General features: G+C 38.5%; 1 long non-coding RNA gene across 1 annotated transcript; it reads left to right on the forward strand.

The window, feature by feature from the left end:
- The first annotated feature begins 10,867 nt into the window (after positions 1 to 10,867).
- On the forward strand, positions 10,868 to 38,654 carry LOC112627968. Its single transcript, XR_003120253.1, has 2 exons — positions 10,868 to 11,030; positions 38,348 to 38,654. It is a non-coding gene; the product is annotated as an uncharacterized LOC112627968 (long non-coding RNA).
- The last annotated feature ends 33,435 nt before the right edge of the window (positions 38,655 to 72,089 follow it).

Below are 72,089 nucleotides of genomic sequence, written 5' to 3' on the forward strand. Positions count from 1 at the left end.
CCACACTATGCATTAGAATCTCAAAAGGTGAATAAAAAAGAGATACAATCCTCAAATACCTCAGTCCAGCAAAGAAAAGAGACCGAAAAACAGATGTAATTCAATATATTTAACTTAGTCTACATAGTTCAATAGAATCATCTTACATGTCTGCAGCTGGGTTAAGGATTTACTTGTGTTTTTCATGAACTGTCAAGAGGATCCATTTTTATCCTGAGCTCCAAGATGGAAGCAAGTCTGTGTACTGAACAACACTTATAATGATCCACCTGTAGGCACTGAGAATACTGTTTGCGGCATTTCAAATCTTCTTATTCTCCATACTTCCCCAAATCAGTTAATCTTCAAACCATAAATCTACGAGTCACCCTCGATACCTGCATCATTTCCTATATCTCATTCATTATTGAGTCTTAGTGACTTTACCTCCAAAATGCATCTCAACTCCATCTGCCTCCAGCCATTTCTGTCATCACCAAGGTACCAGAAACCATCCTTATGTATTGCCTAGACCACTGAAATTGCTTCCAAATTGGTCTTTGCACTGCCACATACATTGTACTTCAAAAACCATTCTCAGTTCATCAACCAAAGCAATCTTTTTTATGCTGTAAATATAAATATATATAATAAATATAAATAGCATTCTGCTATTTAAAACTCCCAGTGTTTCCTATATCTTTCAGAAACTAAAAAATCCATAACATGGCCTAAAAACACTGAGGGATCTTGCCTCACCCTGCCCATGGAACATGAAACACACAACTACTCCCTTACTCACCATGCTCCGACCTGCTTTCCCTCCTTGAGAGCAGCAAACCAGTCCACATTTCCGAGGCTTTACACAGGTAGTTCTGCCCATTCTTCATCCAGTTAATTTCCACTTATCCTTCAGAGCTCAAGAAGGTCTCTTTTTCTTCATACTACAGAGCACTGTATATAATCAGATATTTGTTTCTGTGGATATTTATTTAATGCCTCTCTCCACCAATATACCATAAGCTCCACAAGGGAAAAGCCTGTATCTTTTTTCTTCACAACCATATAACCAGGAATTAATGCAGTGCCTGATATAGAGTAGGTGTGTAATAAATGTTTGTGAATGAATTAATGAATGAACGGAAAAGAAAAGCATGAAGGAAGGACAAAATGAGAATTACATTGGCCGTCGCATTAGGGATAGGTATCACATAGTTGTTCCAGAATCACTTTCAGTTCTCTTTGGGTTCTTCTCACTGTCCCTTTGTTTTAAATCAGCTTTATTTAGATATAATTTACATACTGTAAAATTCACCAATTTAAAGTATGTAATTCAACAGCCTTTTGTGTATTCACAGAGCTGTGCAACCATCGCCACAATTTTAGAACATTTTCATCACTCTAGAAAGAAATCCCATACCCCATAGCAGTCACTCCCAAATTCTCTCTATAGATTTGCCTATTCTGGATATTTTACAAAAATGGAATCATACAGTATGTGGTCACATGTGACTGCCTTCTTTCACTTAGTACCATGTTTTCAAGGTTCATTCATTCTGAAGCGTGCATCAGCATGTCATTTCTCTTTGCTGCCAAATATTAATAATATTCCATTATATGGATATACTACCTGTATTTATCTGTTCATAAATTGACGGAAATTTGAGTTGTTTCACTTTTCAGCTATAATCAATAAAGCTGCTATAAAATTTGCATGTAACATTTTGTACAGACACAAATTTTCATTTCTCTTAAGTACAAACCTAGGAGTGAAATTGCTGGGTCACATAGTAACTCTATGTTTAGCCTTTTGAGGACTTGCCAGACTGTTTCCAAAGTGACTGTTCCATATGACAATCCTACTAGCGCTTTACAAAGGCTCCAATTTCTCTGTATCCTCACCAATATTTGTTATTTTCTTTTTTGTTCTAACCCTCCTAGTGAGTGTGAATAATATCTCATTGTGGTCTTCACTTGCATTTCGCTGATGCTAGTGATGCTAAGCATCTTTTCATGTGCTTATTGACCATTTGTACGTCTTCCTTTGCTTGTGAAAGCCCCCCAACCATGGTGAATGGACCATATTAAAGTATACCCACAGTGCTCATGGAAGATAATGTATATGTAACCATATAAGAGTTGCATTGCTATTGGCTAACTGACAAAATGTTATATATTTTGCAAACGTTAAATCAAACATATTAATTTCAATTTTGTGATTTTTTTCTTATTTTGAAATCAGCAGGATACCTTTTCAGGTATCCAACATATCAAACCTATGGTACAAACGGTCATTTCTAGTCAGTGATAGACCCGGTTGTTGATATTTTACGTAAGATAATAATAGACGAAAAGTAGTATTCTTGAAAAAGTTTCTCAGAGCTTAGAGGAAGACTAATGAAGGCCAAACCAGAACTATTGGCTTGGTCTTCCTCTTTATGGTTTATTCCCGTTTAGGAAGAATAGACTAAAAATTATTATCAGAACTCACTATATATTCATTCCAATGTGTTGAATATCTTTATGTATTATAACTTTCATTAAGTTTTCATTTTAGAATATTAATTCATTTATTTTCAAAATATAATGTGTCTTCCTGATAATCCCTACTTAAAAAGCCCTTTCTGAAAACTTAGGATTTACTCTGCGTCTATGTGCTGTGTTACACATCTGATAGTCATTATCTCATTGAATGTCACAGATGCCTGTACTTGATGCATAGTAATTCTAACTAGCCAAAAGGCTGTTTTTCAGTGTTAAGAAAGGCAAATAAATAATCAAATAAATCAATTAAGATCTACTTCAGGGACCAGGCATGGTGGCACATGCCTGTAATTCAAGTGCTTGGGAGGCCAAAGCAGGCAGATAGATTGAGGCCAGAAGTTTTAGAACAGCCTGGGCAACATAGCAAGACACCTTCCAACCCCCACCTCCCCTCTCTACGGAAAAAATATATATATATAAATTAGCCAGGCATGGTGGCACACACCTGTAGTCCTAGCTACTTGGGTGGCTGAGGTGAAAGGATCTCTTGAGTTCAGGAGTTCAAGGCTGCAGTGAGCTATGAACACACCAACCCACTCCACCTAGGCAGTGGTGCAATCATAGAAACAGAGGAAGATCCTATCTCTAAAAAAAAGAAAGACTTACTTCAGAAGTTTTGACTCATTCAAACTTATCTGTTAGGGTGCCTAACATGTGAGAGATAGCTAGACAGACAGACATAGATATGGGAGCATTAATTATGCCCAGAAGGTCAGGAAATCCTTTTTTCTACGATGAAGTCCCCTAAGCCTAGGAGATTGAATTTCCGGGTATGTATGCTATTCCCCCAGTTCAGGAAAGATGTTGAGTACCAGGAAGATTGACAAAGTATCTCGTCAGTTAATTACAGGTAAAAGCAATCTGAGTCACAGGTGTTCATGATTTAATCAATCACAAGGATTTGATGAATCCACAGGTTTCTCAAAAAAGATAAGTGGCCCCAGCAAATGAATTCTGATGCAGAGCACTAGTGCCCTAGGCCACCCAGCTCTGATATCCCAGGGTGGAGTGGACAAACCAACCATAAAACATCTTTATTCTCACATCAGCTTTAGCATTTTGCAGTAATTTCTTCAAATCAGTAACAAACTCCAATACTATCCCATGGAAATCTATGAATAACTATGTCCAGCAGGTGCTTTTCCAAATTGTGTTTGTTTTCTCCAGTGGTAGTATGATATAAAGGATCTAAAGAGCTCCAAATTGTTTTGAGTGCTGACTCTTCCATACATCCCTGTGGGAACACAGGCAAATCATTTAATCTCTCTGAAGCCCATTTGATAATATATTTCTCAAAGATTTCTTATGAAGATCAAAAGAACTAACAGATATAAAAATAAAACGTTTTACATACAGCAAAACAACCACAAAGCCACTGGCAGTGGTAGACTAAGACAAAGTATTCCTCCAGGAAATCTTTTTCATATTCCTTCTCAAAACAAAATACTAACGTTGGCTTAGAGATTTAAAATTATTCTATCAGAAACCTTCATTTGGCCCTCAGGTCATCATTCTGATCTTGAGAGTACTGCAAGACTCAAGGAAGCCAACTGTCCTCCCAACTCCCTTGTGAACTCATTCTTGGTGTGTCTCTGGCTTCCACACACTGTGGGCACAGGGAGTAGCACTCAAGTAATATCTGGTGGTTGGTCTGATCTGTAGATGGAGTTCGTTCTTTTAACTTAGCTGCTGTTAAGTGTTGCAGACACCTTGTAGGATCACAGCCAGCTGGCCACACTTGAGGGACAGAGGAATAGGTGGCTGGGTATTGAAATTCTATTCTAAATTTTATGCTAGTTGGAATAAAATAAAATTATACTGCTTTAAAAAGAGACTGACTCATCAATACAGCCAACCATGCTTGTTGAGATACTCAGAAGCACCAAGCCTGTCGTCATTAAAAGGGCTTATGGCAATTTAGACTGACTAATTTTATTTCCACTTTGATTTAGTGATGGCCTTGCAAACACAGCCTAAGTCACTTTAATTAGAAATGGTTGTTTGTATTGATATCACTTTGTGCCATTTATGAGACTTCTACCAAAAGAAAGGGTCCATGTTCACTTCAAATCTCCCTACTGGAGCTTATGCTTCTGAGGGTAAAGGGCAAAAAAGAATCTCTGATTCTCCTCTTCATTCATTAATTTGCCAATCAACTACCGTGTGCCAAGAACTGTGCTGGGCAAAGGTTCTGAAGAGAAATAAAAAGCAATGTCTGCATGCCAGAAATCTCACTGTCTAGAAAAGATCAAACTCAAAAGCAATTACAATCCATGTAACAAAATAAGGGCTAATATAAAACTACATGTCATAGGATTACTAAGGAAGTAACTAACTCTACATGGGAGATAGGATGACACTTCACAGTTGATAGGACATAAAGCACGTCTTGAAGAAAGAGACGGAAGTTTCTAGATAGAAAAAGCAAAGAGGGCACATAGGAGCCCACCATGTTCCGGAAGTAGCAAGTCATTTAGTGGCATGAAACTAGCTAAGGATGTCAGGGCCAACAGTCCAACAGTGAGATCCAGAATTTTTGATTTTATCTGGCTGGCAGTGGGGAGAATTTGATAGTTTTTAAACAAGGGAGTGTTAGATTAGATTTGAAATTGTATGATAGCTCTGGTAGTAGTTAAGACAATAGACAGGAGAAGGAAGATATTAAGTAGCAAAGTCACTTAAGAGATGAGAATGAACTATTCATTGGATATATGCTTATATGGCACGCACTGTAGTAGGCCCTTTTGCACTATCTCAATACTCTCACAGTATTACAAGACAGAGAAGAATAAAATGTCTCTCCAAATCATTTGTGATCAATTCTTAGCTTTTCTTTGGATCCCCCTACAAAAAGCACAGGAAGTAGCACTCTGTAAATATTTTTTGGTTTGACCTGATTTGCAAGTATTAGTCTATTTCTTCTTCTTTTTCAAGACAAAGTCTCATTCTGTCACTCAGGCTGGAGTGCAGTGGCATGATCTCAACTCACTGCAACCTCTGCCTCCCGGGTTCAAGCAATTCTCCTGCCTCAGCTTCCTGAGTAGCTGGGACTACAGGCGCATGCCACCACACCCAGCTAATTTTTGTATTTTTAGTATAGACAGGGTTTCTCCATGTTGGCCAAGATGGTCTCGAACTCCTGACCTCAGGTAATTTGCCTGCCTCCCAAAGTGCTGGGATTACAAGTGTGAGCCACTCGGCTGGGCCATATGAGTCTATTTCTTTAACTAGCTGTTGTCTGAGTGTTTTAACTGCCTTTTAGGATCCGTGACATTCTTAATATTTACTCAACTTCTGCATCTAATTTGTCAGCAATATTTTCAAATTTTTTCTCTCAAAATCATCCCTGTACTACTGTAATTACTCTCATTTAATCCATAATTGCCATTTGCCTAGACTATTGCAATCCCATGATGGATCAGGAAAAAAAAAAACAAATTTTGCAGACAGTTTACTTTGACCCTGCTATATTACCAGTGTGGTATTGGTCAAGTCATTAAAACTCTTGGACTTCAGGATACACCCATACAAAATGAACTTACTTTGCTGATATCTCTTGAAGCTTGTGACAGTGGCTATACGACACTGTTTTGATGAAGGAGACAAGAACTGACATCTCTAAGGGGGTGGGGGAGAGCAAGGGATGGCTTTCTGGGGAGCTTTTTAAATCCTGATGATGCTGTTCTTTCTCTCTTCTTTCCTTAAATGTGAGTATATTGAGTGGCACATAAGTAGCTATTTTTACACTATAAGAAAAGGCCAAGAAAATTGCAAAGAGGATATCTCTAACATGGTTGATTTGCTCAAACCAACTCCAGTGACAAGCTCTCTAGATTTATTCTTACATGGGAAAAATGACCTCCTCTGTTTAAGGCAATGTTATTACAGTTTTCTTAAGGTTTTCTGTTACTTGCAGCAAAAATGCTTGCTCATGGCAAGGTCATTATTGACCTCCTCATTGTTCAATCCAATGGCCAATTCTTAATATTCACCTTAATTGGCCCCACAGCATCATGTAGCATAAACACTTCCTCTTCTTTGAAATACTCTCTTCACTTAGCTTCCAGGAAAAGACACTCCTGGTTTACCACCAAATCACTGGCTGCTCATTTTTGGTCTCCTTTACTAGTTCCTTTTCAACTCCTTGACCTCTTAGTGCTAAAATGCCCCAGGGCTTCAATTCTCTATCTAGATTCACTCCCTTGGTAACAACCTCCAATTTATATCTCCAGTGAATTCCCAGACTTTTACCTCCGATAGTCCACCTAAGATCTCTACTCAGATGGCTAATCATTCAAATGCAACATAGCCAAAAATGAATTCTGAGCCTCCCCTGACCTACAAAACCTAGGCTACTTGAAGCCTTTCCAAACTCAATTGAAGCCATTTTATCCTCTGGTTGCTCAGGCCAAAAACTTTGAATTTATCCTTTATTCTTAACTTTCTCTCATATCCCACACCTAATCTGTCAGCAAATTCTATTGGCTCTATCTTCAAGACAGTTTCAGAATGAGGTGACTTCTCACCACCTCCCTTCTACTTCTGTGGTGTGAGCCACTGCGATCTCTTGCTTGGATGCAGTCACCTCCTAACTGGGTTTGCTGCTTCCACCACTGACCACCTAAGGTTAGCTCTGAGGACAGAAACCAGAATGATACCTTTAAAGTCTACAGTCAAGTGACTCCTCACTGAAAACCTCCTAGTGGCTCCTCGTCTCATTCAGTGTTGAGGGAAGGAATGAAAAATTATGTTTCTCAGTTCTGTGCTATTTAAATCATAAGCTTTTACATTCTGCGGGTTGCTTCTCTTTTTTCTCAGCTTTTTATTTTGAAAAATGTTACACCTACAGAAAAGTGCCAAAAATATAATGAACATCCACATTTCTTTAATCTAGATTCACCCATTCTTAACATTTTGCCACATTTCCTTTATCTTTCTCAATATATATCTGTGTGTATATATATACACACATATATATGCATATACATTTTCTGCTGATCCATTTGAAAGTTGCAGACATCATGCTTCATCCAAAAATATTTCAGCATCTATATTCTATAAATAAGACATTCTCCCACATAACTAGAATACAACGATTACACTTGAGACTTTTTATATAAACACAATATGATTATTTAATATGCAATCCATATAAATTTCTTCAATTGTACAAATCAACCCAGGATTCAATTAAGCATCACACACTACATTTAATGTTTCTTTACTTGCCTTTATTATAAATCCTTCCTTTTTTTTAGTTTTATGACATTGGTTTTTTTTTTAAGAAGACAAGTTGGTTGTTTTGTAGAATGTCCCTAAATTTCTATTTGCTTGTTTCCGCATGCTTAGATTTTTGGCAAGAGTACTAACTAGGTGAAGTTTAGTTGCTCCCCTTTAAATGACATGTTTTTAAGTCAATAAAATAAAACAAGCAATACCACAATCCTATCTCCTCCATCTTAGAGACCCATCCTAGCATTTCATCATAGTCATTCAGTAAAATATTCTTCCTTTAGGGACGGCTTTGAGCATGTGGTAGATCTTGATGAACTCTCCCTAGTTCACTGGAGCTCCAGAAAAATAACTAGAAATGTTATTAGAGATAAAAATGCCTAAGTTGATAGATTTTTCTATTTTGAGACCAAAAAGACATAGCATTTTACAGTGAATACCAGGTCACTGAGCTCCTCTGTCTACTGTCTAAATTCTTTTGGTTTTTAATTGGAAAAATTAACACATACACATAAGAAAACAAATAAAACAATCCAATGCATGCAATAAAATTAAATCTTCATCTTAATTCATATCCTCCCAATTCCATAACCCGGAGAACCAATGTTAGCGGTTTCTTGTGTATCTGTTAAAATACTCTGTTTACAAGCATATTATACACATCTCTCCATCTTGCTTGTTAATGGTACAGATCTTTCTATGTTAGCACAAATATATTTACATCTTTCTCATTAGCTAATATCCCATAGACTCAAACATATTCAAATCAACCATATTGATTCAAATTATGAATCAACCATAATTTACTTAAATGATCTCCAGTTGATAGACATATTTTGCTATTGCTTTTAGAAACAAAGCTGGAGAAACATCTTTGAATATCACTTATTTAAACACTTCTCTTAGAATAAATTTCTAGGTGTGGAATTACTAGGTTAAAAGATGTGTGTACATTTTCAGTTTTGTTAGATGGCATCCAATTGCCCTGTAAAATCATTATACCCATTTTTCTCACATTCATAATATTTGACATTGGCAGTTTCTGCACCTTCACCCTGGATATTGTCAAATATCTAAATGTTGGTAACCTGGTAAGCATCTCCTTGCTTGGATTTGCATGTTTTTAGCTGTCAGTGATCTGAATATTTTTTATATTTGTATAATCCATTTATATTTATTTCTCTGTGACCTATTTCTATTCTTTTGCCTGTGTTTCTACAGTTATTATTTTTCCCACATTAATAATCATCTAGGGCTCCTTCAGTTTGAAATGACTATTATGGAAAATAACATCTTTTCTTTCTCAAAGAAATATATGAATCATTTGAGAATTCAGCTGTTCCTCATGGACTTTATAAAGCCTAGTTTTTTTTTTAAAAGGTCACATATTCTGTTTTTACCACTGTAAGAAAGACTACAAAAGATATCTCATATTTTTACAGTTATGGGATTACTGTGTCAAATTTGATATGCCTGACCAGAGTGTGACAAAGCGTTCAGCTTACACCAAGTAAATATTTAATATTAAAGTAGATTCCCTAGAATTTTTATTACCTCTTTATTTCCCTATTCTCTAGCACTTTGGGAAGAAAAAATATCCTGTTTCTTCAAGTCTCTTGTAATTGCTTTCCTTTTTATTTTATCATTCTGTCATTAATTTTTGACCATCAAAGACTTCTTAGCTTATGATAGATACTCTATAAATATTTGGGGGTTATTGGACTAAGGTATGGATGATACTAAGCCTCCTTCAGAATGCTTTTTCATTCATATGTCTGCTACTCTTGATTAGAACTTACAAGAACATCAAGTATGCACCCCCATTTCCTAATGATAAAATCATAGGCTTGCTGCCACTTCGCTCACATTGTGTACCATGCGGATGCTTCAGTAGCAGCTTCTATGTTTTGAAAGTGCTGCCTCCAAAATTCAGGTGTTACCCAATATGATAGTATTAGGAGGTGGGACCTTTAAGAAGTAATTAGGTCACGAGGGCTCCTCTTCTAATGAGTGAGATTTAGACCCTTACAAAAGAGGCTTCACACAGAGTTCAGATCATTTGCCCTTCTGACTTTCACCCTGTGAGGATACAACAAGAAGACCATCATCAGATGTTAGCTCCTTGATCTTGGACTTCCAAAACCCGTCTAGAATAGTTTAAAAAAAAAAAAAAAAGTTATTTCTTTCTTAACTACCCAGTCTCAAGTATTATGTCATAGCAGCACAAATTGACTATGACAGAATCGTGACATTTTGTTGTACTTATGCACTTAGTTTACATGATATTTACAAATCCATCTATCCTTCTACACCAAAGCTCCCTGAAAACTAGGCTTCGTCTAATTCATATCCATACTGAGGGCCCAGTACAGACTGTGGCACATGGTAATGCTTCAGTAAATATGTTGAATGAACAAAGAAATGAATAAAGTTGTATGAGCTGTTCACTTATTATCAATTAACACAAAACCTGAGGCAACCCTTCCCTGCTTACGCCTCATTTTAGGAGCATTTCCCCGAATAGACACTTTCTCCCAGAAGCAGGAAGAAAATCAGGTCGTTCTGAAATAATCAGGAAAAGCTTTTGGAGACTTAACCATTGTCAGATCTCCCTCAGTGATTATTATAAACTAAATTACAGAAAATCCAGGCTGAAATATTTTATAAAGCAATTTAAAATATTTAATCGGATGCTGAATGCTTCTCAGAGGAAAACTGCTCTCTTTTTGCTGGTTGGATAATGTCCTCTTTTTCTTCAGCCCAAAAGAGGTAAATGATTATATGAAATATAAATACAGAAATGCATAACTAAAAGTTAAAGCTGTTAGTAACTTGGAACCCTCAGAAGCCAGGCTACCTTGAATATATCTATGCTAGGATTACTATCTCCTCCCATCATAAGATAGTGATAATTTTGCAGTATTAGGATAGGGAAACCTTTAGCCAGAAAGGCAACAATGTGTGACCTAGCATTGGGAGAGAAGCCTCCCAGGACCACAGGAACAGCCTTCATTCCCAGCTTGAATTGTTTCTTAATGGAATTCTACAAGGCAAAAAAATATTTTTGCTGAATTCCAAACTGAAGCTTGTGACAACACAATGATTAGACTGACAGGTTAGCTTGAGATCCTAGGAGAAAAATAATTGACTAGGGGCTAAGAGACTTGAGGGGAACTAGGCCCACTTCTGAGGCTGCATGACTGAGAAGTAGATCATAGAATCATGGTAGTTTAAAGCTGGAGAGAAATATATCAAAAATAAGGAACCTGGACCAGGTAAGAAAACTAAATCCCAGAGATTTAGGTTTTCCTGTGTGGAACTGTGAATGAGAGCTGAGGAAACAAAGAGAGTGAGTATTGAATCCTCTTTCCAAAGTTTGGTGGTGAAAGGAAAGAAGGCAACAGGAACTTCTTAAATGCTTTATGACTGGGCAAGGATTGGTGTTATACGGGTCTCACGAACAGAGAAACCATGAATGATTGGAGATTATTATGAGAGTCAGTCAGGATACTAATGAAAGAGTGATGATTTAAGTTGCAGAAAATCAACTAATACGAATAGCAAGAAAAATATCATTTGCGTTGCATACTCTTTTGATATACAAATTCACTCAGCCTATATATTTTGAGACCTAAGATATTTCACTCCTATCGAATCTATAGAAGACAGAAAAATAGGCTCCCAAAGGTATTTACATCTCAATTCCCAAATCCTATGAGTATATTACCTCACATGGCAAAAGGGACTTTGACGATGTGGTTAAATGAAGGACGTTGAGATATTATCCACGTGTGCCCGATGTAATCTCAAAAATCCTTATAGGAGGGAGGCAAGCAGGTCTGAGAGAGAAGGAGATACGATGATAGAAGCAGAGATCAGACCCAGGCAAAGAAGGGGTCAACAAGCCAAAGAATACAGGCCACCTATAGAACCTAGAAAAGGGAAAGAAATTGATTCTCCCCTAGAGCCCCTAAAAGAAACACAGCCCTGCTGACACCTTGATTTCAGAACTTCTGACCTCCAGAACCGTAAGATAAATCTATGTTGTTCAAAGCCACTAAATTTGTGGTGGTTTGTTACAGCAGCAATAGGAAACTAATACAGAATTTAAATGAATTATGAAGAGAAAATTAATTTGCACATTTAGTAGAGTTCAGCTCTGGACCAATGGGAATATGAGCAGTCTTCATAAAGAGTTGTGCTCTGGCCACCACTATTTCCAAATTATGGTCTTTCATAACTTTATGGCATGTGCTCATTCTGTTTCCTCTACCTGTTATTTCCTTTTGTTCTTTTTCCACCTGTCATATTCCCACTCATCTTTCAAAGCAGCTCAAATAAAACCATCTTGTCTAGGATGATCTCTCGTATGCCTCCAGGAAAACTTAAGTTTTCCTTTTTTGTTTCCATTGAACTTTGTTTATACCAGTGCTACACCATTTACTATAGTCTGACATCATTAACCTTTTGCCTCCCTAACTCATCCCTGCCCTTGCCTGAATCTTCACAGGAGTAAATGTTAATCCAATCCCCAATTGGTAGACTACTGAGCAGTTCGTTGACAAAATCTTTTCACCTTGTTTCTTTTTTTAATTGTGGTCAAATATATGTAACACAAAATGTACCATTTAATCATTTTTAAACGTGCAGTTTAATAATATTAAGTATGTTGACATTGTTGTGCAACCAATCTCCACAACTCTATTTATCTTTAAGACTGAAACTCTACATCCATTAAAGAGCCATTCTTCACTTTTCCCTCCTCCCAACCTCTGGCAGCTCCCATTCTACTTTCTCTCCCTATAAATTTGACTACTCAAGACATCTCATATAAGTAGAATTATATAGTATTTGTCTTTCTGTGATATTTCGCTTTATATCGTCAAGGTTCAGCCATATTGTACCGGGTCTCAGAATTTTTTTTCTTTGTAAGGTTGAATAATATTCTATTGCATGTATATACCATATTTTGTATATCTGTTCATCCATCAACAGTCATTTGGGTTGCTTCTACTTTTTAATTTTTATGAATGCTGCTGCTATGAATGTGGGTGTATAAATATCTCTGAGTTCCTGTTTTCAATTCTTTTGGGTATATTCCCTGAAGTGGAATTGCTGGATAGTATAATAATTCTATTTTAAGTTTTTGAGGACCCCCCCATACTCTTTTTTTATGGTGACTGCACTATTTTATATGCCCAATAACAGTAGACAAGTATTCCAGTTTCTCCACATCTTTTCCAACACTTCTTATTTTCTGTTTGTTTTGTTGGTTTGGTTTTTCGTCGTCGTCGTCGTCATCGTAGTAGTAGCAGCAGCTGCTATCCTACAAGGTATGAAAAGATACCTCGTTTTGGTTTCGATTTAGATTTTCCCTAGTGATTAGGGCATTTTTATGTACTTGTTGACCATTTGTGTATCATCTTTGGAGAAATATCTATTCAAGACCTTTGCCCATTTTTTAATTCGGTTGTTTGGTTTTTATTGTTGTTGAGTTGTAGTTCTTTATATATTTTGGATATTAACCCTTCATTAGATATGTGATTTGCAAATATTTTCTCTCATTTCATAGGGTGGTTTTTACTGTATTGATTGTGTCCTTTGATACACACAAGTTTTTTATTTTAATGTAGTCCAATGTATATGGTTTTGGTGTCATATTCAAGATGTCATTACCAAATCTAGCGTCATTAAACTTCTCCCCTATAATTTCTTGTAAGAGTTTTATAGTTTTAACTCTTATGTTTAAGTCTTCAATCCATTTTGAGTTCATTTTTGTATATGATATAAGGTAAGGATCCAACTTCATTCTTTTGCCTGTGGATGTGCACTTTTCCCAAAATCATTTATTGAACTTAAATGGATTTTTTTTACCTACGTAACCAAATGCCATTAAAATATAAAAAGCACCCTTAATATGCATTAAAATTCATAACCACTAAGAAATTGTAACAATCCAGCTGTAAAACAAATGAGTTCCTTCTGAAGAGAAAAGGCTGTGGCCAGCCCGGGAGGCAAAAGTACTAAGCAGGATATGAAAACATAAAACAAAAGGACAGTCATTAAACAAAGGCAGTTTGAAAAGCCTTGTCAGGGCACAGTAGTCTCTCAAGATTGTATATTTCATTTCTATACATTAAAGATACTATATATTTAATCCAAAAGGAGTGACTCCACCAGTCAAATACAGACAAGAAAACATACATCTTGATGTCTAATTACCTTTCAGGACCCCAGTGATTGTGGAACTCACTTAAACATTTCAGATTAATGTTGTGATAAAATGGTTTTACTTATAATACTTACTGCCTCATTTCCGTTCAATCATTACAATCTGTTGATTAAAAAGGAGATCTACTAACAACTTTTTAAAAAACTACCATCAACTTTTATTCTAAGATTGCTTTAGGTTTAAGTAGGATCCATTCTGCTTTTAGTCTCATTTGTTTTCACAATGTCAACTGCACCTGTACTACAACTTATGTCTCTAACAGGAAAAGTTAAATCATGTTTATAATAATATTTAATAAAATTGAACATCAATATCTAAAGATTTTTAAAGGTTTATTTTTAATTTTTACAGTAAAACTTCTGCTCAAAAGATTAAACTTCAATTCTTTTTTTTTTTTTTAATGGAGTCTCGCTCTGTCCCTTGTCCCCCAGGCTGGAGTGCAGTGGCACAACTCGGCTCACTGCAACTTCTGCCTCCCAGGTTCAAATGATTCTCCTGCCTCAGCCTCCTGAGTAGCTGGGATTACAGGCACATACCACCACGCCCAGCTAATTTTTTTTGTATTTTTTTTTAGTAAAGATGGGGTTTCACCATGTTGGCCAGGCTGGTCTTGAACTCCTGACCTTGTGATACGCCCACCTCGGCTTCCCAAAGTGCTGGGATTACAGGCATGAGCCACTGTGCCCAGCCTAAACTTCAATTCTCTAAGCATTATATCTGAAAAATGCTAAATAAAGGAGGTTTACAACAGGATGCAAACAGATATCATGGCTCAGGATACAAGTGAACAGAAACCTGTGAATCTGCTTAGCAGATTTGCAAGTTATTAGCTCATAAAACATGCTACATTTCTTAAATTAAAATGAATACACTCTGCAACCACAATGAGGTTTTGGTCCCTTTCTTTAAGTTCTTCTCACATAAATAGATGACCAGTAGCACAGACAAATGTCAATCAAATAAGAAGAGCTTAAGTGTAGAAAATACATGATCAACCCAGTTTCCTGCTTCCTGCACCACAGGGCATAGCTTTATGCCATCTGGTGATTATTAGGGGAGAAAGATGCCATCTGCCACTTCTGCTAACACATGAGAGAGGGATAGCTCTCCCCACCCTATAAACCTATGGGAAATTTCCTTATGCTTGTTTACATGCCCCCAGGGCTCCAACTGAGTTTAAATTTACTCTGAGAGAGAGAATGTGTGTGTGTGTACATGTGTGTGTATGTCCCCACATATTCAACATTAAAGCAAGACATCCATTTCCATCCCTTTCATACAACCTCTTAAGTGTCAGAGGAGTCTGTGTTAGTCCAGGTTAATAGCAAATCTCTTTCTATCCTGCCTAACTCAAAGCCAAGATAGTATTAGATACAACCTAAACTAGAGGGACAAAACTGGATGACAGCCATAAAAATAGATTATAAAATAGACCCAAATTGAATTCAAGGTGTGAAAATGACCTGATATTCCTTTTGTTCTACATCTCTCGCAGGAAGGACAGAACCGAAATCATTCTCGAATAAGTGTTTTCATAGACTCTTATAGAAAAATTCTTAAGATGTCATAGCTTTCTTTACACCAGTTGAAAGTACATTTTCTTACAACACTTAAAAAGAGAAAGAATGGGGTGTAAAATTTTTTCAAAGAGGCCTTAGCTGAGATCTACATTTGAACTATTTCTAGAGCTTAATGAGGTAGGAACTAGGCAAGAAAAACAGAAAGTATAAACAGAAAAATAGACATAAGTTTTTCCCCAACTATGTCAAGCCTACCAGTTTCTCAAATCACTACATGTAAGAAGGGCTTCACATATATATATAAAATATATTATATACACATATATTAAATACATATACATATTTTTTTATATATATAATATATATATATTAGATGGAGTCTCACTCTGTCACCCAGGCTGGAATGCAATGGCGCGATCTCGGCTCAGTGCAAGCTCCACCTCCTGGGTTTACCCACCATTCTCCTGCCTCAGCCTCCCGAGTGGCTGGGACTACAGGAACCCACCACCACGCCTGGCTAGTTTTCATATTCATATATAGAGAGAGAAAGAGAGATAAAGAGAGAGAATGGAATAAATCACCCCTCCCCATAGAATGGAATTGACCCCATTTGATGATTCAACTTCACCCACAGAAGTTTTATATTCTAACGAAGTAAAAAATAAAGTTTTTCAAAATCCCTAAATGACCCAGAGCATGACTTTATTTTTGAAACAGCAATACGGCAGCCTGTTACAGCACAAAGATCACAACAACCTGATTCTGGATTCCTAGGTCCTAGCCTCCATTATTAAAGTAACTGTAAGTTTTTGAGCAAGTCACCTAGCCTCTCTTTGCCTCAGTTTCCTCATCTATCAAAGAATCACTCCTACTTGCCCCAGCCAGTCTCACAGAGCTGTCAGGAAAATCTACAAAACACTGAATGTGAGTGGAGCCATGTGCATAAACTTAAGTATTAAATGCTTATCAGTAAACAGTGTAAAGTAACTTGTTAAACAGGCTAGGCTTTTACCAAGTGATATTCATAAAATTTTTGCATCAAATGAAACAGAAGAACTGCTTCCAGCCAAGATGGAATAACAAGAACTGGATTTACTCTATACCTTGGACAGCTAAAAAACTGGACAAAGTATATGAAGCAACTCTGAAGACATTGGATATCAGAAAGCAAAACGCTGTAAATTCCAAAGAGACAGAAAACAACTTACTACTTGGAGAACATTTCCAATCCATGGCACAGAGAGGGAGGGGCTCACTCAGAGCCCACATTTCTCCCTAAATTGAAGAGACAAACCTGGAAAATCTGGGGTATTCAGAGAAAGTAGAGTTCATAAGACAGTACCAGAGAAGAGAGAGTTGCACAGAAAAAGGATACCAGAAATATGCAGGGAATTTCCTTCAATACTTCACCTGAGTACTGATCAACACATATATGTGAGAAAACTATTGAGTAAAAATCAACCTGGAAAATAAGTAGCAGCAACAGTGCTTGGAGTTCACAATGGAATGGAAATCGTGTCTGCTCCCAAAAGCCAGAGTGAGAACATTTCATAAACTACAAGCTATCATTCAGAGTACAAAAAAAGTCTCATTTCAATGGGGGAAAAATTAAACCTGGGCTAAATACAGGTCTGGTCTTACCTAACAAAACCTTTTTAAAGTCTCAAGAATACATGTATCAGAACATCACATTATACTCCATAAATATACACAATTATTATTTCTCAATTAAAAATAAAACTTTTAAAAATAAAGTTAAAAAAAGTCTCAAGAAGATCAAACTATTTTCAAATAACTGAACCACATCTCAAAACAAAATGCAAGAATATTTATAGGAATACCAAAATATCCAGCACATAACAAGGTAAAATTCAAAATGTCTAGCATCCAATCAAAAATTACCAGTCATGCAAAGATGTAGGAAAATACATCCCATAATGAGAAGACTAAATAAAAACAAAAATGATACAGGTAATAGAATTATTAGACAAGCAAAATAAAACATTTGTTATAACTGCATTTTATACATTTAAGAAGCTGGAGAAAAGACTGAGTATAACAGAGATGTTAAAGATATAAAAGAGACCCAAAATGAATGTCTAGAGATAAAAACTATAAAGTGTGAAATGAAAAATACACTGAATAGGATTGATAGCAGATTAATTTTTTCATTCAGAAAAAAGTAGTGAACTTAAAAGGATAGCAATAAAAACTGTCTAAAATGAAAAACAGAGAATCAGAACAAGAATGAATGAGCAAGAGAGAGAAAGAACACAAACTGAGAAAATTAACAAAACATCAATGAACTATGGGATACTTTTGATCAAATATTTGTTTAATTAGAATCAACAAAAGGGAGAGGAGAGACAGAAAGAATATTTGAAAAAATTGTGACCACAAGTTTCCAAATTTGAAAAAACCCACAGATTCAAAAAGTTCAACAAACTCCAAGCAAAAACAACAAAGAAAACTACACCGGGTACAATCTAATCAAATTTTTCAATGCAAAGCAGCTAGCAGGAAAAAAAAATTAGTACAATGGGCAAAGAAATTTTACAGAAAATTTCTCATTGCAATAAATGTAACCTAGAAGATAGTGGAACGACATTTTTTAAATAATTGAAAAAGAAAACCTAGGATTCTTTCCCAGTGAAAAAATTGTCTCTCAAAAATGAAGGTGAAATAAAAATATTTTCAGACAAGCAAAAGCTGAAAGAATTTCTATTATATAGCTGCAATACAACAAACCTTAAGGAGTCCTTTAAGCAGGACATCAGATGAAAATCTGGATCTACACGAAGGAATAAAAAGCAGCAGAAATCATAAGAATGAGGTAAATACAAAAACCTTTTTATATTACTTCATCTCTTTAAAAGATAACTGTGTAAAGCAAAATAACAGAAATGTATTGTAGGGTTTATAAAATACGTAGAAGTAAAATACATGATAACACTGTGTAAAAACTAGGTGGGAAACTGGATGTATTTTGTAAGTTCTTATACTATATATGATATGGTAAAATGGTATCATATCACTTGATTATAAACTGAAAAATTAAGGATATATTACAAATTATAAAGCAACTACTAAAATAACACAACAAAAATGTATAATAAATGAAAAGGGAAGATAAATTGGAACTACAAAAAATCTGTTAATCCCGAAGAAGGAAGAAAAAGTGAAGAGAACAAAGAATGTGTGACACAAATAGAAATCAAATAGTGTGAGGGTCAATTTAAACCCAACTATATCAATAATCACCTTAAATATAAATGGTTTAAATACTGTAAGTTAAAAACAGATATTGTTGAGTTAGATTTTTTTCCTTTTCCAAGTTATTGGCAAAGAAGTCAAATTAGACTTTAAAGAGAAAGAGAGACCCACTTTACGCTATCTGCAAGAAATACACTTCAAATAGAAAGATACAAAAAAAAAGTATATAAAAAGATGCATGATGCTAACGCTACTTAAAATAAAACTGTAGTAGTTATACTGAATATCAGACAAAGTCTATTTTAGTACAAAGAATATTAACAAGGATAAAGAGGACCATTACATTATGATAAATGGTCAATTCAGTTATGATAAATGGTATGATAATTGATCAATTCATTAAGATCAGTAATAATTGACCAATTATCACTAAGACCAATTCATTAAGACCAGTGATAACTGAACGATTAACCAATTGGTCAATAACCAACTGACCATTAATGGTCAATTCATTAAGAGAACATGAATATTCTAAATGTTTATACAACTAATAATAGAGATGCAAAATAAATGAACTAAAAGGAGAAATGGACAAACCCATAATTACAGCCAGAGATTCAATACCCTACCCTCAATAATTTAACAAGCAGACAGAAAATCAGCAAGGATGTGGTAGACTTAAACACGATCAACTAAACTTGACCTGATTGACATTTATAGAACACTCTCTACCCAACAACAGCAGAATACACCATCTTCTCAAGTGTGCAGGAACATTTACCAAGATAAACCACAAGTTGGGCCATAAAACAAAGCCCAATAAAGTTAAAAACATTTAAGTCATAGAATATAGGTTATCTGACCACAGTGAACTTAAATTAAAAATCAAAAACAGAAAAGTATCTGGGCCAGGCAGAGTGGCTCACATCTGTAATACCAGCGCCTTGGGAGCCTGAGGGGGAGAATGGCTTGAGGCCAGGAGTTCCTGACCTGCCTGGAAAACTTAACAAGACCTCTTTCTACAAAAAATAAAAATAAAAAATATTGGCCAGGCGTGGTAGTATTCAACTGTAGTCCCAGCTACTCAGAAGGCTCCAGTGGGAAGATTGCTTGAACCCAGCAGTTGGAGGCTACAGTGAGTCATTATCATGCCAATCTACTGCAGCCTGGGTGACAAAGTAAGACCTAGTCTCAAAAAACAGAAAAGAAAAATATCTGGGAAATCTATATATATTTGGAAATTAAATAACACACTTCTAAATAACCCATCATTGGCCAAACAAAAATTAAAAGCGAAATCAGAAAATATTTTTAACTAAATACAAATAAAAATACTACATATTAAAATGTGTAGGAGGCAGACAAAGCAATAATTACTGGGAATTGTATAGCACTAAATACCAACGTTAGAAAAGAAGAAAGATCTAAATCAATTACTTCAGCTTTCACCTTAAAAAACTGGAAAGAAAAGAGCAAATTAAACTCTAATTAGGCAGAAAAATGAAATACTAAAGATCAGACCAGACAATATCATTAATCATCAAAGAAATGGAAATCAAAATCACTATGATAGGCCATCTCACACCCATTAGGATGGCTATTACCAAAAAGACAAAACATAGCAAACGTTGGCAAATGTATGAAGAAAAGGGGACTCTTACACACTGTTGGTGGAAATGTAGATTGGTACAGCCATGATGGAAAACAGTATGGAGGTTTGCTAAGGAAATTAAAAATAGGACTACCATATATGCAGCCATCCAACTTCTGGGTATATCCAAAGGAAATGAAATCACCTTGTAAAGATATTTGCACTCTCATGTTTATAGCAGCATTATTCACAATAGCTAAGAAATGGAAACAACCTGTTTCTCAATAGACATATATCACAATTTCTTTATTCATATATATATGTGTGAATATATATACACATACATACACACACATATATATCCATATATAATATCCATCTATATCTCCATATAGATATCATATATATAATATCCATATATATATCTCCATATAGATATCCCTATATATAATATCCATATATATATATATATATATCCCTATAAAAGAACAAAATATTGCCCCACAGATGAGCTTGGAGGATGCTATTCTAAGCAAAATAAGCCAGACACAAAAAGAAAAGTGTTGCATGATGTCACTTAGATATGGAGCCAAAAATTCTTTTTTCAAATATACAGAGATAGAGAACAAAATGATGATTGCCAGAGGTGAGAGGGAAAGAGGTGCAATGGGCCTAAATGAAGAAATGCAGGTCAGAGCATATAAAGTAGCAGATATATAGGATAAACAAGATAGAAATCTAAGGTACAACATAAGAACTATAGGTAATAAAAGTGTACTTTATTTGAGATTCTTGCTAAATGATTAGATTTTTAGCTGCTCTTACCACAAAAATTAAAAGTATCACTATGTGAGATGATGGGTATTTTTATTTGCTTCACCATAGTACCCTTTTTTTACTATCTGTAACATTACTGTCTCATAACATCATGTGGTATACCCTAAATTTATTGATAAGTTTATAAATAAAAATTTTTAAAGAAAGGCACAGCAGAAATCAGTGAAATACAAAGCAGAAACACAGTAGAGAAAAGTCAATGAAATCAAGGTTGATTCTTTGAGAAAATCAATAAAACAATAGGCTTCTAGCCAAAGTGATCAAAGAGAGAAAATAGAAGTTACTAGGAGCAGAAATATGAAAGGTAACTACTACCAATTCTATAACAATTAAAAGAATAACAGGGGAGTTTTAAAATTTATGCCAATAAATTCGACCATGAAAATTAAATGGACAAATTCCTTGAAAGACACAAACTACCACAGCTCACTCAAGAAGAAATATATAACATGAATAGCCCTGTAATAAAGAAATTGAAGTTTAAAACATTTCACAAAGAAAATCCAGCCTCTTATCTTTTCATTAGTGAATTTTACCAAAAGTTTAATAAAAAAAAGATATCAATTCTATGAAAACTCTTCCAGTAAAAGGAATAGGAAGAAAAACTTCCCAGTTGATTTTTTTTCCTTCTGAATTTCAACTGTTATTTTTGATAGAGTGGGTACATGTGTAAGTTTGTTACATGAGTATATTGCACCAGGTAGTTAGCATAGTACCCAAAAAGTAGTTTTTCAGCCCACATGTCCTTAATGATTAGCGATATTACCCTAATACCAGGGCTATGCCATACAAATTCTATACTAAAAAAAAGAAAGAAAGAAACCTACAGACCAATAGTCCTGTAAGGTTAAAGAGTACAAGGTAAATATATAAAAATCCATTACATTTCTATATATCACCAACAAATTGGAAGTTGAAATATTAAGAACCAATGCCATTTAAAATAGCATCAAAAAACATGAAATACTTACGACAAATCTGACAAATCACACATAAGACCTGTACACTAAAATTATAAAAATAGCTGAGAAAAATTAAGTACCAAAACAACTAGAAAAAAATACTGTGGTCAAGGATCAAAAAAAATATTATTATTAAGATGTCCTCCAATTTTGTTCTTTCTCAAAACAAGCCTATTCTCAGTCCGTTACATTCTAATAAAAATTTTAGAATCAGCTTGTCAATTTCTACTGTAGAAAAAGAATAAAGTTAAAGGGTTTCCATTACTTGCCTTCAAGATTTATTATAGAATTACCTATATTGTATATTGTGTTGTATTAGTGCTGTGATTGACAAAAAGACCTGTGAAACAGAATGGAGAGTCTGAAAAATAGACCCACATATAGATGGATGACTAATTTTTCACAAGAGCTCAAAGGCAATGCAATGAGAAAAGGGGTCATTTCAAGAAATGGTGCTATAACAATTGGATGACTATTTGCAAAAAAATTAATAATAATAAACTTTGATCCACACCTCTCATCATATTCAAAAATTAACTCGATATGGGTCATGGACCTAAAATGTAAACCTATAACTATAAAACTTCTAGAAGAAAACATAGGCAAATACCTTTTGACCTTGAGTTAGGCAATGATTCTTAGATATGATACAAACAGAAACATTTATTTAAAAATCATAGGCTGGGTGCAATGTCTCATGCCTGTAATCCTAGCTCTTTGGGAGGCCAAGGCAAGCAGATGGATTGAGCCCAGGTGTTCTAGACCAGCCTGGGCAACATGGCGAAACTCCGTCTCTACAAAAAAGAGAAAAATTATCCAGGCACAGTGGCACATGCCTGTAGTCCCAGCTACTTGGGAGGCTGAGGTGGGAGGATCACTTGAGCCAGGCGGCAGAGGTTTCAGTGAGCCGAAATTGCGCCACTGTGCTCCAGCCTGAGCAACAGGAGTGAAACCCTGTCTCAAAAAAAGACAAAAAGTCAAACTGAAATACATAAAAATTTAGAGTTTCTGTTCTTCAGAAGATATTTTCAAGAGAATGAAAAGACACACCAAAGACTGGAAGAAAACATTTTCAAAACAATATTTGCAAATTATTTGTATCTAATCAGGGACTCACATCTATAATGTATTTCAAAACCCAAAACTCAATAGTAAGAAAAAAAATCTAATTATTTAAATGGTCAAAAGATCGGCACAAACATTTCATAAAAATATGTATGTGGATGACAAGCACATAAAAATATGTTCAACATCATTAGTCATTAAGGAAATGCAAACTTAAGACTATAAGATACCATTACACATTTATTAGAATGTCTAAAATTAAGAATACTGATTGTGTCAAGTGCTGACTAAGTTACGGAGCAACTGGAATTCCCATACGCTACTAATGGGAAAACAAATGATACAACCACTTAGAAAAACAGTTTCCTTAGAAGTTAAACATATACCTACCACATAAGTTGTTCATTCCACTTTTAGGTTTTTTCCCAAGAGAAATAAAAGCATGTGTCCATACAAAGACTTGTGTGAGACTGTTCATAGCAGCTGTATTCACAAAAGCCATAGATTGTAAACAACTCAAATGTCAATCAACAAATGAATGGATAATAAAATTGTGGTATATCCATAAAATGGAATATTCTGACCAATAAAAAATGATAAACTATTATTATACAAAACAACATGGATAGATCTCGAAATAATCATGCTGAGTACAAGAAACCAGGCCAAAAAAAAAAAAAGAATACATACTCTGTAATGTCATTTTTATAAAATTCTGGAAAATGCAAACTAGTCTATGGTAACAGAAAGCAGATCAATGCTTATTGGGGGTATGGGGAAGTGGAGAGGAAAAACAAGAGGATGGAATTAAAGGGATATAAGGAGATAGTTGGGGGTAATGGATGTATACAATATCTTAATTATGGTGATGCTTTCATGGGTGGATATATATGTCAAAACTTGTCAAGTGGTATTCTTTAAACATGTGTAATACCTCAGTAAAGATGGTTTCAAAAACAACATTCAGTACATAGGTTAGGGTTCAAAATAGAGTCCAATTATTTGTCTAGAAATCAGTAGAGTGGAGATACGCCAAAAGCAATAGCTGTAATCATTAGAAACCTTCATGCCACTAGACCTAGAGAGTATCTGGCTGTAGGAATGCTTTCTTCAATATGCTCTCAGACAGGCATTTTTTTTTATTTTACGTGTTCTAAGTGTTGTGCTTTATCCATGCAATTTTGGTCTGTCTTTGAACAATCTTCTAGCTCCATGCCCTCCCATTCTGATTAGAGGGTATGCTATTTTTCCCTTGAAATGTCTCAGGCTCTTGGGGCCTGCCGTCTAAGAAGAAGGCTTGTATTCACTCAGTTTTCCACACAGTATATTTCAAATATCCCAGTTCATAACTACCTTTCTTGTTAAACATCAAACTCTTATTCAAACCATGTGGTGCCTGTTCTATAATGAGATGTTATGTGTCCAGGATCTAGAGATGCCGCAGCCAACTAGCCCTTGGAGTCAGAATGCTCCCCCTGAAATTTTTGTGTTATTTGGGCCTAGTTACCCAGCATTATCCATTCCCCGTTGCACAGCACAATCTGAAATAATACAAAATATAATTTCACAAACATAGTTCTGATCACTATGCTAAGAGTTAAGTGGATACAGTGAAAAAAAAGTTATTACCATCAGAAAGTGAAGGTGGCCACTTCCACTTCCCAAAACATGGAGTAGATGTACATTTTCCTATTCCTTGCACTAAGTACAACAAAATACCAAGGATATTATATAAAAAAAGAAGTATAAGCAGACTGCAAATTAGGGAAGATGGATAAGATAAGGACCTTGGAAGCCAAAGAATGATAGAGTGGTGGGTTCCCTGGGTTGTTTTGGATCATATATATCCCAGAATTGGAGCTAAAGAATCTAGTCACCCAGAAATGTCAATGGGTACAAACCAAAAAAAAAAAAAGAAAAAAGAAAAAGAAAAAAAACCTCTAACAATAGCCTGCTCTCTGTAGCCAAAAGAACAGGAGTCAGTTTAGTGACACAGAAAACTTTTAGACGATAATTGCTCTATTCCAACCAAACACCACAGGGAAAAAAGAAAAAAAAAAAAAAAAAAAAAAAAAAAGCTATGCTCCTGGAACTTTCTGCAAGATAGGCCATATGATAGGCCATAAAAATGAGCCTCAGTAAATTTAAGAAAATTGAAATTATATCATGCACACTCTTATCACAGGAGAATAAAACTGGAAATCAACTCCAAAAGGAGTTGTAAATACATGGAAAATAAACCATGTAAATACATGGAAAATAAATAACCTGCTCCTGAATGAGCATTGGGTAAAAAATGAAATCAACATGGAAATTTAAAAATTCTTCAAACTGAATGGCAATAATGACACAACCTATCAAAACCGCTGGGACACAGCAAAGGCGGATGCTAAGGGGAAAGTTCATAGCCCTAAATGCCTACATCAAAAAGTCTGAAAGGGCATAAATAGACAATCTAAGGTCACACCCCAAGGAACTGGAGAAACAAAAAGAAACCAAACCCAAACACAGCAGAAGAAAGGAAATCACCAACATCAGAGCAGAACTAAATGAAACTGAAACAAAAAAAAAGATACAAAAGATAAATGAAACTACAGCTGGTTCTTTGAAAAGATAAATAAAATTGATAGACCATTAGCAAGATTAACCAAGAAAAGGAGAGAGAAAATCCCAATAACGTAAGAAACAAAACAGGACACAATGGTGCTGGGATAACTGGCAAACCACATGTAGGAGAATGAAAACTGGATCCTATTCTCTCACCTAATACAAAAATCAACTCAAGATAGATTAAATATTACAACTGACGCCACTGAAATACAAAAGATCATTCAAGGCTGCTATGAACACCTTTATGCACATAAACTAGAAAACCCAGAAGAGATGGATAAATTCCTGGAAAAATACAGCCCTCCTAGCTTAAATCAGGAAGAATCAGATACCCTGAATAGATCAATAACAAGCAATGAGATTGAAATGCTAATTTAAAAATTACCAACAACAACAACACAAAAGTTAAGGACCAGACGGATTCACAGCAGAATTCTACCAGACATTCAAAGAAGAATTAGTCCCAATCCTTTTGACACTATTCCACAGGATAGAGAAAGAAGAAGCCCTCCCTAATTAATTCTATGAAGCCAGCATCACCCTAATACAAAAACCAGAAAAGTACACAACCAAAAAAGAAAACTACAGACCAGTACCTTGATTAACATAGATGCTAAAATCCTTAACAAAATACTAGCTAACCAAATCCAACAACATATCAAAAAGATAATCTACCATGATCAAGTGGGTTTCATATCAGGGATGCAGGGATGGTTTAATATACACAAGTCAATAAATGTGATACACCACATAAACAGAATTAAAAACAAAAATCATATGATCACCTCAATAGATGCAGAAAAGGCATTCAACAAAATCCAGCATCCCTTTATGATTAAAACCTTCTGCAAAATCGGCATACGAGGGACATACCTTAATGTAATAAAAGCCATCTATGACAAACCCACAGCCAACATAATATTGAATGGGCAAAACTTGAAAGCATTCCCTCTAAGGACTGGAACAAGACAAGGATACACACTCTCATCACTCCTCTTCATCATAGTACTGGAAGTCCTAGCCACAGCATTCAGACAAGAGAAACAAATAAAGGGCATTCAAATCGGTAAAGAGGAAATCAAACTGTCGCTGTTTGCTGACAATATGATCATTTACCTTGAAAACCCTAAGGACTCCTCCAGAAAGCTCCTAGAACTGACAAAAGAATTCAGCAAACTTTCCGGATACAAGATTAATGTACATAAATCAGTAGCTCTTCTATATACCAACAACGACTAAGCAGAGAATTAAATCAAGATCTCAACCCTATTCACAATAGCTGCAAAAAAAATCAAAGACTTAGGAATGTACCTAACAAAAGAGTCAAAAGACCTCTACAAGAAAAACTACAAAACACTGCTGAAATGACAGATGACACAAACAAATGGAAACACATCCCATGCTAATGGATGGGCAATACTGCCAAAAGCAATCTACAAATTCAATGAATCCCCACCAAAATATCACCATCATTCTTCACAGACTTAGAAAAAAACAATTCTAAAATTCATATGGAACCAAAAAAGAGTCCACATAGCCAAAGCAAAAAGAACAAATCTGGAGGCATCACACTACTTGACTTCAAACTATACTATAAGGCCATAGTCACCATAACAGCATGGTACTGGTATAAAAATAGGCATATAGACCAATGGAACAGGATAGAGAACCCAGAAATAAACCCAAATACCTACAGCAACTGATCTTCAACAAAGCAAACAAAAACATCAAATGGGGAAAGGACACCTTTTCAACAAATGGTGCTGGGATAATTGGCAAACCACATGTAGGAGAATGAAACTGGATCCTAATCTCTCACCTAATACAAAAATCAGCTCAAGATGGATTAAGATCTTAAACCTAAGATCAGAAACTATAAAAATTCCAGAAGATAACATTGGAAAAACCATTCTAGACATCGGCTTAGGCAAGGATTTCATGACCAAGAACCCAAAAGCAAATGCAATAAAAACAAAGATTAATAGCTGGGACCTAATTAAACTAAAGAGCTTTTACCTGGCAAAAGGAACAGTCAGCAGAGTAAACAGAAACCCACAGAGTGGGAGAAAATTTTTACAATCTATACATCTCCAGAATCTACAGCAAACTCAAACAAATCATTAAGAAAAAACCAACAATCCCATCAAAAAGTGGGCTAAGGACATGGATAGACAATTACCAAAAGAAGATATAGAAATGGCCAAAAAAACATATGAAAAACTGCTCAACATCACTAATGGATCAGGGAAATTCAAATCAAAACTACAATGTGATACCATCTTACTCCTGCAAGAATGGCCATACTCAAAAAAAATTTAAAAAACGTAGATGTGGCATGGATGCAGTGTACTCAGAGGAAAAGAAGTCATTATTCAAAAAAGATACTTGCACATGCATGTTTATAGCAGCACAATTCACAGTTGCAAAATTGTGGAACCAACCCAAATACCCAACAATTAACAAGTGGATAAAGAAACTGTTATATAGATATAGAGATATATATAGATATACATATAGATATATCACAGCCATAAAAAGGAATGAATTAACAGCATCTGCAGTGACCTGGATGAGATTAGAGACTATTACACTAAGTCAACTAACTCAGGAATGGAAAACCAAACATCTTATGTTCTCATTGATATGTGGGAGCTAAGCTATGAGGACGCAAAGGCATAAGAATGATACAATGGACTTTGGGGGACTTGCGGGGAAGAGTGGGAGGGGATGAGGAATAAAAGACTACAAATATGGTACAGTGAATACTGCTCAGGTGACGGCTGCACCAAAATCTCACAAATCACCACTAAAGAACTTACTCATGTAACTGAATACTGCCTGTACCCCAAAAACTTATGGAAAAATTTTAAAAATTTTTTAAATAAAAGCTATGGTCCTACCCCACCCATGCCAGCACAGGCCAAGTAGGCAGCCTAGACTTCTAACCTAACAAGGCTGTAATAAGTTGTCCCAGCATCTCTGACAGAGTGGTATCCAGCGAGGGAGCTGAGACTATCTTTCCTGACAGCCGGTAATGAGGCCTCCCCACAATATTCGTGGAAACCATATGAGGAGCCTAGACTTCCAACTCACTAAGCAGCAAGGAGACATACTTCCCTTCCTGGTGGGGAGGTGTCAGAGGAGGCCTGGCAGAGAATCAGGACTTTCACCAACACCCACCAGTAATGAGATCACCCTCACCAAAGTGTCAGTGCAGACCACATGGAGAGCTAGAACTCTCACTCCCGTCCAGCAGTTACAAAAGAGTCCCGTACCTTTGGTGTCAACAGAGGCCAGGTGGGTTAGAAATTTTACCTGTACCTGATAGCAACAAGTTAGTGACCTCCCCTTCCCCTGCTGGAGCAGTGTCTGAGAAGCTATTCATAACAGAAAGTTTAAATAAGATCCAGAATCTTATGAAAATATCTAGGTTTCAAGCAAACATCACTTCTCAATGAACCAGGAGTATCTCAAAATGACCATTCACTGGGAAAAGACAGCCTCTTCAACAAATGATGTTAGGAATACTAGATAGCCACATGCAAAAAAAAAAAAAAGAAAAAAAAAAAAGGTGAAGTTGAATTCTTACCTTACACCACATATAAAAAGTTAACTCCAAATGGATCAAAGACCTAAATGTAAGAGCTAAAACTATAAAACTCTTAGAAAGAAAAAAAACAGAGGGGGAAACTCATGTCATTGAATTTGGCGAAGTTTTCTTTTACTTTTGCTAAAGTAAAAATAGATAAATTGAACTACACCAAAATTTAAGATTTCTGTGCATCAAGGAATATAATAGAACAAAAAGGTAACCTATGAAATAAAACAAAATATTTGCAAATAATATATCTGATAAAAGGTTAATATCCAGAATATATACAGAACTCTTACAATTCAGTAACAATAAAATCAACCCAATTTTAAAATGAGCAAAGGTCTTAAATAGGCACTTCTCCAAAGATGATATACAAAGGGCCAATAAGACCATGAAAAGATGCTCAACATCACGAATCATTAGGTAAATGCAAGTCAAAACCACAAAGAGATACCACCTCACACCCATTAGATAGTCACTAACAAAAGAACAAAAAACAATAAGTATTTTTTACTTAATAATAAGGATGTGGAGAAACTGGAACCCTTGTGCACTGTTGGCAGAAACGTAAAATGGTGCAGCTGCTATGGAAAACAGTATGGCAGTTCCTCAAAAAATTATAAATAGAATGACCATATGACCTAGCAATTTTACCTCTGAGACTGGAAGAGATATTTGTATATGCATGTTCATGGCAGCATTGTTGACAACAGCCAAGAGGTGGAAGCAACCCAAGTGTGCATCAACAGATGAACGGATAAGCAAAATGTGTTATGTACATACAATGGAAGATTATCCTTAAAAAGGAAAGAAACTGACAAATCCTACAGTGTGTCTGAACCTTGAGAACACTGCGCTAAGTGAAGTAAGCTTGTCATAAAAATACAAATACTGTATGATTTCATTATATGAAGTATCCGAAGTAGTCAAATTCATGTAAACAACAAGAATGGAGTTTGCCAGGGATTGGAGAAGAGGGGGAAATAGGGAATTGTTGTTTGATAGAGTTTCAGTTTTGTAGGATGAATCCCATAAAGATTAGTTGCACAACAGTATGGTTATACTTAACACTACTGAACTACACACCTAAAAACGGTTAAGATCATAAATTTTATGCTGTGTGAACTTTACCACAAACGAAAATTTAAAAATAATTTTTAATCAATCGTTGCTATAAACATTCATATACAAATTTTTACCTGACTCTAAATTAAGTGTATTGCACCATTTTACATTCCTATCAACAATAAGTGATCCAGTTTCTCCACATCTTCTCTAGCATTTTGACATAAGTTCTGGGATACATGTGCAGAACCTTCAGGTTTGTTACATAGGTATACATGTGTCATGGTGCTTTGCTGCAACTATCAACCCATCACCTAGGTTTTAAGCTCCAAAAGCATTAGCTATTTGTCCCGATGCTCTCCCACCCCTCACTCCTGACAGGCCCTGGTGTGTGTTGTTCCCCTCCCCGTGGACACTATTTTTTATATCAGCTATTCTGATAGCTGTGTAATAATATCTCATTGTAGTTTTAATTTGTATTTCCCCAATGGCTAATGATGTTGAACATCTCCCCACATGCTTATTTGCCAACTGCATATTCTCTTTGGTGAAATGTCTCTCTATATCTTTCACCTTTTTTCTAATTAGATTTCATTTTTATTACCTAGTTTACAAATTATGTAAAATTTGGAAGATTTTTCAGAAACAAGTGTTTACCTATGAAGAAAACAAACACATGAGTACAAATAAAATTTTAAAAGACAACATTTGATTAAACAAACAAAAGAATCAATAATAACACTCTGCAGTTTCTCAATAGTGACATATAACTAATGCCAGTGGTGATAAATATATTAATGGTTCTCTGGCCCACTGAGTCACTTTGCAATAGACCCAATATCCTGGCTATCATCCATGATATGACAGCTTACAGTCCAGAGGCTCTGCAGGAATCGCTTCAGTGGGTCAGTAGCCACCAATTCAGGAACCAACCATGTTCTTTAGTCAGACGTGAGGTTGAAACAAGTCTGTTTAACTCAACTGAAAGAGAATGTCTGTTTCTCCTAACTCCCTACTGCCTTCCTCCAGTTTACCAGCAGAACAAAAGTAATCATAATTATAATAATAGCTACTAGCATAAGCACAGTTTTTATAGTTTATGTAAGGTTTTCAAAATTAACTTAATCTTCTGTTGTCTTATCTAATTCAGTAAAATTAAAATGTTATTGCAGTTAAAAAAATTAACTGATGTTTTACAATTCTCAGGAATGCTGCAAGTCTAGAAAATAATCATTAAAATTATACTTTATTCTGCTGAATCAATGAAATTTTTTGGAAATAACCTCAACCCCCAACCCCAACCCCCCCGCCAAGGGCAGCTTAGCGGTGCTTAAAGAAATCCAGAATTTTTCTCCAAACACATATTGGAATTTTTATTAGTTGACCTCCGCAGCTAGATGAAAGAGTTGAGATCAGACTAAAAACCAAAAACATATTTCTTCCCTATGAGTAGTACCCCTCTGGTTTTTTATCAAAACACATTCTTCTTGAGTTTGAATATTGAATAACCATCTCACACTTCAGGTGAAGAATTGAATTCACCTTGTTTTCACATGTTGCTATGCTGAGGGCACAGAGGATTCAACCACACTCTCACAGTGGATTTACATCACTGGAACTTTTGTGGACTATTCCAAAGTTTTTCCACTAAACAGCTATTGTCTGTGTCCTCCTTAGATTCAAATTAAGTACTAGAATTCCCTCATCTAGATTCATCAACAAGCTTCTTCACTTTTAATTCCACTTTCTTGGTTCTCTGAAGCTTTTTTTCCCTCTCTAGTTTGTTTTCTTAACATAATCTGCATTTAACTATCTCTGTATTCTTGAAAAGTACCTTTTTTACTCCTCCTTGTGGAGAACCTCTGCTAAGGCAGTGCAGAAGGGAAATGCAGGGTTGTAGTCCCCACACAAAGTTCCCACTGGGGCACCGCTTAGTGGAACCGTGAGAAGAGGGCCACCGTCCTCCAGACCCCAGAATGTTGGATCCACCAACGGCTTGAACCACGTGCCTGCAAAAGCCGCAGACACTCAACACCAGCCTGTGAAAGCAGCCAGGATTTCTGTACCCTGCAAAGTCACAGGGACAGAGCTGCCCAAGGCCATGGGAGCCCACCTCCTGCATCAGCATGACTTGAGACATAGAGTCAAAGATGATCATTTTGGAACTTTAAGGTTTAATGACTGCCCTATTGGATGCATGGGGTCTGTGGCCCCTTTGTTTTGGCCAATTTCTCTCATTTGGAATGAGCATATTTGCACAATGCCTGTACCCCATTGTATCTAGGAAGTAACTAACTTGCTTTTGGTTTTACAGGCTCACAGGCGGAAGGGACTTGCCTTGTCTCAGATGAGACTTGTGCTGTCAAGTTTTGAGTTAATGCTGAAATGAGTTAAGACTTTGGGGGACTGTTGGGAAGGCATGATTGGTTTTGAAATGTGAGGGCATGAGACTTGGGAGGGACCGGGGCAAAATGATATTTGGCTGTGTCCCCACCCAAATCTCATCTTTAATTGTAGTTCCCATAATTCCCACATGTTGTGGGAGGGACCCAGTGGGAGGTAACTGAAACATGAGGGCAGATCTTTCCCATGCTGTTCTCATGATAGTGAATAAGTCTCATGAGATCTAATGGTTATATGAAGGGGAGTTCCCCTACACACGCCCTCTTGCCTGCAGCCATGTAAGACATAATTTTGCTCCTCATTCACCTTCAGCCAGGATTGTGAGACCTCCCCAGCCATGTGGAACTGCGAGTCCATTAAACCTCTTTCCTTTATAAATTACCCAGTCTTAGGTATGTCTTTATTAGCAGTATGAGAACAGACTAATACACTCCTTTATTTAACGCCAAATAACAAATCAACAGGCAATAAAGATTCTCATGCAAACAATTAGAAGTATGGAGATTCTTCAAAGTCATTATTTATTATAATTTTAAGAAATCCATAACATTTCCTTAGGGCTTTCATTTATCTATTGTGTACCAAGAACCGAAGATACAATGATTGACTAGGTGAGATTGCCACCCTTGAGAAGCTCACATTCGAAAGACAAACACGTAAACTAACAATTGCAGTACAATGTGGTCATCGCCATGATAAAGCTATGGACAAAGTGCCTTGAAATCCTGAGTAGCAAACTGGTTAATTTAAAATGCAATATGAGTGTGAGCTTAGAAAGAAAGATAAATATAAAGTAAACAACAAGCTAAGGAGATTCATACACACATGCAGCTCTTATTGAGCTACCATCAGATGCATGGCATTCTCCTAAGCACATGACACCGTTACAATGGACAGAGCAGGTCCACTTACACATGTATCTTACACTCTGCTGGGGGAGATGGTTAATTACAAAACACATTTTTTTAGCATTAAGTATTACAATGAAAATCAAACAAGGTAACTGAGTGAAGAGTGATTTGGGGGCTATTTTAAGCTGGCTAGCCAGTAAGAGTCTATTTAATGCCAAAGAATGGGATTTCACTGCCCAGATTTTGTTTCTTGACAGGTCCGTCATTTCAATACTGCTTACTAGAGATATCTCACAAAGACTAAAGAATGTTTAGCAAAAGACTTCATAACCTGATTAAAAGCACTCGCTACTAAAAACCAAGAGGGTGTCAGAAGAAAACCTAGGAATTAATGCAAAGCTATGAGACCTGAGTCATAAAGATAAAAAGAAAAACCCATAATGGAAACTATGCCTAGTAATTCTCAGGAGAAAATGGAACAATTTCAGAAGAACTAATACTTTTTTTTCTTTTTTTCTTTTTATTTTATTTTAAAGTTACGGGATGCATGTGCAGAATGTGTAGGTTTGTTACATAGGTATACATGTGCCTTGGTGGTCTGCTGCACCTATCAACCCATTATCTAGGTTTTAAGACCCTCATGCATTAGCTATTTGTCCTAATGCTCTCCTCCTCCCCTTCCCCACCCCCCACTGACAGGTCCCAGTGTGTTTTGTTCCCTTCTCTGTGTCCATGTGTCAGAAGAACAAATACTTAATCCTTAATAAATGAAAAGGCAATCACTGATGCAAGTTTCTTGTGAATTCTTCCAGAGGTACCCTATGCATAGGATGCTTGTGAATCTTTTTCTTAGGGTGTGATCTGGTTTGTGTGTGGGGGAGAACATACCCTAACTTGCTATAAAACTCTTCTGTACTAATTTTTCATATTTAAAGCATTTTAGAAATTATTCTATATCAGTACACAAAACTTTGTCTCTTTTTTAAAAGCTGCATATTGACCTATTATTTATTTAACCATTAAATTTGCAGTGTAAATGATAGACATTGAGGTCGTGTGAGGAATTGGCCACCTGTTCACCAAACTCATTTCTTTTTCCTGAGCACACAGCTGGGCCTTATTTCCCAGCTTTCCTCACACTTTGGTGTGGTCCAGTGACCGTGTCCTAGCCAATAAAATGTGAACAGAAATGATGGGTGCCATTTCCAGGCCTGGCCCATGAACACCTGATCCTCCATGCTGTTACCCCTTTCACCAATTTGATGCACATAAGCAAGATGACCTTAACAAGCTCATGCTGAAAATGGTGGAACCACAGAATACAAGGATCCTGAGTTTCTGAATCAATATTTGAAGGAGAACCACTAATCAATCAGGGACACCCATGCTGGACTTTAAATAAGTGATAAATCAACTTCAAATGTGTTTGAACTATTGGAAGATTTGTTAGTTACAGTAAATAGTATTATTATATAAAGTTGTTCCCATTTCTACTACTGTAGAAACTGGAGTGTTGAATTTTACCTGAGACCTGTGCTCCTGGAAAACAGGGGTGATTAAAGACATCTCCCCACTCTTTTGTGTTCTCTTCTAAAGAGAAACACGCTTCCCCATGTGCCTTAGCCAGACATGGACACTCCAAATATCCAAATTTTGTCTTACACATGATTAGCTGAACTGTTTTGTTCCCTATAAGCAATAGAAGCAAAACATCTATTAACCAAACTTTGGTTAAATTTCTCTCCCTTCCCCAGGCTCACCCTCAGCCTGAGTGAGCATAAACTCCTCCTTAACTGTCCGTTCCAACAGTAAGCTGTCCTGAGAGTTAATATATGTGGTGAGCACATGGTTAGTGTTAAACAAATGTTAGCTATTACTATGAATGGATTTAGTGGACTTCATCAGTTCACCCGTTTCCTGATGGGAGCCCCAAGGCTTCCCTCAATTCTCTTTTTTCTTTCACTGCCCCTTCCTTCTCCAGAGGGCCCACACTACAGTCATTCCTAAGAACCCTGGCTTATGAACCCCAATAGCAAAGGAAGGAGAGAGAAGCAGAAACAGGGGGGGAAAAAGAGGGAGGAAAACTGACAATGAAAGCCAGCCTTCTGCTTCACTCACGCTGATGTTAGAGCAGAAGTGAAATGCTTAAAAAATAAAATAAAACTGCCACAGCTTTAGAACACCTTCATGTAAATTAATAGCTTTAGCACAGCCTAGAAAGACATGTCAAAATCAGAGGGAAACAGCTGGGAGCACTGGTTGAAGTCTTCAGCCAACTTTGGCTGTGAACAACTTTGTGCCTTATTACAGCTCTCTACTCTCTGCCCTGAGCTTGGCATGGGGCCTAGCACATAGAAGGCACTCAATAAAACTCTTGATGAATGAATGAAGGAATCACCACACAGTTTCTCCATTGAGAGAATGGAGGTCGGAGGTCATCTGGCCATAGATCTGGCCGTTAATACCAGTCAAGGAGGCCCTTTAAGACTTTTTTTCTTAAGTTCCCAATCAAATCTCTACATCGTTTTTTCAAGAGATTCAACAGGTAGAAAGTCAGAAGACCTTTTGATGAAGCCTTTGTAGCCCTCCATTTACTAGTCAGCTTTTGGGGGGTGATCTCGGCTTTTCTGGATAATACTCACACGTTATGGTTAAAACCCCAGGGAAGTCTTTTCCTCCCAATTTTTGCCTTCCTTCTCAGTTTCCCTTAAGGTGTTGTCCCTTCTAATACCATTCTAAATCAGAAGAATACCTGTGAGCCTGTGAAGCCACTTGGGCCCCTTACAGGTGAGGAGAGGATGGTGGAGGGCTGAGGAGGCTGGAATACAGGAAGGCATCATGCCACCTTCTAGCTTTCAGTGCAGTGGTCCTGACGGAAAAGTCAGGCAACTGTGAAAGATGAGGGTCGGGTGAGGGTTAGGCCAGAAAATCTCTATAAGCCTCTCAGTTCTAACATTCTGTAAAACTGAGCATGCCACCTAACAGTATTGTAGTAAGGTTGAGTTTTTCATTGAATTTATAACTGGTTCTACATGCTAGGCATGAACATGTGTCCCCTAACCCAAATCCCCCTTCATAGAAGGATTTGGTGTCCAGCATGGAGACTGTGATCAGCAAGACAGTTTCCAGCTGTCAGCTGCTTCAGGGTCTAGTTCAGCTGTAGAGAGCTGTCTCACCCGAGGTCATGCCATTCCAGGACAGCCAACTTCCAGTGACTGGGCAAGGAGGCTATACAGGCACAGCCATTTGGTCCAAAGCAAGGTACCCTAACAAGCAATACTTGCCCAAGCTGCCTGCCCCAGGTTGGCCGAAGCTTGGTCAGACTGGCATCACAGTTTAACCTCTCCTTCTGCCCAATCCTGCTTCCCCTTCCCTTCACAGGTGCTGAGCCCTAATAATTCATCTGTTACCCCAAACTCTGCTGGAAGCATCTGCTTCCAGAAAACCCTACCTATGACATTTTATACGAGTCCAAAGGGTGAGTTTCTAAATTACTTGGAATAAATGGCCTCCCAAGAGGACTATTTGAAAGAACAAGTTTCACTGGGAGAGGTAAGCTCTATTATGTTGGTTTGCAGGGGGAAACTGCTTCGGAAAAAGGTGAAGCTATCACTGCTAATGGGATGGCAGCTCAAGGAAATGGAAAGGCTGTTACCAAGGCAATCTGAAGAACCAGTGTGCAATCTTAGCTGCCTCTTTTCTGCAGGGAAATCAGCAATGAGAATAGGACAACCAAACAGAAATCTCTGTTTTTCAAAACCTACTAAGTTGTCCTAATTCCCCTGCAAAATAAAATTCTCCTCAGAGAGAACGTCTTATGAATATGATGTCCTTAATGAAGGTGAACGCTGACTTACTGCAGAAGAAATAAAGCAGGAATTAGAAAGGACTTTGTATGGCACACAATGATAGGCATCCTCTGAAATACACATTTATGTGGTTACTTGGACATGTGGTTTAAACATGCTTTAGAAAGTTTTACTAAATATAGAGCTATCATTTATAGTTGGTTAAATTCAATGTTTATGACTCTTCTTATAAAATGTTGCTTAGGAAAATAACTCCCTTTTAAACTAGAGCTATGATTTGTAGCAGACAATATTAGACACTTACCTGTACTCAAATACAGCCAGAAGTACCTGGAAATTTACTTTCCCCCTGAAGCAGCCCTTGACCGATTATTGACAAATGTAGACTATGAAGGTCCATCTCCTTTGTCTGGGAGTAAGAGTAAGAGCTAGTGACACTCCCATCACCAGGATTAACTTAACCTGTATGGTTCCCAGTGAGATCAAGTTGAAGCTTCCCCCTGTGGGACCTCGCATGAAATCATATCCTTAATTGGTTCCCACTCCTTCCCTGTCTTTCTTTCCCTACTCCCCTGCCAGTCTCCCCTGGGAGAACTGGTACAATAAATCACTTGCACACAAACCCTGCCCTTGAGTCAGTTCCTAGAGAACCCTATCTAAGACCATTGTATCCCAAATGTCCTGGCCCTCACTAGCTTATAGATCATAAAATAAAATTACATACTTTTTATACCACAAAAATCATAGCATATGCCTCCTTTTATTCTGTTATTCATTCAAAAGATATACTGTGCTAAGAGCTGGGGATACAGAGGCAAACACAGTTTCTATCTTTGCAGAGATTAAACTCCAGGTCTGAGAGTCAGATAACAGCCCTCTTCAAGATAACCAGTCAAGTTTGGCGCTCCAGTCCCTGAGCCATGTTGATCCGTCCTGCTTTGACTCCACCCCTTTTCCACATTAGCTCCTGTGCAGCCACCCCAGAAGAACACCACTATTCATTTACATTGGCTGATTCTCCATATGTCCAAACCTTCCAGTCCTCAAGAAACAAGTACGGCTGAGTTCTGGGTAGAAATGGAGAACATGACCCTCTCCTCACTCTGTGCCATGTTTTATATAAGAAATAAAGAAGAAGCATATAAATATATATGTGCATATGTTTGAATGTATGTATATACACATATATATTAATATGTTACATAAATACAAAATATATCTTATTTTTACGAACAGAAACTAACAAAAATGAGGGGAAGTTTGGAAGAGATAGAAATGAGAATATTTCCGAGTATATTTTTATACAGTTTTTAGTTTTGAAACATGTAAATGTTTTACATATTCAAAAAAATAAAATTAAAAAAGAAAAATGTACTCCATTAAACAAAATACAAGTAGAAACAAATGATGCAAATTATATTTTGGTTTGATAAAATATCCACCCAGAGGAAATAGTTACTTTGAATAACATATAAATGCAATCAGTAGATTTATTGCTAGTAGAAATAAGAAAATAAGTGTGTATTAATGTTATTAGAAACCAAGATTTTCAATGTAAGACAATACACGATAATAAAAGAATAAAAATGCCATAATTTTAATTACAAACACTATGAATTCATTATTCTTTAAAAAAAAATCTTATCTCTGTCCACCAAAAATTGTCACAGAGCAATAATAGTCCAGAAGGAACAAGGCATCTAGCCCCCAGATCTTGGTTTCTAATTCTCCACTAATATATATACTGGGGTTCCCTGCAAAAACAGCTGATTTTAGGAAATGTGCAAGATGAGCCAAGAACATCTTGTTATGTCAAAAAACAAAACAGTGCTCAAAGACTAACAGAGTCATGTTGAAAGGACCCATAACCCAGCTTGCAGGAGCATCTACTGTCCTTTGAAACAAATGTGAACATCAGAAAGAATATATATGATGGTTGTAATACTCTGAATAAACAAACATCCATGAATGCATAATGAAACTCAAGAAAGTGAAGCAAAGGAGAAGAAAGAGGGAAAGAAATAAAGCTCTTATTTCATAATAAATGTAAAAGTAATAATGGAATTTCAGAAAATTACCACATTGCTATCCCTACTGTAAAATTTGTCACAGGCAAAGATCCTTAATGGATGCTAAAACCATTGAGTGAAAAGTCTCTCTCCACAGATTACTTATGAGTTGCGAAGGGGAAAGGGTACTCTTATAATGGCGGAATCTGGTAGTCACCACCTTAACCAAGTGACCAAACCTGAGTTTCTAATAGTAGGATAACCAGACCTTGCATGCCTTATTATACAATGCAATAAGAAGTATACAATGTATGAAATATTCTTGCCAGACAGATTTAACCTAAATCTAATCAAGCTTCTAAACCTAACTTCTGATGTACAGACAAGAAAATAGCAGTACAAGTTCAATAACACTATGAAGAAGCAAGCAGAAAAATCTAGAATTTGGGACATTTTACATGACAACTGGCTGGATTCTTTTAAAAATCAGTGTAAACTGGGAGGCCGAGGCAGGCAAATCACGAGGTTGGGAGACCGAGACCATCCTGGCTAACATGGTGAAACCCTGCCTCTACTAAAAATACAAAAAATTAGCCAGGCGCGGTGGTGAGTGCCTGTCATCCCAGCAACTCGGGAGGCTGAGGCAGGAGAATGGTGTGAACCCAGGAAGCGGAGCTTGCAGTGAGCCGAGATCGCGCCACTGCACTCCAGCCTGGGCGACAGAGCAAGACTTCGTCTCAAAAAAAAAAAAAAAAAAAGTGGATAAATATTCTAGACAAAGAGACTAAATATCCATAACATCCAAATGCAATGTATGAGCCCTTATTAATCCTGATTTTAAAAATAAGTATATACATTACATTTTTGAGACAATTGGGGAAAACTGAATATGGATTGGATATTAAATATTACAGAACTATTGTCGTTTTAGATAACAATATTGTGTATGTGTAGGACTACATTCTTATTTTTAAAGTGATGCATGCTGGTACACATACGAGTGATTTATGATAGCCGCAACCTACTTTCAAATGGTTCCACCAAATATTACATGTAGAAAGGGATAAAGCAAATATGGCAAAATGTTAACGACTGTTGAATATAGGTGGAGGGTATACAAATATTCACTGCACAATTCTTTTCATTTTTCTGGTGCCTAAAATTTTTCAAAATAAAGAGATGGGAATGAAAACAAGATCATAGGATCCCATGATGGGTATAGGCCCTCACCAAGGAGTAATATCAACAATTCCCATGCCCATTTATCATCCCTTTGTAGTTATTATAAATACAAGATACACCACTGATGACTAAAATAACTTACATTTAGAAGGAGGTATGCTTTAGACCTTAATTATGCAGATTTTAGAAAAACATATCACTTTTCTCAAGTAGCTCCTAAAGTTATGTCACTCAAGAGATATATATGGCCTTCTTTAAACTTGAGCCACTTTCAGATATTCCTTTGTTCATAAAATTGGCTTAAGCATTTGTGAAGGTTTGAGGCGTCATTTGCCTCTTGCCAGTATCAAATGAGGTATTGGATTGTGTCCGAACAATCTGCAGTTTCTATAAATACTTGATAAGATCTACTTTCTCTATTTAAAATAGAAAATCATTTGGACTCTGCTAGAAGCGAAAATGTTCTTTTTATTCAAGTAAGAAGCAAGTATCTTCCCTGCTTATTCAGTTTTCTAGATTCTACTACTTTTAACATTAAAATGAACTCATGTCACGCAAAGGATCCTGTGGATTCCAGCGTCATCTTTTACAAATAAAGACACAGATCTGCAGAGCTTAAATGACTTGTAGGGGTCATATAGGGACCTAGATCCAAAGTTTTTGACCCTCAGTAAAAATATAAAAATTTCTACACAATATTGCTCTATCACTTACTTACTATGTGATCTAGGACAAGCTGCTTAACCTCTCCAAGCCTTGGAGGTAATAATACTATGGCAGCTGCCTCACGTATCCAGCATCACAACCCCTCAACCCACCTCTGATTTCAGATGCAGCTGTGATGAGAGTTCACTCTGTGGAAGTTCACTTCTGTGGGAGTTCAAGGTCACCTTATGCTAACAGCTCTCCACCTCAAGCATTCACTGCCTGTCCCTTCCACCCATTCCCCCTCCCTCTTCATCGTCCTCATCTGAAGGGAAAAGAAGGGGCTCTCAGAAGTCAAACAAGAGCTGGCCACTTACCTCCTTGACGTTTATTATAAAATGAAGAAATTCTAAAGCAAGTTACAAAAATGATTACATATAAAGAGTTTATATTAAATAAATTAGTGACAAAAATGCAGTTCATAACATATTTACAGAATTTATTTTTTAAGGTCATTTCATAGTATACAATACAGAGTGTGGTCCCACAACCAATCACACGTTTAAAGCTGGGGATAAACATCTCATTTCAATTCTGTCCAAGTGTAACTAAGTGAACAATTTATTTGAAAATAACATCACAAGTCTAAATGTGAAGCCTTTTGTGCATATGAGACTGAGGCTGCAAATTCCACCTCACTCAAAGATCTGTGACCAGGGTTCTGTTAAGCAACACTGAAACTGGAATGACTCCAATGTCTGTAGACTAGTGAATGACAATTTGTGGCACATCATACAATAGAATACTACTCACCAATAAAAAGAATTCACTACTGATCAATTCAAAAACTTAGATGAATATTTAGAGCATTATGGCAGAGAAAGAATCCCAACACGCACAAAAAGGCACGCTCTATGATTCCATTTATTTAAAATTCTTAAAAAAGCAAAACTATAGGGACATGAAGGAATACCTGTGGTGGGTAATTTACAACGGTATTCCTTTATAGCAACACAAATGGACTAAGACGCTACTGTATCAAAAAGTTTTCTCTTGCCGCATTGCAATCAAGCCTCTCCCAGTCCCTGTCAACCACTGATATGATTTATAAAGGTTTATTTGGCTCACATTTCTGCAGGCTATAGAGGAAGAATGGCACCAGCATCTGCTTCTGCTCAGAGCCTCAGGTTGCTCCCACTCATGGTGGAAGGCAAAGTGGAACTGGCATGTGAAGATCACATGGTGAAAGAGAAAGCAAAAGAGAGGAGAAGTGTCAGACTCTTTGTAACAACCAGCTCTTTCAGGAACTAACAGAGCAAGAACTTATTACCTCGAGAATGGCACCAAGGCATTCATGAGGGATCCCCCTCAACAAGCCAAACACCTCCCCTTAAGCCCCATCTCCAACACTGGGGATCGAATTTCAACATGCGCTTTGGGGGACAAACATCCAAACCACAGCAAGTGGAAATGTTCTATAACTTGATCGTGGTGATTATTACATGACAATATAAATTTGTTAAAACTCATTGAACTGTACATTAGACATAGTAATATGTGTTGCATGTACATTATACCTCAACAATCCTAAAATGAAAGCGAACCTGCAGTAAATAAGCATACAAAATATATATACTCTAAAAGTTACTAACATAAATTTATATTTTCTCATAAAAAGAAAGAGAAATGTCCCTACAGAAAACTTTGCACCTTGCCCATCTTCTAATGTGTCCTCCACTTCGGCTTTTCTCTATATTATGAGGAGCAAAAATATGTAATTTTCACATAAATCAAGAAGGAAACGTGATGGGCAGAAGGAGTCCAACATAGGTATCCACAAGTGAATCAAATGTAGTGTCTTTCCAAGATGTTTTTCTCCAAAATTCTCTCCTATCTTAACAACAACAACAAAAATTGCAACATTGTTTTCTTGCTGTTTTTTCAGAAATCTGGGTTCTGGAATACTATTATAGTTTATACAATTCTAAGAAAAAAGTTCTAGAATTATATGCCAGTGCATTTCAACAATAACAAAATAGTTCTAGTGACTGAAACCTAGAGAAGTGGGAGAACCGAGAAATGTTTCAGATATTGTATTTACTCAGACTCAAGAATGCACAGTTGAGGTTCAGGCACAGTGGCTCATGCCTGTAATCCCAGCACTTTGGGAAGCCAAAGTTGGCAGATCACCTGAGGTAAGAGTTCAAGACCAGCCTGACCAACATGGCGAAACCTGTCTCTACTAAAAATACAAAATTTAGCTGGGCGTGGGGGCGGGCACCTGTAACCCCAGCTATTCATGGGACTGAGGCAGGAGAATTGCTTGAACCCGGGAGGCAGATGTTGCAATGAGCCGAGATCGCACCACTGCACTCCAGCCTTGCTCTGTCTCAAAAAAAAAAAAAAAAAGAATACACAGTTGAAGACAGGAATATGAGACAAGAGTTTCAGAGTGACAAACAAGAAACCAGAGACTTTAGAATCCCCAGTCTCTGACCTCTTAAATATTTAATTAATATAGACAGAGAGAAAGAGTGAGCGAGAGAGAGAAAGGAGGGGACTGAAAAAGAGAGAAGTGAGACCAGGCAGCTAAATCATCCTTACTTGATTTTCAAATACAATTCATAAGTAATATAGGCCTATAATTACCTTTCCTTGTGCCATCTTTATCTAGCTTTTAATGTGTGCACATGGACATAGAAAGTGGAAAAATAGACACTGGAGACTCAGAAAGGTGGGGGCATGGGAGCAGGGGCAAGGGATGAGAAATTACCTCACTGGACAATGTACACTATTCAGGTGATGGTTACACTACACGCCCAGATTTCACCACTATGTAATGTAAGAATGTAACAAAACTGTATTTGTACCCCCTAAGTCTATAAAAATAAAAATAAATTGAATGAGTCGGGAAGTTTTCCCTCTTTGTTTCTAAAGTCTATATATAAAATAGTAATTTTCTTTCCTTGAAAATTTGTTAGAACTCTGGCATAAAGTCTTCTTGGTCTAGGACTTCTAGGGACTTGGGACGGGGATGAGAGTCTTTGATTACCATTTCAAATACAAATGTTCTCTTTCTTCTTGTACTAATTTTATGAATTTTATATTTTTCAAGAAACTTAGAACATCTAATTTTAAAAAATATTTATTAATCATCATTTTTTTAATCATTTTGTCAAAGAACATTCTAGTTTACAGCCCTCCAGAGAACTTCAGAAGCCCTCTGATATTACAGTCTATGCCCCTATTGGCACCAATCTTGCTCGAGAATTACCCTGAGTGCACATTTGCTACCTAAAGCTGTGGAAAACCCCGACTATCTATCAACAGAGGGAAAACTTACATAAGACTGAGCAGGGAGATGATTGCTTTTTACAATGCTCTTTGATTTCAGTGCTTACTAGCCAAGAGCACCTTACTAGCCAAGAACACTACCATTCTAGTACCTAACCAGTCGGGGTTTTCCACAGCTTTGAAAGCAGAGAAAGTGAGTAGGACATTCAAAGGTAGCAAATGTGCACTCAGGGTTATGGAAAGAAATAATAGCATAAAACACCTTCATTTCCAGGGTCCCCATAGCAAAGACCCACTTATGTGAAAGACCGTCCTGAGATACAGGCAAATAAGATAATTCTTGACTAAAGACAGTTTTATTCCCATCTATTAAAAGGAAGAGCCACTTAGTGCTGCACTTCAAATGTTCCCTTCCCCTTCATGTTCAACTCTGGAGTTTCAGCTTTCATCCTCACCTCTGAAGTTCTGCTTCTCTAACATCCTAATGAAAATGTATAATGGTTTTAAAAATACACGTAATCCAGATATCAGCTGGCATTGGCCTATTTCTTAGTATCTAGATAAAGATAGATTAAAATGTCCATATTATGGATGGGAAAGAAAGAAAGAGAGAGAGAGAGAGAGAGAAAGGAAAGAAAGAAAGAAAAAAAAGAAAGAAAGAAAGAAAGAAAGAAAGAAAGAAAGAAAGAAAGAAAGAAAGAAAGAAAGAAAGAAGGAAAGAAGGAAAGAAGGAAAGAAGGAGAAAGGAAGGAAGGAGGGAAGGAGGGAAGGAGGGAGGGAGGGAGGGAGGAGGGAAAGAAAGAAAGGAAGAAAGAAAGAAAGAAAGAAAGAAAGAAAGAAAGAAAGAAAGAAAGAAAGAAAGAAAGAAAAGAAAGAAAAGAAAAGAAAGAAAGAAAGAAAGAAAGAAAGAAAGAAAGAAAGAAAGAAAGAAAGAAAGAAAGAAAGAAAGAAAGAAAGAAAGAAAGAGAAAGAAAGAGAGAGAGAAAGAATCTTAAGCAGCATCCTAAGGATTTCTGCCCATTTCTGGGGCAGGGGTGGGGTGAGGTAGGGGCTCTCTGATGGCTGCTTCTACCTCTGCCTCTGCTAAGTGAGTAGTGGAGATAGGCATCCACTCATCATCTACTCCCAGCTAACTCAACCCTGCCCTGCCCTGGGCTGTAATTTTCTTTAATTTCTACCCAACACACCCTCTAATCAAGGCATTTGAAGTAAATAGAAAATATTATTGAAGGTTTTAGAAAAATCTACATTGTACAACATAAATGTAACATTCAGTAATAAATATTTGTATTGCTAAAGGCCTCTTGGCCATTTCTTTGACTTGGGTACCAGCCTCCCTTCATGTTGTTGCTTCTCCTCTCTTCTTTCTGCTTCCATTTTGTTTCCCCCTTCACCTTCAGCCCCCTTTAAATTCCTGTTCGTTCCCAGGGCATACTACTTCATTATAACCAGTTTGCTTTGGCTCCTGCAGACCCCATATACCACCTTATGGTCTCACCTTTGCTTCAAGTAGCTTATCCAGGTATTTCTGCTCTTCTAAATATATCTGTAGCTATATTTCAAGACATTGCCATTGGATCAATTTTAAGATTTGGATACATCTGCTCTGTGAAATTAAATGATACCCTTTTTCTTTCCTTTTTTCCCTTTTCCCCATCCCATACTCCTTCCATTTTTACCTCTCCTTTTAGTGTCCTATATCACCTCCTTGCCACCATCCCATTTAAAAGAGAAAAACATTAAATGTTTCATTTTCACAGTGACTTGTTTGCACCATCTCTAGCTAATAGCCAAATGTGAGCTAATGCTATGATGTTTCCTTTTTCTCTGTGGTAGTTGCATTCTAGTAAAAGAGCTAGAATGTTGCCAAGCCAACCAAAGCAAGTAAATATGGAGACATCCCAAAATTGAGCACAGGGCACAGTTACCTAAAAGTAAGAGCACTCCCACTGGCCAACATTGGGCAAGACCAACAGGTTAGTCTTCCTCTAAACAAGAGATGTGATTTAGAGGAGTCCAAAACTAAAGAAAAGGCAGACAGATGTTGTGACCTATCTCCATATCTATTAGAATCTCAGCATCTTAACCAAAGGGCACCTAGATTATGGTGTGCACCCCAGGTACTCATAACCAAGGGGCCTGTTCACTCTTCCGAAGAGGGCCTGGGAGAAAAGGCTGTGCCATGATGTGTCAGAGTGTGTATTACCCCCAGGAAGGGGAGCTTGCTCTTCCCAGGACTCCGCCCCCAGGAAGCAGTCATCTTTCCTTCCCCTGAACTCACCCAGCGGTGCTTCGTCTACACCTCCCTCATGCTCTTACCCTCCTTCTACCTTGTCACATTGCCTTTGCACCTTTGCTCCCTATTAGAAGTGAGTTTTCTGAGGGCCTTGGTACATGCTCTCCTGTCAGATAAACATGTGTCTGCTCAAATCATCTCAGAAAGGCCTTTCCTAACCATCCTGTGTAAAAATAATACTCTCTATCACTAACATCTCTCTTTCCATTTCCTGCTTTATTTATATTTATGTTCTTACCACTAATTGGCATATGATCTATTTGTTTGTTTGGGCTTTCTTTTTGTCTGTCTCCCAAGTGCACTCCCTGGAATACAAATCCCTGAGAAAAGAGACTTTATTATGTACCCTGCTCTGTTTCAAGCTTGCAAAATAGAGCCCGATACACAGTAGGTACTGAATATTAATTAAATGGATGAACAAATCAATCATAACATTTATTCATCCATCTATGTATCCCCCACAATACTTAATTCAGGGCTTAGCATTTCTTGAGAACCTAGTCATTGTTGAAGGGAGGAAAGAGGAAAAGGTGGTAGGGAATAAAAAGAGAGAGAAAGATGGGTGAGTAGAAGGAAGGGAGAGGGAAGGAGAGAGGAAAGAGGGAAAACAGAAGGACTAAATGGCTGAATAAGTGAATAAATGAATAGGTTCTACAGAAGCAACATGTCACCTTGGGAAATTATGAGAAAGAATGCAAGTGTCATTAAAAACAACTGGTGCAAGAAAGAAGAGGCCCAGATAGTTGCTCATTTCCTCGGTAGAGTGATTTACTGCTGAAAGTCAAGATACAAGGAAAATTACTGTAGGAAAACTCCATCCTACAGTCTGGCCAAGTGAAATATTAGACAACGTTAGGCATCAGCACTGCTTGGCCAAGGGCCACAGAGCTAATTGTTACTTGTTTTCTGAGCCTCTTAAGATTATACCATTAAAACCTTCCATTTTTAATATAATGAATACATGTCTATGAGCCTCATAATTAGAGAGGGTCTAGCAAATTAAGAAAATTACCATTTTAAAAAGAAGAAATGAAGAAATTAAACCAGTCCAGGAATGTATTCAACTAGCCCTGTATAGGATCAATTCATATTTTCTCCCTGCCTTTTTAAACATCTTTTGGCCATAAAGCCATTCCTCTTCGGCCCCATGTAAGTCTTATCAGCCAAGCCATGCTGACTAGCCTTTGTGTTCCAGCTGTTCTACCATTAGGTCCATATGAAGATGCTAGTGAACAACAGAAAGACACTGAAAGTATCCATGAGATGGTAAACCACAGTGCCTAAGAATTTAGGATCTGCAATCAGATTCCTGGATTCATACCCTGGATCTGTCTTTTAATTGCTGTGTGACTTTGGGCAAGTTATTTAGTCTCTTAAGTTTCAGTTTTTAACAGTAAAATGTGGATAATAACATCTAGCTCGTAGTTTTGTAACAAATACAGCATATGCAAAGTACTTAATATACTTCCTAGCAAATAATAAGTATCCAGTGAATGTTAGCTCTTTTTTGATTTATTGGTATTTATCCTTTTTTCTTCTTTGACAAGATAAATTCCTTGGGGAAATAGCCATGTCTTCTCTTTCCTTGGTAATAATTCATTCTAGCCAATGAAATATCCTGGAAAAAAAAAGTGTGTACTCAGTTCAGGTGATTCTATCCATCCCCAATCAGTAATCCCCACTTATGTTTTCCTAAGGAGAGCATCCAGTTGTGAAACTATTAGAAAGACCATGATTTTGCAGGCAGTTAGTGTACATCTGCATCTTATTTTCAGGTGATATTCTGATCCCCATCATTTCTTTTTCAATTTTTCTCTTTCTCTCCCTCTTGCTGTCATCTTTGACTTCATTCCCTTACTTCAAAAACTTACATTAAATATTTGCAACCATACTGTTTCCACTGGTTCATGTGTACTCTCATATGAAATTCAAATCACATTTTCCCATAAAACACAAATGCCTAATTGATGGATAACGTGACTTCCCAAGATAGGAACCCTGATCTCTCCACCCCTCCCTCTTCCTGAAGAGTCAAAATGCTACTGCTTTCTCAGAAGGGATGCAAACAAGCAGGGTGGACACCTTGCCCTAGAACACTACAGCCTGAAGGTGAGATAGCCATGCTGACCGCCTTGACCCTGTCTGCAGTCCTGCTGAGTGATCTTGCCAAGCCAAATGTTCTTTCTTGCCCTCATTGAAGCTGTAAGAAACCATTCTATCAGCTCCACCAACTTCAGCCCATTAATTTTTCTTGCTTTCGTGCCCCAGATCCAACAAGAGAGGGATCATACTGCAGAAGCAAAAAGGAATCTCCCACCCGTTATGGTGCCCACGTGCACTGTAGCAATGGGAAGATTTCTATAGGAACAGAATCAAAAAACATTGAGATTTAAAAAACAAAGGCTAACTTAAGCCTGCACATGCCCAGAAAAAGGCTCCTAGGTAATAGTTTGACAAACACAATGCATTGGAAAAAAATGTCAAACTTGAGGATTCAGAAAAACAAGGGCACCGTTAGTTTCTAAAGAACAAAGTCACATTTGGAGGTTGCTGAGATAATTCCAGTCGCAACGCATTCCCTGTGGAGGGAAAATCTGGGTTCAAACAGAAATGCTCCCTATATCTCGAGATTTAAAAACTTGTATTTACTTGAACTTTTAGGCTAACCATTTGCCAGAAGTTTAAGCCTGTTTTCTTATATAATCAAAACCTGGGTACAGCTGGTATTAATAATACATCTGTATTACCCATAATTGCTTCAAGCTTCATTTTGGCACGATTAAGGATAATCGTAATCCTTTGAAAAGTCCATAGTTTATTCTGTTTAAAGCTGCTGTTAAAGTTAAAACATTTTCATTTTTCTCCATGTAATTAATCCGAAATCCAACATACATTTGTTTTGATTGTGTCAACTTTTATCTTTTATTTCATATACCATAGTAGTAAGTTTGAGTATTTAGCAGAGAGAAATAGATGTATATATTTTGGTTGCCAAATACCTTAAAAATCCTTAAAATATGCAAAATAGTATCACACTTATGCAAAGGTCATATGTAAAGTGGCTTCAGCCATCTGGGTGGAAGCTAAGAACTCACAAATAATTGAAGGTCAGAGTCTCTGGCATAAAAAATAGAGGTTGATTATTGCAACTATAGCTGCCCAGTGGGCTTCTGTTGTTTCTTTACTGCCAACTGGTCACAGCTGTAAGCAGACAAAACCAGACAGTCTGCCAAAGGGTAGGGGTTATCACTGCCAGTACCCAGTAAAGACAGTCATCACTCTATTTTCAGGCATTTTCTCACACTCCTAGTTTCACATATTTCACTATCATTCTGCCACGCATGAACTCTTTGGAAATAATGAGAACCCGCTCAACAAGACTAATTCTTTCTCACTTTTAGCAGAAGAACTGATTCTACTAATCTCTTGGTGCACTTTCAAGGTATCCCTTCTGCATCCTTGAGGAGGAGGAAAGGGCCAAAGAACGGTGTTAGTGTTACTGCCTTTCCTTTCTCCACACATGGCTGCAAAAATATCAATTTATGACCCAGCCCTCCAGTGCTCAGCTTTCTTAAAAGGACTGTAGTCCTCTAACTCACCTACACACCATACTTTCAAAATCAAAGCATCTTTTATATCTTTCAAATCGTTCAAGCTTACACCAAGAGGGAAATCTTCTCTTTCTGACATCTGCAATCAGCATCCCTTTACCTGTGTCCTACAACCACGCTTCTCAGTATTCCAGTCTTCCCAAGAAAATACGCAAATTATCGGAGGCCACTTAGCCAGAGCCACCTCAAGGTTTGTCTGGGCCAACTCTTCCTTCTCCTAGGTCCAAACAAAATGCTTTGCCAAGTAGCTCTAGCATACTTGATTGCCCTCCTTATCACTGAACCATGCACATCCTAGGATATAACTCTTGTCACGGGCCAACTGTGTTCAGGGCAATGATCTTCCCCATGCTATCTGTAAGATACTAACACCTGCAACAACCAGGCCTGTATTAGTCCGTTCTCACACTGCTAATAAAGACATACCCGAGACTGGGTATTTTATAAAGTAAAGAGGTTTAATTGACTCACAGTTCAGCATGTCTGCGGAGGCCTCAGGAAACCATTAACCATGGCAGAAAGGGAAGCAAACACACCCTTTTTCACATGGTGGCAGCAAGGAGAAGTGCAGAGTGAAGCAGGGGGAGAGCCCCTTATAAAACCATCAGATCTCGTGAGAACCCATCCCTATGATTCAGTTACCTCCCATGGGGTTCCTCAATGGGGATTATGGGAACTATAGTTCAAGATAAGATTTGGGTGGGGACACAGCCAAACCATATTAATGCCTGAGACAGGCTTAGGGGTCCTGTTGATAATGCCACTGGAAGGTTGCTGAGGCTCCCCTATCTTACAGGAATAGACTTAGTCACAATAAGACTTTCCATGGCTGTCCTCCTACTACATGGACCAGACCCTTCATCAAATTGACACAACTGGCACATGGTGATTATTAGTAGAAGATGAGTCCAAAATGGAATTCTATTGAGAATAAGGAGTGATATATAATTTGGACGTTTGTGCCCGACCAAATCTCATGTTGAATTGTAATCCCCAATGCTGGAGGTGGGGTCTGATGGGAGGCATTTGGGCCATGAGGGTGGATGACTCATGGCCTGGTGCTGTCTTCATGATAGTGAGTTTTGCAACATCTGGTCATTTAAATGTGTGACACCTCCCCCCTCACTCTCTCTTGCTCCTGTTCTTGCCATGTTATGTGCTTGCTCCCCCTTTGCCTTCTGCCATGATTGGAAGCTTCCTGAGGCCTCCTCAGAAGCAGATGCTGCTATGCTTCCTGTACAGCCGCAGAAACGTAAGCCAAATAAACCTCTTTTCTCACAAATGACCCAGTCTCCGGTATTTCTTTATAGCAGTGCAAGAACAGCCTAATACAGAAAACTCTTACCAAGGAGTGGGGCATTGCTATAAAGACACCTGAAAATGGGAAAGCACCTTTAGAACTGGGCAACAAGAAGAGGTTGGAAGAGTTTGGAGTGCTCAGAAGACAGAAAATTAGGGAAAGTTTGCAACTTCTTAGAGACTAGTTCAATGGTTGTGACCAAAATGCTGATAGTGATATGGATAGTGAAGGCCAGGCTGACAGGGTCTCAGATGGAAATGTGAAACTTATTGGAAACTGGAGCAAAGGTCATGCACTTTATGCCTTAGCAAAAAAATGTGGCTGCATTGTGCCCCTGCCCTAGGTCTCTGTGGAAGTTTGAACTTCAGAGTGATGATTTAGGGTATTTGGTGGAAGAAATTTCTAAGTAGCAAAGCATTTAAAATGTGGCCTGGCTGCTTCTAACAACCTATTCTCAGATGCAGGAGTGAAGGGCTAACTTAAAGCTGGAAGTATACTTAAAGGGGAAGCGGAGCATGAAAATTTGGAAAGTTTGCAGCCTAGTCATGTGGTACAGAAAGAAAAAGCTTTTTCAGGAGAGGAATTCAAGCAAGCTGTGAAGCAATCACTTTCTACAGATATTTGCTTAACTGAAAGGGAGCCAAGGGCTAATATGTAAGACAATTAAGAAAAGGCCTCAAAGGCATTTCAGAGAATTTCATGGCCACCCCTCCCATCATAGGCCCAGAGCCCTAAAAGGAAAGGATAGTTTTGTGGACCAGACCTAGGGGTCCTGCTGCCCTGTATGGCCTCAGCAACGTGCTCCTTGCATTCTAGGTGCTCTAGCTCCAGCTATGGCTCAAAGGGCCTGAAGTACAGCTTCAGCTGCCACTTTGCAGGATGCAAGCCACAGGCCTTGGCAGCTTCCACATGGTGTTAAACCTGTAGCCATACACAGTGCAAGACTGGTAGGATTCTTGGCAGCCTCTGCCTAGATTTCAGAGGATATATGGAAAAGCTTGGGTGTCTAGGCAGCAGCCTGCTACAGAGGTGGAGTTCTCAGAGAACTTCTATAGGGCAGTATGGATGGGGAAGTGTGGGGTTAAAGGTCCCACACAGAGTCTCCACTGGGACACCACCTAGTGGAGCTGTGAGAAGAGGGCTACCATCCTCCAGACCCAAGAATGACAGATCCACAAATATATTGCACCCTGCACCCAGAAAAGTCACAGGCACTCAATGCCAGCCCATGCGAATAGCCTTAGAGGGATGAACCATGCAAAGCCACATGGGTAGAGCTGCACAAGGCCTTGGGAGTCCAGGATGGGTTTGAATCAGTGTGCCCAGGATGTAGGACACAGAGTTAAAGATTATCTTGGAGCTTTAAGATATAACAACTGCCCTGCTGGGTTTCAAACTTGTGTAGGGCCTGTAACTCCTTTCTTTTGGCCAGTTTCTCCCTTTTGGAATGGGAGTGTTTACCTAATGCCTATAATCCCATTGTTTCTTGGAAATAACTAACTTGTTTTTTATTTTACAGGCTCATAGGTGGAAGGAACTCATCTCCAGATAAGACTCTGGACATGGCCTTAGGACTTGGGACTTTTGAGTTAATGCTGAAATGAGTTAAGACTTTGGGGGACTATTGGGAAGGCATGATTGTATTTTTCAATGTGAGAAGGACATGAAATTTGAGAGAAGCCAGGGTTGGAATGATATAGTTTCAATGTATGTCCCCACCCAAATCTCATGTTGAATTATAATCCCCATTGCTGGAGGTGGGGCCTGATGGGAGGTGTTTGGGCCATGGGGGCAGATCCCTCATGGTTTAGTGCTGTCTTGGCAATAATGAGTTCTCACAAGGTCGTCACTTAAAAGTGTGTGGCACCTCCTTCCTCACTCCCTTTCGCTCCATTCTCACAATGTGATGCACCTCCTTCCCTTTTGCCTTCTGCTATGATTGGAAGCTTCCTGAGGCCTCCGCAGAAGCAGATGCTGCTAATGCTTCCTGTACAGCCTACAGAACCATCAGCCAAATAAACCTCTTTGCTTATGAATTACGCAGTCTCTGGTATTTCTTTATAGCAGTGCAAGAATGGCCTAATAAAAGAAGTCAGATTTTAAGAACTTATACCAAACCTCAATCATATGTAATACACAGAGAAAGATATCAACCTGATCAAATAAGAGTTTGACTGCCTATAGCACATAACACTCTGAAGTTTAGTAAAGGATGTCTTTGGAAATCCATTATAAAACAATCTTTATCAAGGCATTTATAGCTACAGAGTCAAATCATGTTAGGTTTTCAGAACAAAGTGTAGGTATGCTTTAGAAATGGAGAAAATGTAGAATCCTAAGTTTAACACTACTTTATGAGACCAAGGCACGAGGATCACTTGAGGCCAGCAGTTTGAAACCAGCCTGGGTAACATAGCAAGACCCTGTCTCTACAAAAAATTTAAAAATTGACCAGGTGTGATGGCATGCACCTATAGTCCCAGCTACTGGAGAGGCTGAGGCAGGAAAATCACTTGAGCTCAGGAGTTCAAGGCTGCCGTGAGCTCTGATCGCCCTATTGCACTCCAGCGGGGGCAATGAAGCAAGACCCTGTCTCTAAAAATAAATAAATAAATTATAAAATAAAAACACTAATTTGTTTCCTTTATCTATTTCTTACTTCCTTGAGAGACGGGAGTAATTTTACCTTTTTTTGACCTTTCATATTTATTCACATGCTCCATAAATTATTTTTCTTATTATTATTTTGTAGATATGCTCTAAGATAGGTTCCAGAAAACAAACAAATCTTACTCTATATCTCTTCTTTGCTTTTCCCTATCCTCATTCCTTTTGTTGCTGGATCCTCAAAGCCCTCATTCACCTTTTCACAACATTCTCCTTTACAGATACTCTCTGCCTCTGTTTCGGCTGACTTGCGTGAACGGCAAACATCTGCTGCTAGTTTCACATGAATACGTTCTCTTACAACCTTCTTGTTCTAACACATATGACTCCATTCCAAATCACAGATACATTATTATCCTAAAAGAACTCGAGCCCAAGAATCCACTGAAGTCATAATTTGAATGAGAGTTTAGACATTTTTTAATTGCCTCAAAACAGGTGAGTGTGGTGTATTTTTTTCAAGCGCAGATAAATTCAGAAGGAAGAGCTTAAGCCTGCTCTGCTTAAGAGCACTTTTATATTGCTATAACAAATTTACAAGTCCTGACATAATTACTTGTTTTTGCTTTTCTTAGATAATGTATCTGTAAGTTTTTGTTTGTTTGTTTGTTTGTTTTACAAGATGCTTTAGACCCATGGCAGTGAAAATCACCTTCTTACCCAACCAGCTGTAACAGTGATACATTACCCAAAGAGATAAATCTGAAACAAATACCAGAGGACTGGAAACCTACTGAAGAGAGGTGTAGAGAATAAAGAGTGAGCGAGTTCCAGGGCTAGAATACAGAAGCATACATTTTGGCCATATGCCTAAAGCAGGTGTGGGAGCTGAAAGGAGCCCATTTGACCAGAAAGCCGCTGAAGATGCCTTCCGAACTCAGTCAATCCCCACTGCACCAGCTTCCTCTCTCCCCTGCCTTCCGCTAACCATTCCAACAGATCTCCGGAGAGAGGAGTGGAAATAAGACAGGGGACAAAAGGTAAGCCTCGTATCCAAGGATACCAAGGAAAGAAATAGCAGAGCATAAACTAACCCTAAAGGGTAAGTCTTCAGTTCCCCCAAAGAAGATTGTAGAAACAAGGCCCACTTCAACCTCTGAAGGAAAACAGAAAGTCAGAAACAGAAGAAGGGAGGGAGAGAAAGAACCAGAATTCCAGCAGGAGAAACAAAATGCTCACTCAAAACTAGATATTGTATCATCAGCACTTCTTTTATTCCAAAGTCTCCTACAAAGTTAAGTCATATTACTTTCCAAAGCCGGCCTTTGGGTAATTTAAGTACTTCCACCATCGCCCCTCGGCAAACTGAAATGTATCAGGAAAGCAGTGCATGCACCTTAGGTGCTGTAAGCCCTTTGTAACTGATCAACCACCAGCGTTGAAAACTTTCTTTGCGTAGAATTCAGAGCTAAGAGATAGCTGATGAATTTTTTCATTTCCATTTTTTTTTTTATTCCATTGTGTCTCAGAATTAGTGAGGTTTTTTAAAATGCTGTGTTCTGCTTTTTTTTTTTTTTTAATCTGAAAGCTGGTAAACAGGCTGCTCCGACCTCTGGAAATTTATCACAAATAGCCCAGCGCCCTCTATCGGCCTCTCTGCCACACTGCCTCTCGATGGCCTCTGCAGCTACCTCGGTTGTCTTAAACATTCCGCAACCACAGCTCTGCCACAAGTGATAAATTAGTGGCTTCAGAAAAGTACTGTTTGAGTTGAACACAAATAACCTAATAAACAAAATAAGAAATAAGTAATGGACTCTAAAATCAATCAGTAAAATTATTTATGGCAGGGTCAATTATGTCATTTTCCTCTTTTGAAAACGTTTAATTTGATTTTTCTTAAAAATGGCTTTGTTACATGGCCAAATTACCAACAACTGTGGCTTGACACAACTTGCTTCAGAAGCAGAGAGTGAACTGACTCAAATCTAACCAAAGTGACTCAGCAAACAGCAGGTGATAAGAGACTGTTATGCTCCCGTAAGAGAAAAAAAAATAAAACAAATTTTCTCCAGGTTCACATCGCCTTAAGACTGATCTGGAAATGGGTTTATGAATGTCATCAGGTGAGAGGAAGAAGCTCCTTAAGGAGGACAAGTGGATATTCAGAGATTAACCTCTTCAAACTCCTAAAGAATCATTTCTTGGCATGTACCTTTAACCCTATAGTCCTTGACCCTTGAATTGCTTTTTAAAATGGCATAGGATGGCCCTTGTTTGTTGTTTGTTTCAACAGAAGGCTTTGTCCTCTATACAAAGTTCATTTTACCCCCATACGTGAAGAAATTAGGACTTCCAATTTTTCTGCAAAAAAAAAATAATAATAATGATAACAGTAATTTCAATCTGAGACAAGTTAAGTCTCCATATAAAAGGGAGAAAGGACATCAACTCCTCACCTCCCTTTCTGATTGATCTGTTCCTAGGACTTGAGACCTCCTAAGTGAGATTTCCTTGCAACACAATACAGATGTCGGGAAATGATTTCTCTTGCCACTAAAATAGTGGATTGTGGTTGTGCCTCAGCAATGTTGATTCGTTTATGTGCCAGGCATTGGACAGGGGTTGGAGGAACAAAAATAAATAAAACACAGTCCCTACCCACAAGGATCTCACTCAAGTAGGATACAAAGACAAGTGAACATAATTAGAATAAAACTCTGTAAACTCAATGATAAAAATACACAGAGAGTGGGAGCAGAAAAGGTTCTAGAAAGGCTCATGATTTCAAAGCAGTAATTTGTATTGCACCCCCAAATTCCTTGCTTTCATTCAGTGAGGATCTGGAAACTGCCTGGAGTCCTCTAATTCACCAAAGAAAGAGCTGGGGATAAATATGTTAACTGAAGTATGATTTTTCTCATAGTCAGAAATGCATGAAACATAAAAAGCAAGCTATTCAGAAACACAGGAGAGGAGTTTCAAGGAGAGGATGATCGGACATGTCAGATGGAGACGAGGTCAAGAAAAATTCAGACTGAAAGGATTGCTGCATTTGGCAGTAAAAAGGTCATTGTTGAGTTCAAGACAGTCACTTCAGTAGAGTGATGAATACAAGATGCCAGGTTCAAAGAAGATGTATGTAAACAGGAAATAAACACAGCGGGCACAGATACTACTGTAGATCACTAATACGGGGGCATACACCATAAGTGAGCACCACAGGAGACAGCACAGGGGAATGTTTTCTTGGGGACAGTAGCCCTTCCTGTGGGGCAGAGACTGAGCGTGTGGACTCTTCAGTCACAGGCACCTGGGTTCAGGTTCCGCTGTGCCACATAGGTAATTGAGCCACAGCAGGCCTCTGTCAAACGGGATCATGACAGCACATACCTCGTAGAAAAAAATACCTAGGATAGAGTAAATCCTCATTGTAGAAACTGGAAAGGAGTCAGAGAAGCCACCATATGCCTTCAGTTCTAAAACTCCTATTTGAACATTTCTGAAATCAGGATACATCACAGTTTGTCAGCATTTTCCCCTCTTAGCAGCACATAAAATAATGACTCATGTAACAATCAATGACATCTTAGATTTAATGGAAAAGCTAGTCCCTAACCCTGATGCAGTTAGGTAATTGGCCTAGCTTTATGCAAATTGGCTCATAAAGAAATGTTAAAGTGAACATTTTGCTTAAATTCATGAGGGTTTTTTAAAGTCTTCTGGGTCCTGGCCGGGCATGGTGGCTCACGCCTGTAATCCCAGCACTTTGGGAGGCCAAGGCAGATGGATCACCTGAGGTCAGGAGTTCCAGACCAGCCTGGCCAACACAGTGAAACCCCATCTCTATTAAAAATACAAAAAAAAAAAAAATTGCCAGGATGGTGGTGAGTGCCTGTAATCCCAGCTACTCGGGAGGCTGAGGCAAGAGAACCTCTTGAACCCGGGAGGCAGAGGTAGCAGTGAGCAGAGATCACACACTGCACTCCAGCCTGGGCAACAGAGTGAGACTCCATCTCAAAAAAAAAAAAAAAAAAGTCATCTGGGTCCTTGCTATTCATAGTATGCTCAACAAGCCAGCAACATCAGCATCATCTAGGAGCTCCTTAGAAATGCAGAGTCCCAGGCCCCATCCCATACCTATAGAATAAGAATCCTCATTTTAACAAGGCCTCCAGGCCAGGCGTGGTGGCTCATGCTTGTAATCCCAGCACTTTGGGAGGCTAAAATATGGGGATTTCTTGGGCTAGGAGTTTGAGATCAGCCTAGGCAACATAGCGAGAGATCCTATCTCTACTAAAAAAATTTTTTTAATTTTCTGGCATGGTGGTGGTGTGTACCTGTAGTCCCAGCTACTGGGGAGGCTGAGGTGGGAGGATTGCTTGAGCCCAGGGGTTTGAGGCTCTAGTGAGTTATGATCATGCCACTGCACTTTAACCTGGGTGACAGAACAAGACCCCATCTCCACAAAAAAATAAAATTAATAAAATTTAAAGGCCCTACGTTATTTTTGTGTCAAGTTTCAGAAGCACTTCTAGCCTTTTTGTTTAGTATTACAGATATTGGTATAATTAGACATTTCGATTTGTTCCCTTAACTACTCACCAAAATTTTGTTATTTCATTAAAAATACAATGGAAAATTGAAGTTGATACCTTGAAATCTCTTACGATTTTTGATGTATTTGGGGAACTGTACATGGAAATTAAAAATCTCTGAAAAATCACAGGTAACAATAACACCAAAGTTGGGGAGATAGAGAAGAGAGTTTTAATTTAAAAAAAAAAAAAAAGGTTTTTTCTGTGACATTGCTGAATTTGGTTTTCATATGATGTTCCAAATAAACATAACATTTGTACTTTGACTAAATAGAGTCCCAACCAGACTGAACACTTCTTGTGCACAAGGACTGAACATTTGAGGGCTCCAATTAACCTAAGTTGACCAACTAGATAAATAACAGGCTACTAAATATTTGGTTGAATATCATATAATTAGAAATATGGAATTGTTATGAAATATGCTGTTTGGTGTTATCTACTGTAGAACACATAAATCACTAATATGAAATTTTGTGGTACCCTGACTGAGGATAATAGTACAATCATGGCCAGAGGTAGCACAGCTTTGATTATCCTATTATTCTCTATGGTGGATTCAATCAAAAGAGAATGTAAAATTAGGAAGCATAACTCTGAAATGGAATAGTGAATCCTCCACATAAGCACCTAGACTGGCTGCCAGATGCAAATAGCTGGAGTGATGAATGTGAAAAGATTAGCGGTCCAGAAAAACCCCTGGACGCTGTTACTTTATGGTGCAAATAAATTAGGTTTTCTATAATTAATGAAAGTAGAAGGAATTGGATTTGGCCTCTTTAAAATCTTCTTGGCTTTTTTCCAGTGAGAAGTCGTATGTGCCTCCTTCAACAGCTCCCAAGAACCTGGGGCCCATCCCCAGCTTCTTGCACTAGGGGTCCCTTTGCCAGCTGGACAGGACCCAGCCAAGCCCACCAGACTCTCTCTCACCCACAGCCTACCTCTGCTCCATGGAAAACACATACCTCCTCTCCCTCACCCCCAACACACTCCAGGATGCAGGCCAATTGCTAGGCAGTAACCCCTTTGCTGTCTCCATCAGCCAAGCGATCTATCTCTGTCCTCTCAGATTCCCTGGGCAGGGTCACATCCCTGTCTCCTATGCCTGGCAGAAGCAGAGAGCACACAGCAAGTGCTCCAAGTAGTGCTGTTAAATCCCTGCCTTAGCTGCTTCCCTCAGAAGCAGATGCCGAGACAGTGACTCAAGGGCAAGTGTATTTAGAAGATGACCTCAGAAAAATGCTGGTGGAGAAGTCAGAAGCCCAGGTATGGCAGGTGCTATGATGCAATGGCCAGGCCCCTCAGGGAGGAAGGCTGGAGTGGCACCAGAGGAGCCCTAGCTGTAGACCCTTTTTGCAGATTATCTTGGCTGAAGAAAACTGTCTCTCCCAAGATCAGGCCCTCTTCCAGGTACAGTCTGCACCCAATGGCTACTCATTGGGGTTGTAAACACCCATCTCTCACCCCAATGTGGGTCATTCTGAAGAGCCATTCCAGCCCTAGAGCTCCCCCAAGGGGTCGGCTGAGGCCTCTATTTGGACTGCATTACAGCCCAATTTTTTCCCTCTGCCCCCTGCTGCCTCTCCTCCCTTCCACAGGTGTTGATCCCAAAAGAAGGCCCCAATAATCATCCTGCATGCTGCTTCCTGGTGAACCCAACCTGTGACTACAGGACAGAGAAGGAAGCTGATACAGAGTATATTATCAAGCAGATTCCACTATGGGTATCTGGAGCTCTATCCCACCAGAAAACTTTGAGAAACAGCAATAGAACAAGTGCCTCAGAGTTATTCCATCCAAGGGGTGAAGGGGTAGAGGTATTCACTAGCTGAGGACATAATTCCTTCATACAACTGACTCACCCCATGCACAGGCAGAGCAGGCTGCAGCTGCCACAGAAATCCTCAGGCAAAAAGTGACTGGCTGGGTGGGAGTCGGGCTGGAGTGCATGGAAACAAGAGATGCCAATGGATCTGGGCAGGCCCCTATCGAGTCAGCTTCCAGCCACCTGCTCCAATTAAGGCCTAAGAGGAATCATCCTCCCAAACGAATGATGCCATGGACCCAGAAGGAAGGGAGGACCAGAAATGAGACAGTCTAAGAAATACTTACCACAGTAGAAGAGATTTGGGCTTAGAACACAAAGAGTGGCCACACAGCAAGCATTTATTGAGTGAATAATACCTGCCAGACACTCTACTTAGCTATTCTCCCTCGTGAACTCATTTAATCACAATTCTAACTCTATGGGTTATTTCTATTTAACAGACGAGAAACTGAACCTTAAACAGGGAAACCTTCTGCCAGTTAGTCACTTAATCCCAAATCTAACACCAAAACCATATCCAGAAAAAAGGGATTATTTTAAGTAAATTTTTTTTCTTCGGCTTTTAAGTTCAGGGGTACATGTGCAGGATGTGCAGGTTTGTTACACAGGTAAACATGTGCCATGGTGGTTTGATGCACAGATCAACTCATCACCCAAGTATTAAGCCCAGCATCCATTAGCTGTTCTTCTTGATGCTTTCCCTGCCCACCACCCACACAACAGGCCCCAGTGTGTGTTGTTCCCCCTCACTATGTCCATGTGTTCTCATCATTCAGCTCCCATTTATAAGTGAGAATATGTGGTGCTTGGTTTTCTGTTCCTGCGTTAGTTTGCTGAGGATAACAGCTTCCAACTCCATCCATGTCCCTGCAAAGAACATGATGTCATTCCTTTATGTGGTTGCATAGTATTCCATGGTGTATATGTACCACATTTTCTTTATCCAATCTGTTATTGATGGGCATTTGGGTTGATTCCATGTCTTTGCAGTTGTGAATAGTGCTGCAGTGAACATACACGTGCATGTGTCTTTACAATAGAATGATTTATATTCCTTTGGATATATACCCAGTAAGGAGATTGCTCGGTCAAATGATATTTCTGCTTCTAGATCTTTGAGGAAATTGCCACACTGTCTTCCCATTCCCCACAATGGGTGAACTAATTTACACTCCCACCAACAGTGTATAAGTATTCCTTTTTCTCCACAACCTCACCAGCATCTGTTGTTTCTTGACTTTTTAATAATTGCCATTCTGACTGGCATGAGATGGTTGTGGCAAAACCATATTCTTAATCAGACTACAACTATTTCATCTCTCTAGGAGCAAGAGATAGATTTCTTCGAAAAGGAACGTTTTTAGTGAGTCTTAGGAGCAAAAGGCACTATCCACAAAGCTAAGCATCATTCACAATTTGGAAGCCGGGTGTTTGTTGTTCAGTTTATTCATTTGTTTTGTTTTTCATCTTCTCCATTACAAAAGTTAGAGTATGCCAGTGTACACTTCAAAACATCCAGTCATCCGGGAATACTTACATATTTGACATTAATTAATGCAATTAGTCTAACAAGCAAAAACTTTGGGAACCGGTCCATTTACAATCCCCAGCCTTTCCCAAGATATTTGTAATCAGAGTTTAACATTTACATTTCTAAAGAAGCACCAAAATGCAACACATGCTAAATGCCAAAGAGAAGGTCACACCAAAAGGCAGATTTTTTAAGGAAAATGGAAGAAAGACAATTGAAAGTTCTAAAACCCACAAGGAGAATATAAAAATATAGGAAGGATCAAAAGTAAAGATTTGATGAAGACAATTTTCCTCAGCAAATGGTTCTATGAAACCCTTCCCTCCACCTGGGGAGAGGGGGTGTTACTGGCTAGCCACCCCCAAGCCTGTTAAAGCATGCTTAACAGGGCCACTTGAAGAGCTGCCTTGTGTCACCTGCTGGTGCCCAGCAGAATAAGAGAGGTCTGACTCCTGCCAGGGAAGTCTAATGAGTTATGTTTCTTTGCCAGTGAAATTTGCACAAAAAATAAATGACTGTTTCTCATGAGCCAGGGGTCATCTGTGGATGAGGGAAACCCCAGATAGCCCCATTGTGGGTCATGGCTGACAAGGCCACAGAGTGATGAAGGAAACTGTGCAGGCAGAGACTGTGCAGACACAGTGGCTTCTTGGGGGCTGTGGAAAGCAGGCTCATGTGCCCTCCTACTAGAGTTGTGTTGGCAGGGTCCAGGGGGCTGAAGACAAAGACAGGCTGAGTCCGGTGACAGGTGCCTTTGAATAACCTACAAGTTAAACACCTGCCACCCAAGAGCTCCACCTGAGATGACAACATTTCCTGAGTCTCTTCCCTCTAATCCTCTCACCACCCAACTTCCAGATCCCATCCAGGAGGGACCAGAAACTTTGCTTATAAAGCTGAGGTTAGGGAGTAATGCAAAGCAGAAGAAAAGTGAAGAGCTGTGTCTCCATTTCCCCTTGCAAGTAGCCAGCACGGAAGGTGGGGAGAGAAAATGTCATATCATCATAAGCATGTATTTCCAGTAGTTCAAATTATTTTATTTATTTAAGGAGACAAGGTCTTTCTCTGTCACCCAGGCTGCAGTGCAGTGGCACAATCATAGCCCACTGCAGCCTCAAACTCCTGGTTTCAAATGTTCCTCCCCCTCAGCCTCCATAGCATCTAGGACTACAGGAGTACACCATCATGACTGGCTATTTTTTATTTTTAATTTTTTGTAGAGATGGGGTCTATGTGCCCAGGCTGGTTTTGAACTCTTGGCCTCAAGAGTGAACTCTAGTGCCTCAGCCTCCCACAGCACTAGGATTACAGGGGTGAACCACCACCGCACCTGACCTATTTTTACATTTTAAATTGTCAGAGTTGTTATTTATTCCCTACCACTAAGCACTCTAACTGCTGAATTGAGATTGTTTGCAACTTAAAGCAACTGTGACATTGTTATTTCCTCAGACTAACCAAAGAGTCATGGGTCGGCCAGAGTTTTCATGCAGTGGCAGGCAAAGATGACTCCTACTCAATAAATGTCATGAGGATATGGGACAACAAGGGTGTGTCCCAATCACAGGCCACCTCCCATGGGTTAGACTCAACTTACCAGCTCCATTCCAGCCTACAACATTCTCATTGGCAGTCTCCCAGCTTCTGAGAACTATAGGGAAAAACTGCTACTAAAATATTTATGAAGGGTAGCTGGTTTTCACTTCCAAATCTTTCTTGTTGACTTTAAAAAGAAATGTAAGCCGCTATATGTCTAAATTGATGGTGCTCTCAACCACCTACCTTCAAGACCTAAAAAAATGAACACAAGAGGAAGTGACAGAAGACCAAATCAAGTTACAGGCTGAGAATGGCACACCAAGTAAAGGAATACGTACCTCTCCCCCGGCCAAGGTCCCCCGGCTTTAGGAGATGTGTCAGACTCTGCCAAAAACCCCAGGGAAAAACCTGTTCCTTTCTTCCTCCTCTGACATCGGATTGAGAAAAGTCTTAAATGTTCTTTTCTGGTAAACCATCAAGAGGTAGAACATCTTCCCAGAACTGGGGTTTTAGAGGAAAGAAAGAAAGAGAGAGAGAGAGAGAGAGAGAGAGAGACGAGGGAAGGAAGGAGGGAAGGAAGGGAGGGAAGGGAGGGAGGGAGGGAGGGAGGGAGGAAGGAANGAAGGAAGGAAGGAAGGAAGGAAGGAAGGAAGGAAGGAAGGAAAAAGGAAAGAAAGAAAGAAAGAAAGAAAGAAAGAAAGAAAGAAAGAAAGAAAGAAAGAAAGAAAGAAAGAAAGAAAGAAAAGAAAAGAAAAGAAAAGAAAGAGAGAGAGAGAAAGGAAGGAAGGAAGGAAGTCAGGGAAGCATTTACACAGGGCCACAAAACCACAGGAAAAACAGAAAGGAGGAAAACACAAGAGTCGAGAGAGCAGAAGTAAATAGAGTATCAGCTTACTTTCAGGGTTTTAAGTGGAAGGAGAGGAAAATAAGATCGATGTAAAAGAGATTTTAAAAAAGAAACGGACTGTAAATTCTAAAATATAAGTAAACTACTATGATGCTCTGAAGATTCTGAATGCTTATCGTTTCTTCCTGAAATCCTAATTAACTGATAAATCACAGTTCAGAGATTATCAGCTGTTCTTTATCTGTTAAAAGTGATCCATGGGGAAGTGTCAGCTCATGGCTATGAACAGTGTCCAAACAAGTGACATTTCAGAGGCCAATCAACTTGGGCAGGGGGGTGGGGGACATGCTCCCAATTCCACTACAGAAAAATCGCTAAGCTTATGACCCCAATAATTGTTCTGCAAATCATGGAGTGGTTCTTTGTTATAGTGATGGGTAAAACCTCACTATCTACACCTAGATCTGGGACATCTGGCTACCCTAACTAACCTTGTCTACTAGGCAGAGCGTAAATCACAGGCCAGGGAGCTATGAGCAGTGAAAGGCACAAAGTTATGAAAATTGATGGCCTTCCAAACACAAGCAAGGGACTACTTCTATGTATGCTGTTTTATTTTTAGATCATCTCCCAGCCACTTCTCCATTATGGTTTGAATGTAGGGAACAGCAAGTTTGACAGATTTGGTTACTGATAGCTAAAGCTCGTCTTTAAAACAGCATTCAAAAAAGGGGACAAAAGTCTCGCTTCTGCTAATAACAAATATCATTTATCAAAGCAATGGTTTATTATTAAAATCATTCTAGGAATTGGTCCTTGACCCAGCTGATTGGCCTATACATAAAAAGACCCAGAAGCAGATGGTTAGAGGAAATAGTAATAGGTAATATTATTTTAAACTGTCAAAATAATAAATTATCAAAAGAAAACACAGATTATGAATATTGAATGGGAAAGCAAATTGCAAAACTGAATATATAGTGTGATTACCATTTTTTTCTTTTTTATTTTTTCTTCCTTTGAGACGGAGTCTCACTTTGTCGCCCAGGCTGGAGTGCAGTGGTGCGATCTCGGCTCACTACCACCTCCTCCTCCCAGGTTCAAGCGATTTTTGTGCCTCAGCCTCCCGAGTAGCTGGGATTACAGGCACCCCCCACCATGCCTGGCTAATTTTTGTATTTTTAGTAGAGATAGGGTTGCACCCTATCACCCATGTTGGCCAGGCTGGTTTCCAACTCCTCACCTCAGGTGATCCACCTGCCTTGGCCTCCCAAAGTGCTGGGATTACAGGTGTGAGCCACTGCACCCGCCAGATTACCCTTTTTAATGAGATTTTATATATATATACACACATATATGTATACACATACGCATGAGAGAAAGAGACTGATAATTGCCTGGAACACTTAATAAAGGTCACCTCTACTGTGTATACTCCTGAATGCTTGGGTTTTATGCCTTTTTCTTAATATAAGCATTTATTTTTTAATTTTTTTAACTAATGAAAATACTTTTTAAAATATGCTTCCTGAGGCTTGCTAGCATGCAAGCTTTGACAGTTTTCTCCCCAGCCATGATAAGGGGACATACACATAGTTTATGAAGAAAATTAGACAATTTATTTAAAGCACCTAACTCCACGTGTAGAATAGCAGATGTTGTATCATCAGAGGCTACTAATTTTATCGGCTTACATTTTCTAAAACAAAGGATTCAAATTGAAATAATATTGCAGACTGTCACTTACTTTCGTGTCTATATGAAATCCTTTACAAATAAAAATAAGGATCTTGGCTGGGTATAGGGGCTCACACTGTAATCCCAGAACTTTGGGAGGCAAAGGCAGGAGGATCGCTTGGGCCCAGAAGTTTGAGACCAGGCTGGACAACATAGGGAGACCCAGTTTCTACAAAAAATAAAAATAAAATATTAGTTGAGTGTTGTGGCGCACACCTGTAGTCCCAGCTACTAGGGAGACTGAGGCAGGAGGATTGCTGGAGCCCAGGAGTTTGAGGCTGCAGTGAGCTGTGGTCACACCACTGCACTCTGTCCTGGGCAACAGAAGGAGACCCTGTCTCAAAAAAATAAAAAATAATGAGGATCTTGAGAAAAACGTGTTTAGTAAAACGATCTATATAATGAATCTCATTAATAATAATGGCGTGTTACAACATTCTGCTCCTTTTGATATTTATTGACTTTTTACAAGATCATTGTACAAAGTAAAATTTTAGAAACACTATTTCCTAAATCATAATCCCAACTCCAAGTTCTCCTTCCCCTTACCTCTTTCAAGAGCTAAAAAGAAAAAAGAAAAAAAAAAAAAAACACCTCTTCTTCAGTCACACAACCCTCTCAACCTACCTTCCTATAGCTCTTCCCTATCATTGCCAACTTTCTTAAGCAAATTAGATAATCTCTACTTTCTTATGCCAATTCACTCCTGAACTCACCACAGTAAGACTTCAAACACCCCATCCCCAACACTTCCGCATTACCTAACAAAGTCACTGGTGACCTCCATCATCAAATCCAATGTACGCCCTCGACCTTGCTAGGATTTTGGACCTCTCTGCTGTGTATGACACCACCAGCCATCTCACTCTTCTGGCAACTCTTATTTCTTGACTCCCCTATGGCAGCTTTCTCCTTTCGTCTTCCTCCTTGCTCCCTGTCAGTTTCATTTGTTGACTCAACTCCCCTGCCTCTGAGTGCTCTTAGATGTTGACTCTCTCGGTCCTGTCATTCCAGATGATGATGTCAGTAATCCAACAGATCACTTTGCTGTTTTATTTAACACTTCCAACAACCTGCTCCGGCTTCTTTTTGACAGAATAAATACTCCAGCCCCTTGGCTCCAAATGGGACATCTCTGAAGCCGGACCTACACTGTCTCCAGAGCACCCCTTGGGCTTGAGGCAAAGTCGGCCTCCGTGGAACTTTGCTTAACATTGCATTCCTTGCTTGACTTCCTTCCTTTTCCTGGCCCTTTTTCTTCTTCCCTACTTGTCTTGCTAATTAAGTCACTTTTGCATGAATACTCATCTCTAGGACTGCCCCTGAGGAACCCAGTCTAAAGCAGATATTGGAAATCTCCTCTCATATGGCTCACTTTCTCTGGGTGATTATATTCATGCTCACCACTTCATCTCCTCCCTGTATGCTGCCGTCTTCTAAGTAGTCATATTAAGCCCTATCCTCTTTCCTGAGCTTAGACCTATATACTCAGCTGTGTAATGGGAGACCTCAAACCTGATGGCCTCCAGACAGCTTAAACCCAGCACACATTTGAAATTGAGCTCATCACCCAGCATGAGTTGCCTCTTTTTGTATCCTCCTCTTATGACAAAGTCACACAAACATCCTCCCACCAGGACCAGCCAGGAACCTAGGACTGACCTCAAATCTCTTTCTCCCCCATCCCCCACATCTAACTGGGATCAAGTCCTATGAGTTCTAATTCTTTAATACCTGTCCTATTAGTCCCCTTATCTCTGTCTCGAGTGCCATTGCCTTGGTCAGGTCCCATGAGCTGTTTCCTAGTCCCCCGCAATGGAGAGACAGCATAGTGCTTTCCTGTTTATTACAGTGAGGGACAGCTCAGGCTCTCAAGCCACATTGGAGGGTTCAAATCCTGCCTCCCTCACATACTACTTGCGGAGTGTTAGGCAAGTCACTTATCCTTTATGTGCCTCAATTTTCTTGTCTGTAAATAATGACATAATTGGCCGGGTGCAGTGGCTCACGCTTGTAATCCCAGCAATTTGGGAGGCCGAGGGGGGCGGATCCCGAGGTCAGGCCATCCTGGCTAACATGGTGAAACCCTGTCTCTACTAAAAATACAACAAATTAACCAGGCATGGTGGCAGGTGCCTGTAGTCCCAGTTACTTGGGAGGCTGAGGCAGGAGAATGGCATGAACCCGGGAGGCAGAGCTTGCAGTGAGCTGAGATCAAGTCACTGCACTCTAGCATGGGTGACAGAGCGAGACTCCGTCTCAAAAAAAAAAAAAAAAAAAGGAATGACATAATTATCTATCCCTATAGAGCTTTTATTTGGTTTAAAATGTAAATTAATAAAGGTAAAGTGCTTAGAAGAATGTCTGGTACTAAAAATAGTCACAAAGACCAATGGAACAGAATAGACAGCCCAGAGATAAGGCTGCACACCTACAACCATGTGATCTTTGACAAAGCTAACAAAAACAAGCAATGGGGAAAGAATTCCCTATTCAATAAATGGTGCTGGGATAACTGGCTAGCCGTGTGCCAATTAAAACTGGACCCCTTCCTTACACCATACACAAAAATCAACTCAAGATGCATTAAAGACTTAAATGTAAAATCTAAAACTACAAAAACCCTCAAGGTAACCTAGGAAATACCATTCTGGACATAAGAACTGGCAAAGAGTTCATGATGAAGATGCCAAAAGCAATCACAACAAAAGCAAAAATTGACAAACGTAATCTAATTAAATTAAAGAGCTTCTACACAGCAAAATAAATTATCAAGAGAAAAAATAGACAACCTACAGAATGGGTGAAAATATTTGCAAACTATGCATATGGCAAAGGCCTAATATCAAGACTCTACAAGGAGGGCCAGGTGCGGTGACTCACACCTGTAATCCCAGCATTTCAGGAGGCTGAGGCAGGTGGATCACTTGAGAACAGGAGTTCAAGACCAGCCTGGCCAACATGGTGAAATTCCATCTGTACTAAAAAAAATACAAAAATTAGCCGGGTATGGTGGTGTGTCTGTGATCCCAGCTACTTGGGAGGCTGAGGCACAAGAATCACTTGAACCGAGGAGGCAGAGGATGCAGTGAGCCAAGATCACACCACTGCACTCCAGCCTAGGTGACAGAATGAGACCCTGTCTCAAAAGAGACTCTAGAAGGAACTTAAACAAATTTATAAGAGAAAAACAAACAGCCCCTTTAAAAAGTGAGCAAAGGAAATGAACAGATACTTTTCAAAAAACGACATATATGCGGTCAACAATCATATGAAAACAATGCTCAGTATCACTGATCATTAGAGAAATGCAACTCAAACCACTATGAGTTACCATCTCACACTCGTCAGAATGGCTATTATTACAAAGCCAAAAAATAAGACATGTTGGCGAGGTTGTGGAGAAAAGGTAACATTCATACACTGTTGGTGGGAGTTTAAATTAGTTCAATCCCTGTGGAAAGCAGTGTAGGGATTCCTCCAAGAGCTAAAAACAGAACTATGATTTGGCCCAGCAATCCCATCACTGGGTATATGCCCAGAGGAATAGAAATTATTCTACCATAAAGACACATGCATGCATATGTTCATTGCAGCACCATTCACAATAGCAAAGTCATGGTACCAACCTTAATGCCCATCAATGGCAGATAGGATAAAGAAAGGGTCATACATATACACCATGGAACACTCTGCAGTCATAAAAAAGAACAAGATCATGTCCTTTGCGGAACACAGTTGGAACTGGAGGCCATTATCCTTAACAAACTAACTCAGGAATAAAAACAAATACCACATGTTCTCACTTATAAGTGGGAGCTAAATGTTGATAACTCATGGACACAAAGAGGGGAACAGCAGACACTGGGGCCTACTTGAGGGTAGAGGGTGGCAGGAGGGAAAGGATCAGAAATAATAACTATTGTGTACTAGGCTTAATACCTGGGTGACGAAATAATCTTTACAATAAACCCCAGTGACACAAGTTTACCTAAATAACAAGCTGGCACATGTACCGCTGAACCTGAAATAAAAGTTTTTAAAAGAAGAAGAATCAATGGTACTTCATGTTAAAAATATGAATATTTCTATTATTGTTGTTTTATTGTCTTCTAGTTTATGGCAACAGCTAATATTTTGGGAATGAGGGTCTGAGGGCATTACATGCCAATTCAGGAGAGGCCAAAGATCTGGGCTGCCTGAGTCACAAAAGCAGGACCTCAGTGACTCCAACACACAGAGATCAGCCATAGCACCAGTTTAATTCTTCAGGAAGACCAGAAGGGTCCTAGGAACCATATGAAATTGCCATTTCGTATGTGAAAAACAGTTGAATTACTGCAATTTCACCTGGTTCAATCTGATACTTTAATATAATACATAGAAATGAGATGTGTTTACACAAGAAAAATACTATCTTTAAACCTATTTTGTTAAGGAACTTTAAAAAGTGGCCTCTCTTTATTAAATAATGTTAAGATTTTTCCAAGCCATGTTCCTGTAGCTATCTGTCATATTCCATCTTTGTCAAGATCAAGACACTCAGTCATCCGCCTCATCAGACTCATCAGGCAAACTTGGGTCTAAGCTTCTGCTTCTCCAGTCTTCACTAAACAGGTTTCCTTGGGTCTCTGCCATGATACTTGTAACCACCAACTGCTTAATTTTTGCCCCTACATGGCAGAGTTTCTAGCTTCTAAATCTAACTTGAGCATTAAAATTTTAAAGGAGATGCTTCTCCCTGCAGATGTTCTTTTCCAAAGCTGATGACAGTGTCCATTTTCACCCACACAGCCATATCAGCAGGTTTTCTGGTCTATTTTGATGATGTATGGCAATAACAGTGGCAACAGTTTGTGCAGAAACATCTCCATCTCACAAAAAACAGGAGACTGATAAAAAAAAAAAAAGAGAGAGAGAGCTTCTAGCTGGATGCAGAAGATGCAGGGTGTTCAAACAACCAGATGTTCCAATTTAGCAAAGACAACTTGGTTTTCATTATCATGTCTTGTGAGCTCCCACTCCAAGTGACGGAGAGAATCAAAAAGTTCAAACCCAGTTTGTGGCTTCTGGATGACTGTCAGGCAAGGGGAACATTTTTGAACGATTTCCCTGTGTGGCATCATTCTTATTTCTAATCCAGAACACCAGGCACTTTTGGCAGATTCAGTAACAATTGGCATTTTAGGAAACTGAAAGAGTAAGTCAAACGAGAGTAATAGGTCTAAGGACTACACAGACAAGTTAAGAGGTAGCGCAAGGCTCTTAGTTTGGGAACTGTTAAATAAGGAGTTGGGGTGAGGAATATTTCCTCTCCTATCTTAAGGCACTGATGAGTTGGACTGAAAAGACAGCCAGGGTAGAAGGAGTAACATGAATATTTAGTGGCCCAACTCCAGTGTCCAAGCTAACAACAAGGAGATTGGGTGGCAGCAATCCCAAAAAGTTGGGCCTGGTCAGCTCACGTCATCAGAAAAGACGGCAGCAGTAGAATCCTTGTTGTCCCACCATGACACCAGGGCAATAGGCATCACGGAGGGCATGTGAGCCACCCTGT

This window comes from Theropithecus gelada, chromosome 7a, assembly GCF_003255815.1.
Source record: "Theropithecus gelada isolate Dixy chromosome 7a, Tgel_1.0, whole genome shotgun sequence".
NCBI classification, from domain to species: Eukaryota; Metazoa; Chordata; class Mammalia; order Primates; family Cercopithecidae; genus Theropithecus; species Theropithecus gelada.